Below are 72089 nucleotides of genomic sequence, written 5' to 3'. Positions count from 1 at the left end.
GGGGTTTTTTTAAGTTGGGTTGTGTGCCGGTCGGGATTTGTGTTTATTTGTTATCTTGTTTAATGTAACACTTTGAGTTGGTAAACTGTTCTTTCTTTCTTAAGATATGCCTTACGTCAGAATATTCATGATCATCGTCGAATTCCATCGAAAGTACCATCATCAGTTCATATGACATGAAACCAGGATCACTGCTTTGTATTCTTAGGCCGGTAATCGTCATGGAACTGTCCATTAATATCTCATAGAATCCATCGGCTGAGAGTTCACTTGCTTGTCCGAGTAAATCGTCACATACTGTTATGTGTGAAGTCATACACAAAATATTACAGTATAAAAAAATAGTACAGTAGCTTGTTATTTTAGTATTTTTATATTTAATGGAATTATTTGTCATGCCTTACTACCTATTTTGAAGAAAATTCCATAGCAATGAATAATCATATGGTTCATGCGAGTTTCTAGTACTAATATCATTTGATGTTACACGAACAAAACGGTGTATGTTTTACACGACAAGTACCCCCAACACAAACACTCAAACACTCCCCCACGCCCTTGGTTAACAATACTTTCTTACACAAGTATTAGATGATGAAACTGTTAACAGATTATCACAATTTTACTCGTTCAATTACTATCAGAATGTGACCCGAAAGTGATCGGAACCGCTTACCTTTGCAAGATGGGCAACAGTCTCCTAAGACGGTTACCTGCTGATCCTGAAATTTATTAAGCAACAAGAAAAATTAATAGACAAACAGATCAAGATTGAACGAACGAACAAAAACATATACAAAAAATAAAACCTTTCCACGTCAATGTTTATCTCAAATTATGGTTGCAAATGCTTTCCAATCGTCAAATCATAATTATTGTCTTGATTGAGTACAAAAGCATTTATTTTGACCATTACCTTTGGACAAGGAAGTAGTGTATCACATGGTGAAGGAATACCACAGGACATACTATTCATAAAACATGTACACAGATCGCATTCATTATCCAGATCACGCCACATATCACCAGGCTGTAAAACAACAATGGACAATATTGGAAAATCATAGAAACATGCGATTTTTACCCAATGTTGGCAATATAGAGAAATCACTATTCTAATCTAAGATCATAAGAGTAAACAAAAGAAACAAAAATATGCTAGATTCTTAAACACTTGAGAACGTTCCTGCAATCTTATTGATTCTTAAGGTTCGTTCACATACTACCACCGCATTTGCGATGCGTTGCTTTGCGATGCCGATATATCGATTACTTTTGCCGCAACTCAACGCAACTCGTCGCATTTCCAAGTTAAAATGTATGTAACTTTATTGCGATATCGCAATGCAGTAGATGCGGTGCGACAACACACCGCATCGCAAAGCAACGCATCGCAAATGCGGTGGTAGTATGAACGGACCTTTACCCGTACGATATCCACATTTTAGCGCGTGGACATCGACGCGATACTCGTACGCGCTATTTGAACCAATCAGAGGTGCATAGCAACAACAGGACTAATCGGTTCTAAGCCCTGGGTAATGCCTTGTAAAACGTAGGATTTAATTTGATTAAAGTTTGGTATTATATTTATTTGAACTGAAGTGTTTAAGAATGAGAATAACTGTATTGTTTTGAGGCGCTATCGTGCATCTATCGTCTTATATAACACGCGACATCATTATTTTTGGCGTAAAACGTACTAAAATAATGATGACGCCCGTGTTATATTAGACGATAGACACACTCCAGCAGCTATAAACAATACCTTTATTCTCTAATTTGCATCAGACCCCGGGTGAGTTAGAATGTAAATTTTGTTCTGATTAAAATGATTGGAATGGGTGAACCAACAATTAACCCAAGTCATATGGCGGTAAAGTTGGGCTAGAACCCCGGTATGCGAGGTGTAATATGTTTCTAATCATGTAAGCTGATATAATGCAATATAGCTTTGATGGAATTATGTTTTACGAATATTGGACATACGATGACATTATAATAACTTTTGTTTTCACATAATATTATTCAAAATATCAATAGAAGGATATTAAGATGAATAAATAAAGAGATCTTTGCAATTTGTTTATGAGGCCCGTTGTAAGGTCAAATTCCGTTCTCGAAATTTAGTTTTAAGAATGAAAAAAAGGAAAAATACAAAGTGTACTTTTCATACCTGATGTGGGTTGCCGTCACTATCTTGACACATACATTCCTCAATGTGCACGCAATGTGTTGAGTTCCATACCAAACCATATGCACATGCGTTGCACAAAGGGGACCCTGAGATGACAGGATCTATCATACATGTTTCTACCGAATTACAACAAACCGGTGTTCCGACAACAAATGGCTCTTGACAAACTAAAATATTGAGAATGTAACAAAACATAATGTTAAAAAGTAAGTCGTACTTTTTGCATCATAGTGAACTTTTTAATTTATTTTATGTCAAGACATTGTCAAAGCATTAAAAGCTTTCATTATTTTAAGGCTGACTGTTTGGCGCCTAGATAGATGTTAACCTTGTACAATACCTGGGAGAAGGCGAGTGTCAGTCTGGAGTTGGTCAGGTAGTAGTTGGGATTAGAGCTCTAGGGCATTACCATTTACATTGGATGAACATTGTAGTGGCACCAACTGTTCCACGGTAGGCTAAAGGCTGAATTTGGAAGGAGAAGGGGTCTTTCCAGAAATTTCTATGATGTAAACTTACCCACGGTGGTTGTAGAAGGTAAACCTGGACTTGATGATGCTGAAAAATTATTTAAAAATATTAAAAAACAAATTAAACTTTCTTTTTAATTCTACCTTAATCAAGATATTTACGGAATTGGCCTTCTTTAAATGATCACTCTAAACGGTTGCGTACGAACTACTCCTACACTCTTAGAAATATTTTACTCAACTTAAAAAGGTCACAACTCAACAAAATGAGTAAAACATTAATCAAATTGAGTAATATAATACCCAACATTGAGCTCATTTTTATTAGATATTACCCTCAATGTTGGGTAATATTTATCAATATGATCTCAATGTTGAGTAATTTTTGAGTTAACTGTTGAGTTGTGATCTTTTTACTTTACTCAATGTTGAGGTAAAATATTTTTTGCAGTGTAGATAATATTAACTATATTTTATATAACACCACTATAATAACATTATAGACCTTCTATTCTTATTGCTCACCAACGACCGGAACGCATTCACAGCACTTGTCGTCGTAACTCACTAGCTGTTCGTCCTATTGTTCATTTCAGTGAAAACAAAAGAATTGTGAAATAAACAACTAGTCATACATTAAACATTTCATTGGTTTGAAGTCAATAGTATAACTATGAGGGCTGGTCAATATGTAATGAAAGTGGACCTCTGACTCCATAGATTATTTTGATGACATTTCTTAATGACCACACAATACTGAACCTTTGTCTTTGAAACCGCACATCTATAAATGATACCACATACTTGAAGACAAGTATTTAAAACCTCTGAGAACAAAGAAAGTTTGGGGTACTAAGAGGCATGGTCCCTGATATTTAGTAAAGCCAGAGGACACGCTAATAAACTTTGAACTTAGGACTTGAAGCGAAGCAAAACAATTTTGGAAAAGCATTATAAACATGATCATGATCATGATCATGATCATGATCATGATCATCATGATCATCATCATCATGATCATGATCATCATCGTCATCGTCATCGTCATCGTCATCATCATCATCATCATCATCATCATCATCATCATCATCATCATCATCATCGTCGTCGTCGTCGTCGTCGTCGTCGTCGTCACCAGCAACAACAGTAGCATAGCCACTACTAATAAGTAGTATCAAAAGGTTACCTCTAGACAATCTTCTGGTCTCTTGTGGCAATCATAATAGCATTTCCATTTTCCATTGATACAATCACACGTAGAACATTGATCAACAGGTATAGAGGCTCCATCCTAAAAGAATGCGTAGTCATGAAATATCTTATAAAATACAGTTGGATTAGAGTGTCAAAAACCTGTCTATGGAAATAATGTATAGACGATTTAATAATAATAACATCAACAATAATAACAATAATAATATTAATAACACTAATAATATAATAATAATTATATAAACACTAATAATATTAATAACAATAATAATAATAATAATAATAATAATAATAATAATAATAATAATAATAATAATAATAATAATAATAAATTATGAACACAGATTTTTGATGCAAAAAATTACAACAAACATATTTCCCTCAAATGTTTGTAAACATACAAATACTATAGTAAAAGAGTGTCCGGTACGTCCGGACGTCATCAGGTGACTAATGAAGACCAATGCGATGAGGGTACCAAGTTGCAAATTTTATTTGATTTCCATTAGACATGTAACACGTGTTAGATTAGATTTAACTTTTATCTTATTTAATGTACGACTAATCTACACCGATGAGCATGGCATTTACTAAAAAAATCGCAATATTATCAAAGAAATTAAAAAAGCAACGTCAATAAATGATCAAACTTAGTTCGCCCTACCGTACATTTTATACTAATAATCAATAATCAATGAATTAGTAATAATAATAATGATGATAATAACAAAAAAAAAAAAAAAAATAATAATGATATTAAAATAATAAATTTTGTTATTAATTTAGTTCCAACATTTCGTAACAATTTAGATTATTTCATCTGGCCATGTAAGTCAACAGTTAACCAAACAATTCAGTATACCTCACAAGACGCAGTTGTTGACTGGAATGGTGTGGTTGTTTCCATTCTCGTTATTGTCATAGTTCCAGATGGTTTTATAGATGTGCTTATCTTGGTAGTCCTTATTGACGTTTCTGAAGTTGAAATTCTTGTGGCCTCGGACGGAGATATCAATGTTGATGTTGGAATAACCGATTTTGGAGTTTGTACGGTAGCTGTAAGAAAAACCATTGTGACGCCATTAATTCACATAATTCTTTGAATATATTACTGCACAGATAATTATCTTAAACCATGATACATTGTATTCGTTTCATTGACTAAATGTATGAAGGGTAAAAAAATACCCCAAAAATTACAAAACATTCCTTTGCATATTTTGATATACATTTTGCTGATTCTCAAAATCAGTTTTCTTTGGTCAAAAATAATTACATTTTTCAACAATGATGCTTTCAGAAAAATTGCATATTGTTTTTTGTTTTCTTTAATTTTATGCGTCCGATAACCCAGTCACCCATGCAAACATCTTTTAGTACAAAACAATGATTCATTCACTATAGAAAGAGAAATAAGGTTTGTCGAGTCGTGCTTAGTGCTATTTTGTTTGCAAGAAGGGAGGAAAACGTTACTTGTAAATTGAATACTAAAACAGTTGCAAAGATCTAGAGCAACAACGGCTCACATGGATAATGCGCAAAGGTCAAAGAAGAAATTACAATAAGCAGCCAATCACTTTTTTTTTTTTATCAAAAACAAAAACAAAAACACCCCAAAAAAAAAGGGGAAAAAGTTCTGTATTTTGTGCGCACATTGAACTGCGCAGTAAATGAAGTGCGCATGACAAAGGCTTTCCGGAATTACAGAAATAGTCTATACTTACTGGAACAGTTATCGATATACCAGCAATCTTTTTCGTATAATTCATTGCATGAGCACATCTCGCATTGACTACGACGCCAAACATCACCGGGCTATAGAAGGAAATATAATAGGCGATGATAACTATAATAATGATAATTATTATTCTCATTTTTCTTTTTATTTGCATTCAGTAGCAAAATTTTCAATTTCATAATTTGTGTAGCCATGTTATATGGGACGATTATATGATTTACATCATAGATTGAGAACACTAGCTTTCCCCGCAGCCTTAATTAGCAGCACATGCCAAGGTGTTTCTCTCGTTATTAGGATTCAGAAAAAGCATAATTTTTAATTTCCGAAGTACAGTTTTTGAGTTATAGGCATAAAGGTCAGATGTCAAATTGTGGTCTCCGTATGGGTATATAATAGAAAATGCTCCGATTATCATGATTATGATAAAAATGGTTTCAAATTCGTCCGCTTGGAATAACCTTTTAAGTTACGAATAGTTTTGTTGCATGGGTAACATCACAACATGTCATGCTTAACATGATTTAATGGGTTTTGATTGTCTTGAGATATGATAATTTGATTTGATTAATATCCATTTAAAACCAATTCTATCATAATCGGAGCATTTTTTCCTCTGTTTTACCCATATGGAGACCAATTTGACATTTGACCTTTATGCATATAACTAAAGAACTGTACATCGGGGATAGGCCAAACTATACTTTTTTCTAAATGCTAATAATGAGAGGAATACAATCAGATGGCTTTTCCATATTGCCCGATGTTGAAATTAGAACCCAGCATTAGCATAAATTAGAACCCAGCATTAGCATTAACTTTTTTTTACTTACAGTACAGAGAGGCGGATGAATCACTTTACCATAAAGGACAACTATTTGAAGAAATCAAAGACGTATTGGAGTAAACAATTGTAGGTTAATGAATGACTGGCGTAATTTTTACCCTAAAAACTCAAAATCCTACCACGCTGTTTGTTTGTTCAAGACCGTTTTAATATGATGTTGTTGTCATCAGACAATAGTTTTCACTTGTTCTGATATTTATCTCCATTTGTTTGGCCATGAAATATTCTAGAAATTCAATGGAAAATGCTAATCAGTAAGGTGAACAAGAAATTCATAAATTCGTATGTAGAAATTACTAGAAATTAAGTGGTGGCATTATTATAGTGACCATCTTTACAGATTAATGATTCTGATTGGCTTGTGGTGATATAATGAGCTAAATTTAGAAATGATGCAATGTGCTGTAAAATATAAGGCCTGGAGAATAATTAAACACCAGTGTAGAGTTCTAACAGGGAACTCCGTGAAACTCATGTTAACCAGTTTTAGTACAATAGTTGTTCACGGAAACTTCGCCCAAAGGCGGTAGTGAAATCCCATAGTGCTTGATTGTCTTGTCTCCATCAATAAACCGTGGTATTTTGTTGGACTAACATAGTGTTTTATCTGGCTGTCAAGTAGAGGAGGTTGTTTGCTCCTGTGACAGAAGACACTTGAAAAACACTAGCATAGCAGCTAGGATAGTGAAAACATAGTCTTCTGGACATGGACTGAAACTGTGGTAGACCAGTGGTTTCCCTTGGGTAGACAGGATCTTTAGATCAAGAACTGAGACCATCAAAGGAATCTCATCAGAACATCAGCTAATCAAGATCTCCAGGCTTAGATAAGTAACCATATCAATATGAAATATTTGTAGTGAGTTTAAGTTTAATTATTGTATGATCTTATAGTGTAATTTGATTGACAGCCATATTGCATTAATAAATAATCATAAGTTGTTTCATACCATAAACAGTGTGTATTTGGGTGTTTGGTATTACGTGAACTCGGTATCACGTGATTTTGGCCTGGGTCATTTTAGTGACCGTAACAATGTGAACCAGCTAACAATTGTATCAAACACGCAAAAGGAAGACTGTGGTCATAATATTGTTGAAATATCTTTTGTTGATTCAAAATGATAATGTTATTTATTCGTGAATACTCCGGTCAACGTACACATAACTTTTACAAAATATTACAACCCAGAGATTTCCTGTCTCATGCAATGTCATTATCGTATTAATGTCTACATTATTTGTTTGGTGTCTTATCTAAATGTTTGGGTTATTTATACGTAAAACGACCATTCAAGCTTTACAAATTCGTTCATATTTATGCAAACAGAGGAATAAACACAACATTTTCAAGTTCCGAACGGAAGGTAAACATCACAAACTTGGCCAATTTTGTCCTGGTATTTTGGCGTTCGGTACGCCACTACCTCTTATAGTGGTAACATTTCAGGGTATCCGTCGGACGGGCTGGTTAAAATATAGCACGTCAGAAGACAAAGTAGCCCTTCTCGGACGGGCGGACGGGTTCTCTTTTACACACAGGTGTGATGCAAAGTGCAGTTGTGATTTGTTACCTGCTTTATTTCACCATTGTCATAGCAGGCACATCCATGTGGAGGTAGAATACAGAAACCTTCTGGGTGAGATAACATATCTAGTTCTTCACAATGACAGCCGCCACTACATGGCACAACTCCATTTGGACAATGAACAGTGCCCTGGCAGTCCTCGGTACAGAAACACACGATGTTGCAAACTGATTAATAATAATAATAATAATAAAAATAATAATAATAATAATAATAATAATAATAATAATAATAATAATAATATTAAACAATAATAGTAATAACTATTTATATTGGACAATGGAAATTGATAAAGATGATTGAAACACATACATAAATGACATTTATAACAAACGAATATATGTTTGATTGATTGATTGATTGATTGATTGACTGATTCATTCATTCATTTATTCATTCATTCGATCATTTATTTATAAATATTTATTTGAGGAGCTCTTGAATGTATGAATTCATAAATTGCTAACCTACCGAGCTCAGTTGTTGTTGGGGGAACAGTAGTCGTTGGAATTGGGGTTGTTTGAGGTGTGGTTGTTGCAGCTCTTGTGGTTGTTGCTGACGTAGTTCGAGGCAAAGTTGGTTCCTTTCCTGTACATAAATGGGAATGGAAGGAAACTATAAAAAGGTCTGTCGTTTAAAGGTGAAACATGCCTTTTGTCAAATAACCACAATACATTAATTAAAAGCATTTAACATTTTCATGGAGAAGAATTGACCAGCAATATTAATTGTCATGCTTGACTCCAGTCCATGCTGAGGAATCCAAAAATGTGTCTGCAAATATTTTGATGTAATAAATCAAACGAAACTAAAATATCTCTCCATGCCACTTACTAATTGTGGATATCGGTTCTGACGTTGGTGAAACCCCTCCAGTTGTTGCTTTCGTACGGGTTGGCCCTTCATATGCTAAGTAAATAGATTGTTAGAGAAATACAATATCAGTATTGCAGATAAAAAGGCAAATTACATGATTATTAGGCACAACATCTTTTTTTTCGCCATGACAAGAGGAATAATTTGGAGAACTTTTCAACAGCATTTGAGCGATTTGAATTTTGACCTCTGCGTGAACTTTGACCCGCCATATCTCAATATGTTTAATGCTGACACAGTTCCAGTAAACATATTTTTGAAGTTGGTGGTCTTGAGAAGCAATATCCATCAAAAACAAAACTATGGACACCAAAACAACGTCAAACCCACTGGCAGTCGGACTGTAATTAAACCTAGTCATGTTTACTTACGGCAGCCATACAGCTCTACTCTCAGATTGATCTGTTTAACCCATTCCACAGGATGTATTTGAACTGCTATAACGTTGTAGAGAACTTGAGGGAATATCAGAGCACGAGGCCTACTGGGGTCAATTGGTTCCAAATCATAACGGAATTCCTGAGTAGAAGCATGGTACATATGTAAATAAATAATTTTAAGCTTATGAAGCATTGACTAGATGTTACGATTTTTTAAGACTACAAAATATTATTGTTAACCTCTCTGATGGTTATATCAAAGTATCTTATTTCGTTTGTTCTTTACAGATAGCAGACCTGTGAGTAAACAATGTAAAATGGTTAACACCCCCATATAAACACCTACCAATAAGCAATTACCCTCTCTAAAACGGTTAATTGTATGCCACATTTTAGGATATACATTGGAAGCAGAACTTATTTTTGCGCATTATGATTGATATCATTTGTTGCAATGGTCCCAACATTGATGTCGAACATTTAAATATAATGAAAGCAACCCAAGATTTGAAAGTTGTAGCAAAATTCAATGTTTCGGCTCTTATTTGGTTATTCTTCTTGTTTCGTGAGGTCAAAACTTGTGATAATCAATAAAAAATGTCATTATCCACATCAGTGGTCATTGGTTACTTAATTCAATATTAAAACATGACTGACAAGTTCAAAGTATTAATGTGGGACCAAGAAGGTCATACGAAGTGGAACCTCCCGATCAGGAAGTTTTGAATCCTGCTTTACCATTTAAAGGACAACTTGTATGCCATGACAATTTGTTAAATAATGATAACTGATGTGAATTAAGATAATTTTTGTTATTAATTATCACATGCTTAGTCCCCTCCAAATGCATGGAACAAAAGGATAACCCAATGGGAGCTGAACAGATTTCCGTCAATGGAGGCTGTATACAATAGGATTTTACTGCAACATTCAAATCTTAGGTTACGTACATTCAAATATATGCTGCGGCATCAATATTGGGACTATTGCAACAAATTAAACGGAAATAAATTCTGCTTCGGCTACAATATCCCAAATTTGGCATACCGTTAACCATTTTTAAATGATGGTCATTCATTACGTGGGAGTAATTGCTTATTGGTAGGTGTTTATATTAATCATTCATTTTGAGAAGGAGAAGACTGAAATCCTCAAAAGAGAGCCTGCCGGGAATTGAACCGGCTCATTTGCGTACGTGGTAAGTATGATAAGCAATCCGCAACGGCAGTGAAACAACTTTTGAGGAGATATAGCTCTAAAATTAAGCCCTATGCATATGTATTTATGAAAGTCCATTTGCTACCGATAGAAAAAATGCAAATACAAGTAAATTTACCCATGGTGTAGATTTTCCAGGAGCAGATACAATAAGCCATTGCTGATTATCGGTATTCTCACCACTCAAATATTTCAACACAAATTTCCTCACATAGCTACCATCAGTTGCACCTTGGGTATCGATACTATTCAAATCAAACGGGGCGTTAAACCGTATCTGTAGATATTCAAATTGATTGTTTGAGGCAGGGATCCACGCAACACCTTGAAGACGTCCAGAATTGGTAACACCAGGTAATATAGTTGTGTAACTTATCTGGTCATCAGGAATGGAACCGTCCTTTACACCAACAGGATACAGACAGTCAGCTACAGTAAAGATCAAAATGCTATTTATTGTTAATCAGACAGTAACACAATGTACAGACTTGTCTCATATTATTTATCTATACTTGATCGCTCCACATAGGTGCATCAAGTATTTGCGTTGCATAAATAAGGCAATTGCGAGGATGGAATTAGTGTAATTAATTTCACATACCACAGCCAAATAATTCAGCTCGAAGGTTGATCGTTCCAATCCATGATACGGGGTTAATTCGTATTCCTATAACATCATGAAGTTCCTCAAGTAATTTATAAACGTGCCCTTGTGAGGATCCCGTAAAAGGTACATTTAGCTGGAAAAAAAAGAATAAGAAAATAAAACGCATTGATAAACTTTGAACTACTCCTCATTTCAGATTAAAAAAACAGCACTAATTTTTGTGGATTAAAAAATATTAAGCTGTTTTGCCAAATGAAACATAGCTAAATCTTTAATCCTTTAGTTAATCGTAACTGGAAATGAGAGTAAAATTGTAACATTTGGTCAAATTTTGGAAATAAGGGGCAAAACCATGCATTGTAAGGGTGTTTTTCAACCTTGTTCGTATTCTGTGACAATCAAGCCCAAAGACTTGAACAAAGACTAATTTTTGTAAACAACACATTTTCCAATCTTTTTGAATATTTAGACTTGTGTCAAGTCTTGCAATTTTGTGACTACAATTGTACGAAAACATGCAAAATTGCATGTTTTTGGACAATTTTCCCTTATTGCAAAAATATTAACATTTGACTTGTATTGCCAGTTAAAACTACTAACGGATTAGGATTTAGCTATGTTTCGTTTGGCAAAACAGAATAATATTTTTTTCAATCCAAAATAATTATTGCTCCATTTTTCTGGAATAGGGAGTATGTCAGATCATTAGGCACTCATCATTGACGATCATTGATTGTGAGCCCACAATTGAGATGTGTGGGTGAGATGAAATAATGGCTTTAGAAAGGTAGTAAAACCGGCAGCAATACCGGCAGGCCTCATTTGAGTTGACATATTTTTCAAACAAGTGACCCCTTGGTCACCAATGTTTGAAAATAACAAATGAGTTCCACAATAACCAATCATCCAAAACAAAACCATTCTTTTGTTATTTTCTTTCTTCTCAGAGACTTAATTTTGTTCAAAATTAAGTTTAAATATACATACCTTTCTTTCTATTGTGCCTGGGATGTAGTAGCCTTTCCAGTTCCCCATATCTGATGACGTCATATATTGCAGTGTGTAAGCAGTAACCTGGTTAATACCGTCACCCTACAAATGCATTGTAATATATTTAGAGAGACAGAGACAGAGACAGAGAGAAGTGAATGTGGATTGATTAAAACCATGTGTTTTTCAAACCATCATTTAAATACTGGCATTACAAACTGTCCATGACTCTACAACTACAACCTATGAAATGCACACTATTAATATGTTGTACCCCCCATAACTACTCCAAAATGGCGTAACGCGTATATTTTGTATATTATCTTAATTAAATGGCGTAACATGGGATTGTGATAATTTGATGCCGGAAGTGTCTATTCTTATTTTGGACGCCTGGGATGACAATGCGCGAATATAAGTAGAGAAAACGGACAGAAACCAAAAAGAATTAGCTGAGAATAGTTGATTTTTACCCCAAAAATAACAACCAGCCTTAAAATTTCAAATTATTTGGTTGTAAAGACCCTAAAACGGCACTACCTTCTGAAAAAGTAACATTTTTACAAAAAAATACGTCGATACCATGTGGTGAAATTAGACGTTTTTATGGACACGGGTGCGTTGCAAGGTATGAGGACAATGATCCTGGGGGAGTGAACAGAAAAAAACCCTACCAGGTGAACAGAAAACTGACATGGAATAAGACCGGAGGAAGCAATTAGGCACGATAGGTAAATAAGATGGTTGGAAGTTAAAGCAATTAATGCTTTATTAAAGACAAACGTACAAATCATAATATCTTACTTGTGTTACAATTGCCGTCAAAGAATATGGAACTCCGAATTTAATTTCCATGTACTCCTGCATTGACGAAATCCTCGGTACCCACGGGTCACGATTAAGACGACCGGTAGATCCTATTTTCTCTAAAGCTGAGGTAAATGTTATCATATCACTCTGAACTCTACCAGATTCAATTCCAATTGGATCGTTACATATGTGGGCTGAAAACACAAGAAATATACAAGTGGTAATAATAATAATAATAATAATAATAACACTAATAATAATAATAATAATAATAATAATAATAATAATAATAATAATAATAATAATAATAATAATAATAATAATAATAATAATAATAATAGCTATAATAATACTAATCAAAGGGGTCTGCATAAACAGCACGAGCTTATTATTAATGGGGTGGTATCGGGAGATGGTGTAAAATATTTTTTTGATATAAAATATGCTTTGAATGAGTTAATATGATGGTGTTCATAGTGTAGTGAATTTTCCTTAAAAGGCAAATTTAAACAGGCTGAATTTGAGATTTCGGAGGGGGTATTCTGAATTTATGCATCATTAGTCAGTATAGATGAGTTGATCTCATTGTTTATCAACAATGGCAAGGGACTGGTACATCGATATGCTTGAGTGAACCCCATGCAACCACTACACTGTTCAATAGCATTATTAACACGAGCCCTGAACAAAATATGATGCGCACGCATACATTGTACTGCCAGGCAAAAAACAATGGAAATTGTGATGATGCGTGCGAATACTGTCAGGCTAGGCATTGACGTCAGAAGTCAACTCATCTATATGCAGAACCCTTTCAAACTAATCTTGATATCTTAGTGACAAAATCCATACTTAACGTTCTTAATGTTAAGAAAGCATTGCCTTTTATTTAATTCTAGATTAATTTGTAGATTTTCTCCCTTTTGCGACTTGCATGCTTTAAATAACTTACGAGGTGTTGTTGGCTTCAATGTTGTACTAGGAATCATAGCCGTAGTAGCTTTAAGGAGTTAATAGAAAAAGACAATTAACATGGTCAATGCTCACATAACCTTGTTAATCCCAGTTTACGGACTTGTCATGCATGTGCACGGTACCTTATACGTTAACCTGTGTATAAAATATGGTTATTATGTGAGATGTGATTTAAAATCGACTATTTAAATAGCAATTGGATACATGCTAATTCCAAATTGCCGCTTCCAGAGTTTTTAAAATCGACATGATTTAGAATTATAACTTTTAAATCAATTTTCTCGGCCAAATGAAAAACGTCGATGTCCAATTTTTCAGTAAAGTCAGATAAAACCATAAATGTTTGCCTACTGGTTTAAAAGACTCTTAGCGTGAAACTTAAGCGTCAAATTTAGTCTTCTATAATTATAGTCAATTTTGGAACGAAATTGTTTTCAATGGAAAGCACGGCGCTATTTTTCGACCCCGCTTTGTGTACAAATCAATAGGGCATCTAATGGAGCAATTTACAACTTCTTAATTGGCATCTTCCTTTGACAGAGCTAAAAGATGCAGCTATTGTCTACTGTTTCTTAATATGAGATATCTGTCTTTGATAAGAATATACCTGGGGTAAAAATAGCTGGGACCTTAATTATTTTGCAGTCTGTATATTATTGTACAGGACAACAATAATATTGATAATGAGTGACTTTAACGTCTGGGTCGGTCATGGCCCAAACAGAATTATGTTGATATATCTGATATATACATAGACAGGCACCATGATATTAATATCGGCTTACATATCTTATATTTGCTAATTGTTAAATATTGACACGTTCATTTTCTCTACTCGAGTATTATATAATGAATATATAGAATATATAGCGCTTACAGTAGGTTATGGTTTTAAGTTAACACATTTTAGTGACTCATTTGGGCTCTGAAGCTAAGAACAAAGTTACTTACTTTGATATGAACAACTACAACATCCGCCTGGTTCTGCTGTATAATCCAATAGTTCACCCTAGTTTAAATTACAACGAGAGAAAACGGATCAACATGCAATATGACCATGCATGATGGAAAGAGGTTTAACCTGGATAAAATGGTAAGCATTTTTATTGTCAGCATCATAAGAACCAGCTCTTCTTTTATTGAACATACTAATTTGGGATCAAACCGATATTTTTCTAACTCGATATTTAGATCTATCGGTAAATGATTTTTACATTTTAAGCAAAAGTAACACTTGTTACATGTTTTCCACATAATTAGTTTTCACTATTTCACTATATCTTTGATTTTGTCACAAGTGCAGCACATAAGGCCTTGATTTGTCCAAAGTATGTAATTTCATGAAAGCAAATTACAATCGTGTAAAATCAAAAACGAAATGAGGCTCATGACGTTAAAGCACAGCGAGACATGGTTGCGTTTAATGCATGATGTATAATCTTTTTTGTATGAATCCAGGGAGTGACAAATTACTGTCACAACATACTAATTTGCCTCCCGAAAATACTCCCCCCGCCCTCCCAAAAAACCCACTTTTAAAGATGTACTACCAAGAACACCCGGTTTGTGTATGTGCATGGGTCGGGGTGTGTCAAATTTGAAGTTTAGTACGCACCTTGCCACAATCTTCTTTAGAGAGTGAGCAATGTGGCCAACATTCAGCCATAGTATTAGTACAATTGCACCTTCTGCACGGTGGAATATCCCAGATAGCTCCGTTCTGCAATAAAAATAGAAATTTAGACGGAATAACATGTTTTCTATACTTTTCTCTCTATATATGTACTTTCTGAGCATAAAACATTCGGTTCCATAATAGGCATAATACAGGATAAGTGGAAACTATTTTTGAACACTAATGTTATAAATATTTTTACCTCCACATGTTGACCATCGATAAGGCATGCGCAATGTTCCGCCATCTTGAGGCAATGAGTTCCTGTCCATGTGTACCCATCTGGACATGGCTCGCAGTTGCTACAATCTACGCCTTCTTGACATGTGTTATTACGATTGCAGTTCTCGGAGCATATGCATCCGCTAGGACAACCTGTAAGAATTACCATAACATTCATACCACTTTGAATTCAGTGATGCGAGAGTTAAAAAAATTGAATGCGGTATATAAAAGTTGGTATTTGCAAATCAGAAATGTAAGTTACTGGATTATTGTTGTTGGGGGGAAAAGAAAAAAATGCAAAGTGAGTATTACGGTAATTCGGCCCAACTGGGATATCAGCACCGCGAGAAAATGTAGCCAGAGGTACTCACACCTCTTTCATTGCGATTTTCATCAATCTACAAATAGAACCATGATGTTTCAGGCTGGGAAAATGGTCAGATTCATACTACTTGAAATGATACACATTGGATTTGCAATCTTGCACTAGTTTATATCAAAATCAAGGTGTTTACTGAATATGTGGCTAGACACAGTAGTAAAAACAAGGATTTTCTTTTTCTTGGAGTGTGTGGTGCGGGTGGAGGTGGAGCGCCCCTGTCAGGCACGCCACTGTTTAATTTACTGTGTATTTACCTGTGATACTTGTTACTGTTGTTAACTCCGTTGTGTACTTTGAAGTCGTGGTGGTAACTGAATAAAGGGAAAACGAAATGTTCATAGATAATTTATGATATGTTACCACTTGTTATCTAAGCAGTTTACAGCCAGTGAGTCGACAATCACGCAATCGCGAGTTTAATCCATGGGATTGCCAGACGGGCAATGAAGGCAAACTATGTGGTTGTGGGATCACTGCTGCTTGAAACAAAAGGAATGATACATTCGTTAATTATTATTTATATTAGTATTAAATTAATTACTAATTTGACATTATGTATAACCTTGCTAACAAATGTGCGGGATTTACCTGGTATGCATTCGCAACAGCTATACATATTTTCATTCAGTTTCAGAATTTCGTTCTGGAAGTAAATACGGAATATAAAAAAGCACAATTCAGTAAGTTATAACTATAAAGCCTGAGCAATGAGGTAAAACTGAGGTAAAAGAAAATAATGCATGTCTTCCCGGCAAACACAAAAACGTTTTTAAAACATTTTAAACATGTTATATTTTGGGGTTTTGGTTTAGATAAAAACGTTTTAATAACAATGTCGTGTTATAAAAAGGTCATGAAAACGTTTTAAAACGTTTCGTATGAAAACACACTGCAACAATATTTTCAAAATTTTAAGAACATGTTATTGTCAAATATTTTGTGCAAACATATTTTGTCAACACTTAAATAACATTATGTTAGAATATTTGCAGTTGATTATCATCAAATGTTTTTAAAATGTTATGAAAATGTTTTATACCATTTATATGTCCTTTATATAACCCGACATTTAAACGTTCTAACCCGACATTTAAACGTTTTTGACAACCTTTTCTAACCTTTTGTGAATGAAGTCGAAAACGTTTTGTGTTTACTGGGTTTGTATGCTTTGTTCATGCGTAACAATTAAGGGTACCGATACATGATTTACCGACAAGGGACTCATTTCGGAATGCAACCCATTATTTTACTTAAACTAATATGTGATGCGATCAAGCAAAATCAGTCGGAACTCGGAAATACTAAATTCTGATTATATTATATGATAGTAAAATGCATTTACAAAGTTGCATTGTGCAGAAAACCCCATTGAAATTGACCAATCAGTTCCAAAGATATGAGTAATTAAAGATTTTCCAAAACAAAAGGAAATATTTCCTTTGTTTGGCTATATCTCAAAATCAATATTTCCGAGTTCCGACTGATTTTGCTTGATCGCATCACATATGTCTATTAAAATTGACGCCTTTATGATACTTTCATCCGAAAACAGCATGTTAATAAACAGCTTTGACCTAGGGCCATATTTACAGAATTCATGCTAACGTTTGTTTTGTTGTGATCAATTGCAAAAATTATTTTTGTCTTTGATTGAAAGTATGTCACTCAATCATTTCGCTACAATTTCCACTCTAAGGGCTCTTTGACTTCTTCAAATAATCTTATAATGACAGAGTGAATCCCCCGGCCGTCTATAATTACGTACAAATGATAAGGTGACCTTTAGTGTTTAATATTATTTAGCGTTTAACTCACCGATGCGCATGTTAAGTGGCATTCCTTTACACAATTAACAGCACCTGTCTTGCAAGTACACGTTTCACACGGTAGACTTCCTTGCCAGGTTTCTTGATTCTGAAATAAAATTCATATGTGAAAGTAAGATATACGTCTTAACGAGTATAGCACTGATCCAATATATGGGGCTCCTAACACCTGAACTGTTGAAGTGCGTTGACCTGTTTTATACTTTACTTTTGTCTTTAGTATTAACCATTCTTATAAGTCAAATAATTTCACTTTACTTCAGCAAGTAGACAGCAATAAGTAGACAAATCTTTTCAAAATATGTCATCTACATGTATTTTTGTATTATCCGTATTCATAAAAAGGTGTTGAATATTGTACCACGATGGTAACTCACAAGGCCTTTTCATTAGTATATGTCATTTACCTGGTACAATTCACCTAGATATTCACACTGGCATCTTGTCTCATCAGAAAAGTCATCACAGTCGACAGCACCATCGCATACATCACCCGGTGGTATACACAAGGAGCAGTCTGTGCAAGCTGACCAGCCAGGTGGGCATGAACAGGGCGACTCAGATGTTGCAGGTGCTGTAAAAAGAAATTTAGTATATAAAATCAAATACTCTTATATTTTGACGCCTTACAATAACGCTACTTTACAGGTTGAGAAATCCCGGGTTGGAAGCATATTTCATACGCTGTCGAAGTGATGATATGACAGGATTAATTACCATAGCAATAGTGGAATACAATTTTTGAATAGATCGCCCAGCACTACAACATTCACGCGGTACCAAAGAAAGGCTGATCACTGGCACCTGTAAGATAAGTATTTTTGAAAAGAGCGGTATTGTATTCAATCTATGTTTGCTGACATACACAGGTGATCAGTGCAAATCTGCTTGTAGTGCAGAGCGATCTATTCAAAAATTGTATCCCTCTATTGCTATGGTAGTTAGTTAATCCGATTATTACGTAACTTCGACCGCATATAATCAACGTTATTAAATTGCATGTTATTTGGACACGTCATGGTCACTGAGGTAATCTGAGTCATCAAAGTTTTGTTTTTGTACCTTTCCTAGTAGCATAGATGTATTATTCTGGAAGTGGCTAAGCCAAATGCCGTGTATTAAAGACAAAATAGGACATTTTACATGACACTCTCATTTTCCACATAAGGGACCGTTCCATATTCACGCCAGGGAAGTGGGAGTTTTGACCCAAAAAAATCGGGTTTCTCTCTCATGTCCGCTCATAAGTTGAAAACAAATGTTTTGTTGTTGTGTGTGATGATTTGCAGAACCTTTCAAATGACCATGATGACAATGATAGTTACATACATACAACAATTACATACATTTTCAACAATTTCTTAAAAGGCGCAATAATCCGTTTCTCGAAGTTAATTAGTAGTTAATATAATAGTTCTATTCTACAGTTACTTTGTTTACAAGACAACTTACCAGACGTTGTTGGTTCACATCTGGCTCCACGACATCGCATTCGTCCACTTTTACACTTGCTATTTCAGTTGCATTAAATCAAATTAAAATCAATCAATGTATTAACATATTTGTTTCAAATAATTGACACATGCAATTGTTTGGTTTTTTCGAAACTGTTTCACACAATATGATTTAAAACATGGGAACGATAATGGATGACAACTTGAATTAAAATATACATGGTAGACAGGAGTGTAGTATTGAGAGTTTCCTGCTTCATTTATGATATACGTCTACCACACGCCAAAGGATGCATTCAAATTTACAAATACTTGAGCATAGACAATGGATCCAAGATATTGGCTGAGTAGAGTGATTTATAATCTCCCTGAAGAAATGTTATAATATGTGACGTGTCATGTCAAAAGGAGAAACTTTTTTAGCAAGAACGTAAATAGAGAAATGGCCAAAAATTTGCCCAGGGTGAATTTTTTCACAATTTGATTTTGTTGCGAATTTGTGATGTTATTAATGTTAGCCCGGAATATAACTGGCATCTTGTATTATCAACATTGTCAATAATATTTTTAAATGGCGATATCTCAATTTCCAATTTTATAATACCATAACTTACGAAATCAATATCTTCGCTTAGGAATGTCCGATTCCATTGGGGAAAACGGCGTTGTGGTGCAAAATATTTCTATATTTAAGATATGTAAAAACCTTAAAATTGATAACCTGCCCAAAGTGTCTCCTTTTGACATGACACGTCACATATAGATGACACATTCATTGATATTTGCGGGTGAAACTTCACCAATTGTCTACCCTAATCCAGTAGAAAACAGGAGTTTCACACTCCTGTTCCTAATTTAATGCATTCCAAGATAGAAAAATGAGCATATGAGAAAAGGATATAGTAACAGCAGTCAAGTATGCATACATTATACTTACCATGTCCGGCAATCAATTGTCATCACCGTACCATGAGGAATCTCAACACCGTTAACTTCACATGGACAGTAGTCTCTAACAACACATTCGCCGTTATGTAGCACTGTGCCATTAGGACAATGGCACCCTTCAACACACGACGTATCACAGCCATAATCATATTCTTTACCAATGGTTAAACATTGTTCTGGACAAACAGTTCCACACGCTTGATAAACCATGCCTCCTTCACATTGAAGTCCTAATTGCAAAATTAAGTAAAAGTTTTATGATAGTATTTTAATGTGTGTCAAGCCATATCAAGGCATTAACTTTTTTAATCATTACGGTGAAGCTGACGGGTTGACGCCGAGCAAGATGTTAGCCTCGGCTTTTTTTTTAAACCGGCCATTTCACAATTAATGGAATGTGAGCCGGAAGTACATTCCATTTGCAGGCTGTAGATGGAATGAAGGTCTATTTAACAAGGAAAAATCTTGGAATTTGAATTGCAAGGTTATGGGTGTACTGACGCTGCAGGGAGATAGTGGAAGGGAAAACATTGACCATAACATTAATACCAAACAAAGAGCTCACAATAAAAAAAGCGATATATGTTTGCAACATTCACCATTATAAACATTCCCCAATAAGTGATCTCGATACATAAACAAAATAGTTTAACCTATATTTGCACTAAAATGCCCCCCTCCCCCCAAAAAGCCCCAACACAAACAAACAAACAAACAAACAAACAAAAACACCGAGTAATAATAAATATATTTATTAGGATTCGTTTCTCTCACCGCAGTTTCCGTCTGATCTCCAAGGAATGTGTGCACCTGCTTGGTTACATGCCATTGAGTAAGCTGAAACAGCAGTACACAAACACTCACAGTCGCCTCCCCTATCACACCCGCACGAGTCAAATACACAATTCTCGTAAAATATTTCGGGATCAACCTATCAAAATTGCACAAAATAATAGATCTTATCAATTTACAGAATTCATATTCATATAAAACCTTCGACCTCTGCGACCCAGGCTTGGACTGCGTCAGTGCGTGTATAGTAGTCCATGAAATAATTCAGAGTCTATGATGAAATAAAGTTAGATTAGATTATTATATCTTTTCAACTGGACTTACTGTTTTTGTCACGATTTCACCAGAAAATGGGGGACTTTTACACCCATTCCCAGTTACGCGCTATACCTTTAAAACCAACAACATGCAATTGTGAAACGTAAAATACATTGCCTTTGATGGGAATTTATCTTACCAAATCATGGCATGATGCAAACATAGATTCTTTGATGATACCACACGCAAATTCAGCCCATGGTCTCCGTTCAGGATTCGCATCACAAGGATGAACAGTTTGTAATGGCATCGGGCATGATTCTCCAGTTCTCCAGCTATGACCGAAGGTGTTGACATTAGCCTCTATCTCACCCTGTCTAGTTTTAAAATCATCGTTGCCATTACCATTGAAATCACCACATAAACCACATACGTTCTCCATATATTTAGGGTCTAGTACGATGTATATGGATGTCCCCATATCCCATGCTACAGTGATACCTGTGTTAAAAAATAATTGAAGTTAAACATAAAGCTAGAAACATTTAAATTGTTATTCAACCTCGATTTCCCAATCGATGACATCATAATATGTGGCTGAATATAAACTGAGCTCAAAAAGAAACTTGTAAGTTTTCACAACTTGTAAATCACAAGGTCATATCTAAAAATCCTGTCAATCAAAATGAACTAAAATTACACCCAGGACTACTTCAATATTCTATTTAAAACACATGTCAGTAACCAAGCAGTTATCCACCTGACATAACAGCAAAAAGCACTCACGCGGAACAGCTTCCTGGACCACTTTCACAGCCCAATATTTGGCACCCAGCACAAAAAATCTGTGAGTATGCATACAAGTTCCTGGCACAGATACTTACTCTTTAGGAATTACCACATGTGCAAGGATCTTGTACTCATTCTCACAGATTTCTTTTGCTGGGTGCCAATTGTTGGGCTGTGAATGTGGTCCAGGAAACTGTTCTATGTCAGTGAATTTTGCTGTTGTATCAGTTGGATAACTGATTGGTTGCTGACACATGTTTAGAGTAGAGTATTGAAGAAAACATGTGTGTAATTTTGATACATTTTGATGGACAGGATTTTAAGATATGACCTTGTGAAAAATTATAAGTTTCTTTTTGATCGCCGTTTATATATATTTATTTCTTCTTAATTATGATTTATGATCTCCCCACTGAATAAAGTTGTTGACCCGTCAACCTAATCTAATTTGGTTTTACCCATTCTAAACCCATTTTAAACACATACTTTAACATGAATATTCAGTAGTTATTATATAAAATGTAAACTGGCCTCAAAAAGAAACTTATAATTTTTCACAAGGTTATATCTTCAAATCCTGTCTATAAAATGAACAAAATTACACAGGATTACTTCAATACTTACTCTGAACACATGTCAGTAACCAAGCAGTTGTCCAACTGACACAACAGCAAAATGCACTGACATGGAACACCTTCTTGGACCACATTCACAGCCCAACAGATTTCTTTTGCTGGGTTCCAATTATTCGCCTGTGAATGTGGTCCCGGAAGCTGTTCCGTGTCAGTGTATTTTACTGTTGTGTCAGTTGTACAACTGCTTGGTTACTGACATGTGTTTGAGTAGAGTATTGAAGTAATCCTGTGTGTATTGAAGTAATCCTGTGTGTAATTTTTGTTCATGTACAGGCGAAAAATTAGAACCCAACAAAAGAAATCTGTTGGGCTGTGAATGTGGTCCAGGAAGGTGTTCCATGTCAGTGCATTTTGCTGTTGTGTCAGTTGGACAACTGTTTGGTTACTGACCAGTGTTTAGAATAGAGTATTGAAGTAATCCTGTGTGCAATTTTTATTAATTTTTATGGAGAGGATTTTAAGATATGACCTTGTGAAAAATCATAAGTTTCTTTTTGAGGCCAGTTTAGTTTGTATAATTATCTGATGTCTTTATCTGCTAATCGGGTTATATTAGCTACGGTATAATTATGTTCATCTAGCTGATATTAAAGTAGAACTAATAATAGAGACAGATAAGAGGACAAACGAATGGACCCTAAAGGAAATCGGAGCAAAGGCGTAGATCCCGTGGGATGGGAGGTTGATAACCCCAAATATGTTCATGGGGGGATGGTCCATACAATAATCCCCCATATTTGGTCATTAGCCAAAAAGTGCTAATTGTTGCGAATTTATTTCACTTTTGCACCATATTTCACCAGTATAGCTTCAAAATGCCAAACATTTTCGCGCGCATTTGTACCATATACTTATGCTGTCACCAAAAGGTGCTGGATTCAATATACTTCAAGAAATGTTTCCAACCCCATCCCCCATGTCAAAAATAAAGCTACGCCACTGGATCGGAACAAAGAAGACACGACGTGCTGAAACGTTTCCACGAAATCTGTATTATTTGGGACATGTTATACACTCATGCCTTGAGAAATCAATTGTGGAAGGGATGGGGGAAAAGTATACTACGCCAATAAAGTATCCTTACACTTGGAAAAATAATCACAATTTCCAAACTGAACAATATTGGGGTAAATTTGTTTTTTTAATAGATGCACTATCTAATCCTGCACATTATGACACCACGTTGAATCCAATGTGACTTCAAGAAGCAAAGTTACAAGCATTTGATTAGACGAAGGTCCACTTTTAAAAGTAACAAACTGGCCTATTCAAAACGCCACAGACTAGACATCTGATTTGAGAGTGATGAATGGCTAATTTATGCGTTTGGCTTTAATTTAAAACAAAAGTAACAAAAGAAAACTGAAACAAAAGAACTGACAAATAAAATGAAAGTTATGAAAAGTACAAAGGAAGCAAAAACTGAACTAAAAACTGTTTTAAATAACGCTTCATTGAAGAAACTGCATTGTCTCTTTGTTTCGCTTGTTGGAATCTTTTTGGGCCTTGTATAGGCCAGGTTGTCCTTTTTAAAACTGGACCTTCGTCTATTCAATTGCTTGTAACTTTACTTCTTGAGATCACATTGGATTCAATGTGGTGTCATAATGTGCAGGATTAAAAAGTGCACCTATTAAAAAACCAAATTTACCCCAATATTGTTCAGTTTTGAAATTGTGATTATTTTTCCAACTGTAAGGATACTTTATTGGCGCAGTATAGTAGGGGAAAGAGAGGAAGACCAAACAATGACTGCTGCTAACCGGGCTCGATAGCTTACATGAGGACCACGCCTGCATTATGTGTATGATATGTGATTTAAGAGAATAAGAACTTCATGATTCTTCTGAGGCGCGTAACACTGATGTCAGTAAAATAATATGTTGACTCTGAAATATATACACTACCTGATGAAAAACAGACCTAAATATAACACAATAATAATATTGCAATTATGGAAAAGGAGAAATGATTTGAAAAGAACAAAAGAAACCTACCATACGGTGTTTTGACGAATAGATACAGCCCCGCTATATCTATTCTATATTCAGCTTTCGGTTCGTAAATAGGGTCTTTGGTAATGACTGGTTCCAAACCTCGGACTAGGTGAATTGACGTGTCAAAGATTTCAAATCTCGCCGACTTAGTACAAGTCACTGCACCTGCACCACAGGGTACGTTTTCTACAGTTACTCTGAATGTTCCATTGCCGTCTTTACAGTGGTCTTCGGCTAAGACATATTCGCAATCACCTTCAAGAAAGAATCAGATGAGAATACATAATAAGTTAGGTTTTGGAGTTTAAATTGTATTGCTCAAGTAAGTTATAATCATTATGCTATTTGTGCTAAAAAGAAATATCGCATTTACCTTGAAATTCAAATTTCAGGAAATCAAATGTGCTGTAATGTGGATCACCATATGCATTGCAGCCGCCTGTAGAAAAATTATAAAATTAGGATTATTTATCCTCAAATTTTAACAAGAAAAAGTATGTACTATATAGGCCTATTCATTAATGTATTTACAGCGCTATTCCGGTATATCATCTTGATATGTTAATATTAATGTAATCATAGTATAAGTAAACAAACTAACGGTAACTTTTATAAATAACTACAGAGATGCAGATAATCTACCAGTTTAAATAGAAAGCTTGCGATTTCCGTGATCGTAATCCCGCGGATCTATTCAAAATCGCTCTCCTGTTTCGAAGCGAGGTCACGTATTAAGTCAGTTTTGAAGCTTTTGCACGTACAGAATCGGAGACTGCGTTGAAAATGCACACAGTTTGTCCATTTAAAGATATATTAAAGAGGGTCAAGGATAATGAACATACGAAGGAAAGTCTAACTATTAATGTGATCCCTTTTGTTTATAAAAAAATCATTATAATAAAATAACTTTGTGGTGTGAAAATTTGACTTCATACGCACGGTTCATACGCACAAATTACCCTTTGAAACGCGCGTGAGATTTGCCGTATAAAATATTAGATTGCGATTTGTCTTTTACATACAAACCACGATATGTACGCACGTTAAAATTAACATTTTACTGCTTCATGACGGTTCATGCAAATCGCATAATTTTCATCTTCTGGAAATGAGGTCATGGTATATGGATGCATTGGTCCTTAATCTAATGATTTTTGGCAACCATAATATTTGGAAAGCACTGATATGCAATTAATACACTGATGTACAAATAATTTTAAGCAGCATGTTAACCTTGGTTTTTAATCAAAATCAAAAGGATGCTGTATTGAAGTAGACATACCCAGCAAACACAAAAACGTTTTAAAAACATTTTAAATAAGTTATATTTTGGCTTTTGGTTTAGGTAAAAACGTTTTAATAACATTAAAATGTCGGGTTATATAAAGGTCATGATAACGTTTTAAAACGTTTTGTATGAAAACACACTACAACAATATTCTTAAATGTTTTCAAAAAATGTTATTGTAAATTATTTTTGCAAACATTTTTGCTAAATATTGTGTCAATACTTAAATAACATTATGTTAAAATATTTGAACCCAGGAAACACAGAAATGTTCTTAACATGTTTTTTCAAAACCTTTTAATAACATTTAAATGTCGGGTTATATAAAGGTCATGAAAACGTTTTTAAAACGTTATTGAAAATATTTTGGGCAAACATTTTTCGCAAAATATTTTTCAACCCTAAAATAACATTCTGTTCAGAATGTTTTGTATCAAGTTTTCAAGAATGTTTTTGGAATGTTATTAAAACGTTTTTATACCCTTTAGATAACCCGACATTTAAACGTTTTCTGTAAAACATTTTTGTTTGCTGAGCAGTAGATTATCAAAAAATGGTTTTTTAAGGTTATGAAAACGTTTTATACTCTTAATATACCCTTTGTATAACCCGACATTTAAACGTTTTCTGACAACCTTTTATTACCTTTTGCGAATGATGTCGAAAACGTTTTGTGTTTGCTGGGTAATAAGCCTACCCGGTGACCATTACATTTCAAGCGTTTCACCCTCTTGTGACCAGATCAGATGGTAGTCTTTGTTCCAGCCACCTTGTACTCCTATGTGACGAATGAGCACAATCCAGCTTGGAACCGAGACTAGCAATATTAAACGCCGTTTTGAACGCCGTATAAACGTACGGTCCACGCATCACGTATTGAACATCGCAATCTCTCTAATATACCTCAGCTATATTGACCTCAGTGAAAGCTATATTTTATAAGTAGTACAAGTTAAATATCAATGTTTTAGGATGAAAAATATGTAAATAACAACTGTAAATCCTTACATGGACACGGATCATCTTTGCAAAGCCATGATGTACCAGTGCAAATGCTGCAAAGTGCAATATAGATAAACATCAAAACATTTTCAAACAAAGGTGCATATTACATTGGTGTATATGTGGGTGGGTAGGGGTGTGGGTGTGTGGTTTTTTTTGGGGGGTGTGTACATGTTTGGGGTGCGTAACTTCACATTTAAACCGTGCACCATCTGCAACCATCTGCAATAGAGGACTGTCTTTGGTTCAAGGAGGTCTGCAAATGACCGCAATTGCATGTCTAATGTATTTGCGAAATACGTCTTCTATCGTACGTAAAATATAATGTCCTCAGTTGCTAGGTTAAATTCCACACACACACACAATTACGCAAACAAAATGGCAGAAATGTCTCGTTCAATATTTTACAACTTATAGCGAAACCAATAAATTTGTGCAGAGATTATATGGTACAGTAATGACATTTGGACATTGACCTTGATTATAGCCGGTGCGTATGGGATGTACACAGATTTGCGGTAAAAGGTTATTAAAGGGATATTTCTGGTTCATAACTAAATACCTTCAAAATGATTCTTTTCCTGCAGATTACATGGTACAGAGACTGACACATATGCATTGACATTAGCTGGTGTCTATGGGATGTACACAGATTTTGAGTTCAAAGTTTGTACAATTTAAATGGAAATATATAATGTGAATATGATTCAAAACATGATTGAGACCATTTCAAGGTCAACAAAGGTCAACAAAGGTCAAATTAATTTATTAGATAGATTGCTATTGCGATTGTTATTGTTTTATATTCCAGATTAATAAAAGGAAAGGACTCATTTAATTTTCGAACTCATTTAATTTCACAGCTACAGCAAGCTACACCATCTAATCCACCAGAACAAAATATAGGACCACCTCATTTGCATCTACCAGAACAAAGTATATGATCACCCCATTTGTACAGAACAAAGTATGTGGGGTTCCAAGTATAGGACCACCCATGTACATCCACCAGAACCAACTATACACTAAGAATGGTGGTCACCAGCTTCATTTGTCAGTGCCGCCGAGAGCCATTAAGGGCCAGTGGGTAAAATGAACACACGGGTCCCTTTTACGGGCCCCTGAGGTATCTTTTCTTTCATTTTATGGGGCCATTAAGGTATGTTTTCTTTATTTTTACGGGCCCTGGGGTTAACGCACCCCTTTTACCCCCCTTGTCGGTGGCACTGTCATTTGTTATGCATAGTCGCGCTAAAAGTCGATCGATATATGTTGAAATCAGCACAATTCAGATCTCAGAACCAAATCAAAGTAAACCAATTATTTTAGTTTAATATGTTCCTTGGTTGTTCCCACAACACATTCAGGATGCTGCCATAGACAAACTAAGGTGTTCCTATAAAGCGGGGAAGGATCGATGAAAGGTCACACATCTGCAAATAGTGGTATACTGGTATGTGAAGTTGAAATACTCGAGCAGGTATAGGACTTCCTCCATAACCACGTATAGGTAAACCACATTTGCATCCATTAGAATCAAACCAAAGCAAACGAATTATTTTATTATTATTTAAAATACATTCAGTGTGGTCCCAAAGATACACTAAGGTGATTCTTAGTGGGGAAGGATCGGTTGAAAATGGTTAATGGTTGAAAACAAACAAGAGTGTCCGTCTTGTCGTTAACGAGGTTACATAGAGTATAATTTGACCTACTTGCAGCGTTCAAGTACAAGAAGAAATATTATTGTCAAAGTGTGGATTCCACACATGTCAATATCAGATGAAAAGTGCTCTGATTTAATAAAAGAAAAAAGATCAAAGCATGTGGTCCTCGATTATGATCTAACCAGTGAGTGAACGTCACTATACTTAAGTATTGACACGGGTATAAAAACCAAAAAAATATTTACCAATCATTGCAGTCCTTTGTAATAGTGTCCATATAGTCGTAGCTCTTTCCATCATGAAAACATGGACATTCCTCTTCTGGGATGCATATTCCGTCCTTCAATGCTGTACCCGGAGGACAAGCACACCCCTCTTTGCAATCAGTATGTTTGCAACTTAAATGAAGATTTTGACACGTGCGCTCGCATTCAATGTCATCAACCCACTCTCTCCCTTCCTGACATATTTCTGAAACTGATAAAAAATGGTAGGAACAAAGACAATCACCCTACAGTGCAACAGAGCATTAATGCCCTAAATTTTAAAGATATATAACTTATGAGGAATATGCACTACACATAAGACAATACTACTACATCACAGCTGAACAGGGGCGGAGCTTAAAAATAGGGCTCTTAAAAGCTGTGAATGGCCCCCTGGGGTTAATGTTATAAACGTACCGTACGCAAACAACTGTGCGGATTCTTGGTTGTCCAATGAACTCACACTGTTTCTTTGTGTACAGTAAGTTTATAACATTTGGCCCCAGGGGAACATTCAAATTTTCTGAGTGCATACCACTTTATAGAGTCATATTTGTTAAAACTCCTCCCACTTTCAAAACTGGTAGATCACAGGTGCATTTCAGTTCTGACGAAAACTTATTGGTATTTAGGTTCAATAAAACCCCGCAAAAATGTTAGGCTAATTTACTACATTATGAGCGCCATAATATAAACTAATGGAAAGCACATTTTCTGTCAAACAATTATTTTGAACCATAACCCGACACACCCCAATTAATAGTTAGCCCGTGCCGTTTATGCAGACCTCTACCAGACCAGTCTTGGAATTTTGGAAAAAAGTATTCCATATTAAATGTCAAGTCTGTATTACGCATTTCATTAGCTGCAGTTTTTGGTATTAATTCCCTGTTGCATCGTAGTATTATCACTATTATGTATGTTGCAAAAGTTCAACCATGTACGGGTGACCTTAAACAGGTTCAATTGCTGATTCGCAAAACAGCGAATCATGATCGAACGCATGGATAAGAAATAATTCAGTCCCGGGAATTCAGTGTCGCGATCATGAGTGGGGGTAAATAACAAATGGGACAGAAATTAATTTCCAAGATGTAGTATGAGCATGTTGCCTGTTGCATGTGAACGTGATATATTTAACATCGTTTTAATAAAAACAAAACATACGTAGGAGTCGTCGCTCAAAGTGTTTGCCCGTGGTGAGAAAATGTTAATTCAAAGAGATATACATGTCAGTTCATTGCATTCTTTTGATATCTGGCAACATTAATAATCAACGACTTCTGATTCAGAATGTAAGTTTTCCGATACTTACCCGAACAGATGATGTTAGTACACTTCCATTTCCCACTGCTGCATTGACTGCAACCAATAACGAATGAAAATAGCAAAAAACAAAGAAAATTAGTAGAACTGTACTCAACGGTGTGTACAAGTAATTAAAATCATTTACCTCAAGCCGTTTAAGGGGTGGGGTATGAACGTTTGGACAGTATTTATTGTGGGACATTAAAGCACATCAGACTGAATGCAATTCGTACTGCGCCAAACAAGTATGCAATTCGATATATATACTGCGCCAAAAGAAACATATATAGGGTCGTAGGTTAAGGATACTTGTTTGGCGCAGTATATATATCGAATTGCATTCAGACATATCGAATTGCATTCTGAATACGAAGAATTTCCTTCTGATATCAAATAATTTTGATTTTTGAAATTCGCAAAGCAATACACATTTTATGGCAAATGATTAAAAATTGATATTTTTGATATTTAACAGTACTCGAAGTAAACTTTATAAATCTGATGATTTATACTTAAAGTGTATGTAGGTGGGATGAAAAGCCGACGATCAATTGAAAATATTGACCTTTCGTATTGAAGATATGGATTTTTTCCCCCAAAACACAAAACAAATTAGGGCTTTTTGGGAAAAAAACCCATATCTTCAATATGAAAGGTCAACATTTTCAATTGATCATCGGATTTTCCTCCCAGCTACATACACTTTAAGAATATGTCATTAGATTTATACAATTTACTTCGAGGACTGTTATCAAAAATGTGAAAAATATCAAATTTTATTAATTTGTCATAAAATTTGTATTATATCGTGAATTTCAAAAAATGAAACTTATTTGATATCAGAAAGACATTCTTCGTATTCAGAATGCAATTCGATATGTCTGATGTGCTCTCATGTCCCACAAAAAATACTGTCGAAACGCTCAAAACGCTCATTTCAGATCCCTTAATTGTAGTTGTATGTGTTTTTCTTTATTATGCTCCATTGGAACATAATCAGAGCCACACACACATTTACCACAGTTTTCATGGGCATTATCAATATTATTTCAAATAAATGGGAGTACACTTACCATTCATTGCATAGTAGGCTTCGAGACTCCCCGGGATCATACCATTTTCCATTGTACAAACAGTGACACTCTTCTGGGGATACACAGGCTGCTTTTGTCTCATCCCAAACCTGCCCGTAAATATAAAAGTATTTTTAATTTTGTACGCCTATTTATTGAAATGAAAAGTGTGTTTTAGTAGAAGAGAATACGTACACATACGTATACATGTATATATTTGCATATTCTGCATTTATTATGATAAAAATATAAAGAACTGCATAAATGTTATCATGGTTATAACATGGTGGAATTATGTAAATCCAGGTTTTGTCAAAAGTGTGCATTTATTTACCATTACATACAGAATATTACAAAGTGTTCCAGACTGAAATGATGCCTTTATCACTATATACAAATAAATGTTAATTACCGTACCTTATTATCTGGACAATAGCAGCCCTGAATGCATTCATTTTCACATGATTTGTCTTCTGAAAGTTCCCTGCATGTTAATCCACAACTGGGTCCGCATTCCTGGTAAACTTTACCTTCAGGACAAACAGCGACTTTAAAAAAAAAACATGAAACAAAGATAGTTTTCATTAGATCATATCCAATGTAGCCCGATGAGCAAAAATGCTGTTCATACATGGGGTCCGGCATCTAAAAAGTGCTGAATTAGATAAATTGAGAATTTCGTATAAAAGTCCAACAAAATTTAACACAAATCAATTCAAACCAACATGACAAAATATAACAGAAACAAAATTTACAATTTGACCAAAAGAAACAATTTGATCATCTGTATAAAAACAATATTGTCAAACACGGATGGTACAACTAATATCATCGTGCATATAATTTTTTTTTTAATTCCAAAAAAAGTGTGCTGGTATGCATGGCTGGTAACCACCATAGGAGATGAGGCCATCACTTTTTGTTCATAACATATATCAAGAGGCATTTCTTGTACCACAGCCTCATCCCTTACTTTTCTCAAATAAGTGAAGATTTGTATACAATGGCTACATAATGTTTATGTACAAAAATTCTTTAGATTGGCATCAAATTGTCAAATTAAGACTTTGCGGCCCTTGGAGCAGTGTAATACACATATCGTGTATAATTCACAAACGCAAAATCGGAATCAACTGAATTGAAATTTGAGAATAAGCTGTACTGATATAATAATAATATGTACTGAAAAAAATTCATAAAAAGAGGATGCTAGGGATCACAAAATACTTTTTTAATAACGGAAACTAATTATGTCTTGCCCAGAATTTCACTGGGATCATTCTATCTTCTTTTTTTGGATAGAATGAAGTGTAGGGAATGCGGCTGTCGATCTGGTCAGACCCATTTAATGAGCTATGGACAAACTTACCGCATTGCGGTTCCATATCTTCTGTCAGAAGGTTTCTCCTCCAATCCAACACAATGCCTTTGATGGCGCATTCACGTGCATAGAGAGAGAAAGCGTTGCATTGACAGTGTAGATGCCCACTGCTTAGGCAGGTACATACGTCATGTTTGCACTGTTCAAGATATTTATCTGGAATAACGTAACTATGACAGCGACTGAACAGCTCTCCCTTTAAAGCATCGCATCTATAAAAAATATTTTGTAATCATTTATTCATTTTATATTTTGGTTATTTTATAATACACACTTAAGACACAACGAAGTTACAAAACTAAGAAAATGCAGAACAAATAATGATATTTTTTTATTAACCCTAATGCAATATTCCAATTTCTTTCATCAGATTTGTTTCCCTTCAGTTTGTAACGTACCACCATTAAACAGTATAATGTTTATTGTCATGATTAACGCCTTTATATTATAATGTAAGTTACTATATTGTTTTGCTGAAAATTGGTATTTGGCATACTTGAGAGTGGCATGTTCTTCAAATCTCGGAGCCATGACGCAACCCCCAAAGAATTGACCTTCTACGTCATCACATGATATGTCGCCTTTCCACGAGTTGGCAAACTTGTAAGGCTGCACCTCGATATCACCCATAGGTGTAGTGTAATCATCCGATTGCTTATTGGAATATTTTCCACAAAGACCAGATACCTGTCGAAAGGTGAAAAAAAAGAACAAAAAGAATTCAATTTTATGTGCATTATTTTATCGGCTTTCTTATTAATTTGTATGAGGTCGCCATATGGTTAGAATTTGATCCTTTTTTCGTGTGACTTGAGATATTCAGCAGTGTACTTCGGTTATATTTGCTTGTAGAATGTAGAATCTACATAGCGGTTGGTCTTTCTATACATTTGGATGCAAAGGCAGAACAACATGAGACTACTATGCAGCAAAATTGTCTATTTTGTTCAACTTTGTGATTTAATTTTTTTTTCGGTCCTCAAATACTTTCAAAATGTTGTTTTTGATAATATATTACAAATTCGGAATCCCCAATGTGTAATAATTTTGCTATTCAATTGATACTTAAATCTGATTATATTTATCTACAGATATTGGTATGTCATGTCCATGAGTCACGTGCGTATTTATAAAAGCGCATTTATAACCGAAGTGCACTGTTCAGTTAAACAATAAAAGAAAAGAAAATGAGACCTTGCAGTTTAAGCAGATTTTGGAATGATTACAGAAAAATCAAGATAAACGTTGTGTGAACGTTTACGTGTGGAGGTGGTGTGATAACTTTATCAATCGAGGGTAGGAGTGGTAGGCGGAAGCCAGATTAATACCATGCCTTAGCGGGTGAGTTCTATACATACCTGACAAAACTGCCAGCTCACTTTATTTTAAGTCATGTAAGGGACAAACTCCCCTGGTTTACTATTGTGAGATACTCGTATACTTGAATAAATGTCCATTGGGTAGCTTTAAATTCGTAGACTTACTTTTCCATGCCATTCTGGGGTTAATGTAATGTATACTCTTGAGTCTGTTCCCCATAAGATTCGAAGACCGATATCGGTTTCAACACTCTTAAAAATGGAAGAAAGCTGACGGATTCTGATATTTTGGTCGTCCGATTCATAAGGCAAGCTAACTACTCGTTTGCCAATTCCTTTAGTCACCAGTCCTCTGGAATGCATTCTGAAATTATTGTAGTATGTGTCATTAGTGATAATGTTGACACATTTGGGAAGCCCAGATAATTTATTTAATATCCAAGGCACTGTTTTTACTCTTATTTACTTTTCCTCATTTTTCGATGTAATTATTAGGCTACATGTTATCATTTTTACAACCACAAAACGATCGTCCAAGTACTGTTTCCTTACTCATAAATTTCACCGTCGTCAATCTGTAAGCTCAATACAATTTCGCATGAGTCACCATGTGACGCCTCACAATTATTTTGGTCTAACCATATGGTGAAAGACGGTCCTTCGTACACGACGTTTGGGTCTAACCGTGAGCTAGTTTGGGCCATGACATAATCACATTGTCCACGAAAGAAGTAGAACGATCTATCAAAAGTTCTGAACAGATTTCCTGGCGAAAATATGCATGTTGATGGACATGGGTCCTGCGTGCAATTCCACATAGAGTTTCCACATATGCTAGGGTTAGAATTAAAATGTCTAAAGAGTCATATTGTTCTTCATCAAAAATATCCTTCATTACATTGTCAGTTAAACAGTTTTCATTATAACAGAAAGGCACCATATAAACAAAAAAGAAAATAGGCATGATATAAACAAAACAACGACAGATTTGGTAATTATATATTTAACTACGTAGACAAATGTCTATCCTCACCATTCATTGCAGTCTTCTTTCACCCTTGATCCAACGGGCATGATCTCACCATGTCGTAAACATGGACAGTCATATTTAGGAACACATAAGTCCCCGTCAAAATAAGTATCTGTTAACAAAATGACACAATATTAGTAATACACAAAAGACACAAATCGTGTCAATGAACACCCTCAAGTTTTTTGTCATTTGATTTTGTATTTACCAGTGAGTATTTACCAGTCTCTCCCTGTACTCACAGCCGTAACGCTAATTTCGTTACGGCTAGCCATAACAAAATTAGATCTGACGTAGGCGGCGACATTCATTCGAGGTCGCACTTCCTGAAATAATCGGGCAAAGGTTCAGAGGTTATGTTTATCATGTGTCAAAAAGTTTGCCGGGTGATTTTGATTTACGAGAGTTGTAAATCGAGATGTTTACCGTGCGGGCAGTAGCATCCGTCTACGCAGTAGTCTTCACATTCGGGTTCATAGTCAGCATTTTCACAAGTGCGCGGGCAACGTGATCCGCACTCAGTGAAATGTTTCCCGCCAAAACAAGGAACGTCTGCCGGTACAAAAATATATTCGGAATTGTTTTAAACAAATCGATGCTAAATCAATCTGCAACGATTACTTAACTTCAACATTATTTTAAGCATATTAATCGAGAGAAATTGTAAGTGATTAACAGATCAAAACAGGGGTTTTTACAGGTTAAAAACAGGACATTTTAATAGGTCGATGGGCCTTTTAAAGAATAAACTTAGAAGTATATTCTCAACGTGTTTTCAAAAAACATTATGTGATGTTCAGTTGACTTACAGCATAGTTCTTTACTTCTCCATGATAACGTCACTCCTCTGCGTGCGCATTCCCTTGAATACATTGCAAAAGGCTCACAAGGCTCGCACACTGTATTGCCATCCAGTTTGCACCTACACATAGACTCCTTACACATGTCTACAAATGTATCGACTCCGACAATGCTGTGACAAGTTTGAAATTGTTCACCTAGCAGAAGTGCACATATATCAGCAGTAACTTTGTATTCAAGAGGCATTTGCGAATGAAGCTCGCTGCAACATCCAGTCGCATCATCAGGTACATCTTCACAATTGCCATCATAGTCTGAGCTTGGAGGTGCGACCATCTGGTTCCCTAATTGAATAGGTGATTCTGCTTGTCCACTGGCAAACGGTGCAAGAGCGAGATCATTGGTGAAGTCATGATCAAAGTTACCACAAAGACCGCACGTCTGACTTTCGTAGATTTCAGACAAGTCGATGAAAACGGCATTTATTCCGTCAAATTGTACTTTCACCCCTTATAATATTTATTGAAAAGAGAACAAACAATAATTTAAGTTTTATTTCGCCCCGCGGATGCTAAAATTTGAAATTACTGAACATTTTCTTGAAACTTTTTAGGAAGCTGCACGGCTGAAAGAGATACAATACTTTGTAGAAAGAAAAGTTGGCTATGTTCGAAAAGCGCACACGTGCATTTAATAGTTGGGAATGTATAGTAGGGTGAATATAGTGATTACGTGATCAAATTACGTGGAATATGATTATTAGTAGTTTTTGTACTTGAAGCATGTAAAAAGTATGCAGCCTCGTCAAACGGTGTAAACTCTAGATAGAGGGCGCTTTTCAAAATGCCTAAAATGGTCCAAAATTGGAACAAATTGTGTGATTGAGATAATCATGGTAAAAAATAGATCATACTTGACAGGGTATATACTTTTATATTTTGATATGTTTTTTTTCTTCCTGTGTTTTATATTTATGTTTTATGTATGAAAGTTCCGCGCAATCTCCGATCTTATGATCTTTTTTCCACGCAAATCATTTGACCCTGGTCATCACGAGTATTGATAACGCGTGACAGTATGTAGCGCACTGTGTGCGTGGAACAAGTTTGGAAAAGACCTTTTCCCCGTGACGTCACTTAATTGATATTAGGGTCTTAGATGTAAACAAAACGTTCGTTCCCCACGTGCCCGCGATGTGAAAACACCCAGCACTGCGTATTTTCTCCTCGGTTTTGTCATCTTTCACTTCAGCAAAGTAATTGTTTAAACGGGAACTGTTTACTGTTTACCCTTGTTTCAGCTTGATTTGATACTAGAAAATACAAAAGAAACGGAAAAACCGCGATTCTATTTGAAAACTAATCTTTGTTTTGATTTACAATATTGTTTACTTTTTATAGCGTATTGCGAGCTGGCAATCTCGCACATGACACCTAGCGTCACACAAAAGTGATCGCGATCGCAAGCGTGGTATTTGCGTTTGGGCGCGGATGACTTGAATGCTAGACCCAATATCGATTGATTGGTGTCGTCTGGGAGAGTAGCGACATCCACTATTATCGAAGCGACATCCACTACTCAAAATATTGGATCTGCCTGTCGTCTGTCACACGGGGTAGTATTAGAGGGTAGCATTAAAACACAAAAAAAATCCGATTGTTTATTCTCTTCAAAAGAAACAGGTTATGAGGTACAACAGTGCAGCTGCATGCTTACCGTTGAATCCTTCAAATACAAGATATACGCCAAGCGTTTTTATCGTCACGTCTTCTGCGCCAGGTGCTTCAAATGGCAGACGAACCCGTCTTTTATTAATCCTGGCTATGCCTTCTGGGTATAGACCAATTTCAATGCTTTCGGACCTGGCAAAACGTGATTGCATAATTATAAACACAGTAGTTAAGGCAGTATTGTTCATTATTCATTAGAAATTATTAATTTTTAAATGTGTCATTATTTTGTTTTCATCTATATGCGCAGCGCAGGCTTGCCGCACAATGATAAAGGCTGGCTCACATAGCAGCGGCACATAACCCGCGAAAGGTGACGGACGTAACAGGTGGAGGCTGACAGGTGGGAACGACATTAAGCGACAACCTGTGTGTGTGTGCGGGTCGTATAGTCCACCTTGGCCATGTTGGCGTTCCCACTCTTCACAACGTACAGGTCATATACTCAAACATACGCTGTGTTGTGTTTGGGAAGAATCTACTTTTGTATTTTTACTTGTAAAATCGTGGACCATCTATTATAAATCGTAACCCATTGCAGACCACGGTTGCAATGCAGCAGTTATACCCCTCCCTAAACGGGGTTCCATCATCACTCAACATCTGTCACCCTTCGGACAAAGTTCGCAAGCCAATGTCGCACCAAGGTCGTAACAATTTCGTTATTTGCCACAAAGTGTCGTCAGGGTTCGAGATGTGACGTTACTTGCCGTTGTTTTCTCGTCAATGATCGTTGAAAACGACTATCAACGAAATTGTGACGACCTCAAAACGACGGCCTCGCAACGGCATGGAATCACGGAATCACAACTAACCTTTTTGCCGCCACAAAATTTTCAACATGCTGAAAATTTGCCGACGGACGCGACTGATAATTTTGGCCGTCTGCGGTCGCTAGCGGATTCGTCAGCGACAATTGACGGTAGCACATTGGCGGGAAATTAAAAATTGCAATTCGTAGCTTAACGTAGCTTGCAGTATCCCCCTATTCGTCATAGTGTGAGCCAGCCTTAATTATTCCACAATTTACCTGATATAAACCGCATTAAGGCAATCAATGCCATCCTTATTACACTCGTAATTAGTCCTGAGTTCCACAGAGAAAAAATCATTGATACAATCACTGACTAAAGTATAGACACACTTCCCGGGGAAATGGTATTCGAATCCATCAAATGTTCGGAAATGGCCACCACAACTCACAGAACATGTGTCACTGCCATTCAATAGAACACCTTTAAAAAAACACCATATTTGTATATATATTTATATTGTCAAAAGTGTGACTTATCTAGTGACCAACGTCTTAGGATATATTTGACAGACCAAAAGGTGCATTTCGGCATAGTGCATAGTGAGGTACCGTAAAAACTCGATATTTAGCATATGTGCTTACTATCGAGCGCTTTTGAAGATCCCCATCCACAAAAGTGTTAAGGGTTTGAGCAAATCAATGATACATATAGTTATATACAAGCAAGTTAACCTGCAAATGTGTGTCTCAACCCCATTAGGTCAGTTGGTAAAGCGCCAGACTTTGGTACAATTTCGTGTTTCATGCGCTCGATAGTAAGCACGTAATTTATGCTAACTATCGATTTTTACGGTAACCAAAAAAGTCATCTTAAGTGAGAGGGCACAATCCAAAAAAACAAGGACAATTACTAAACAGAAATTACTGAGCTGAAAATATAAGAAGACGCGTAAATGCTGTAACAAAATAAGAGGAAATCAGCTAAAAAGAGGAACTCTCACACACCTATGTGTGTGATATTTTATTATCTTTTATTACCAATTTTGAAAGTACATTATCGGATAAGGACGTAAAAGGTTGCTTTCAATGATATCTTTGTCTAATACCTCAACAACTTACCGAGACGCGAGGCAAATCCTGGTGTGGGATATTGAGTAAATCCAGTTCCTAAATTAATGCAATTTAAATCAAGGTAAAATTAAAACATACTTAGACGAATTAATAGAATTATGTAAAGCTTTGAAATGTATTTGCATGGTTTACGACATGTTCAGACTTACTTGCTGGTGAGAATTATATAGTAAAAATTATACATGTACATTAATTTGTTAATACAGAAATGCATCAATCCTTACCTATATCGCATAAATAGCCTGAGTATCCTGGATCACATAGACACATGTTGGGCCCAATGCACCTACCATTAACACATTCATGTTTGCAAATTGCTAAAACAAACGTAGTTAATTAATTGATTAATTAAACGAATTATTAAAAAATCGATCAATTAATTAATTGACAAATTAATGAATTAGTGAATGAAATACATTAATTAATTAATTAATTCATTCATTCATTCATTTATTCATTCCATCATTCCTTTATTTATTGTTATACATAAGGCTTATTGATGTTTCAATTGCGCATACTCAGAACGCCTATATCCGGTCCGTCGACAAGAGCTAAACAATTTAAAATCCTTTAATGATACCGTGTGAAAAACTGCGACTTTTCGGGAATTTCAATTTTTCATTGACATGATTAACAGCATGCATTAGTAGCATTGGTAGCCTAAACCGTCCAATTGTAATTTGATGTATGGTCTATACTTATACTATACTTTAATATGCAAGACATGAAGACCAATGTGCATATCACAAAAACAAAAATCGGTTTGCTTTTTGGGTTTGTTTTATACTAAGGGTGAGGTTTAGATTTGAAGATTACTAGATCATTGTTATTGTTTTTTTTGTTTTTTTGTTTTTTTTTTGTTAGGTTTCGTCAATGAACGGGCTGTCGAATTTTATGCACTGCTCAAATGGCAAAAGCTTAATATATGCCGGCGCAACAGCCATTTTAACACCAGAGTATATTTATTTTGTAAGTAAATGATAAAACTTTAGCTGATTTATCATGGGTATTTTTATTATGTAGCTAAAATTTCGATTGAAAAAAAATACTCACGAACTGTACAATTGCTTTCTTCCGTCCATCCTGGGCAACATGTTTGGTTAGTGACTGTTTCTGTAACCATAATGGTCCTTACTTTTTCAATCACTATTTTTCTGTATTGTTAAAGAGAAAACCGATGATAATTGTATAATTGTATATTTATAATAATGGGTTAAATGCTTACCACCCACAAGTCCTGCTGAATCTAGAAACTGTAATTATATGGTTTTTGCATAGAAGGAAAATGTAACACCTTTCTTCTATTCCGCACTGGTGACAGTTCTATAACAAGGCTGACTGAATGCCTCTTACATAGCTGCCTTGCATAAATAAATTAAGAATAAGATGGTCTGAAAATGATTACATGGCTACCTCTGAGACCATACTATTATCGGGGTGACACTAAATCTACGTTTTTATGGCTAGAAAGTGTCCCGGGAAAGTGTCGCACGCTATCGATCGCTTATGCATAATTAACACTTTCTCTTACTCGACTGTGGATATTTAGCGACATATTTTCCGGTGTGTGTAACAGAGTAAATATGACATCTAAAGTCACGCGACACCGGACACGTGTAAACTGCTGTGGATCCATCAGGTATTAGTGTTTTCGAAGAATGTCCACTAACTTGATATTGGACATACTGCAGTTACTGTCCGTTTTCCTATACACAATACACAGTGCTCTTTCCCATTGACGCGTGACCTCTAGAAATAGCCTACGTTAAAAGTATGGTGATATGCCTAGTTAACGTCGCTGTGTGAAAAATAACCGGCCAATATTAAAAGTACTCTTCTAAAGTTCTAGAAAATATAGTTTTGTAACATGTCCTAAATTTACGTATTGTCTCATTTCGTAAACAAAGACCACACAGAATTGTTCTCTAGCGCTCGCTTTATAATCGTTCACCCAACTGAAAGGAGAATCCCAGCTCATTGCTCCATTGTACGTGTAAAGCAGACACATATGTTGTGTGTATTTAACCAGAGAAGATATGATTTAATCAGTTGAGCTGTTTTCAATGAGTGTTATCTTGGTTTAATAGCTTTTAATGGGGTTTAAGTCCTGCAAAGGTCGAATTAAATTTTACTGTAGACATGACTGCATCATTAATGACTAATTGCAATAGTAATGTTGAACGTGGGAATTACAGGGTGTCCTTGAAAGAACTGTATCGTCGAAAAATGATTTTTGTGGGTATTTTAGCATAAACCAAACATAACTAAATAACTGATGTGGTTGAGAAATATATCAGCTATCACACACTTTCTGAATTTTGACAATTGACCGCTCCGTTTTTAACACGTTCCGCACAGTCAAATATCTGTCAATGACAATAGACGCCTCTTGATTCGCAGTGAACCGAATACAGATCATCGATTGATATTTGAATCCGTGGAAAGGTTTGAAAATGAGAGCGTTTCGTAAAATTCGTATATTTCATGAACGGTGTGGTCAATAAAAAATTGTCAAAATTCAAAAAGTATATAGCTGATTTATTCCTCAACCACACCAATTGTTTTGTTATGTTTAGTTGTGGCGTTAAAATACCCAAACAATTAAGTTTCCAGTTCTCAGACGATACAGTTCGTCAGGGACACCCTGTAATTATACGAAGGAAATGCGCGACAGCTATAAGATATGACATGCATGTTTGTAGGCTTATTTGAAATCACAAAAACCTTGGTGATGTGGAAATCATGTGCTGATCACCTGAAATAGACAACATTAATAGATTCTCGTCTGTTTTACATAGCTGATAGTGATTGTGTATATTAGATTATTTATCTTTGTTAATTAACATCTCTTTTAATTGAAAACAAACGGTTCCGTGCAAATTTAGAATTCAATATTTTTGAATAGAATTCAACTACGCAGCCAGCTAATTTTAACTTGAGCCATGCATTGTCGGACGCTACTAAATTTAAGTCAAGTTTATACACATTAAATTGAAAAATTGCACTAATTTAATTTATAGAAATGTGATCTTAAATCCCAACAGCGAACATCAACTCTTACTCGGCCCATAGGATTGAGGTCACCACATAAAGATGTAGTTAGTTTGGTGAATCGAACCTGCTGAAGAGAGTAAAAACGCCCTCTAGCATTCAGACCGGCGGAAGTGGGTCAACTACTTTGATCCCATCAAGCAGTATTGATTTGTTTTTCTAAGAAAGTCTTCAAATTTAATAAGGGAATATCTTTTTGCTGAGGTAATGTCCAAATTAGGACTTACTGTCAACAATACGAAGGATTGTGATATAAAATACAAGTGAGTATTTGAAGTCACAAAACATGTGACACCTCACGTGATCTGGCATTATGGCGCTGTATTTGTTTGTGTGTTTGTATTTCATTTTCTCGTAAGACAGAATATCAATATTTACTAATCAGATATTATGGTATTTGCTTCTGGCTCTCAGCATGAATTATTGATCGATAAGTAGGTAAAGAAAATCACACGATATTGACTACGGGTTAGAGTGAAGCACCAATGAACCAAAACGTCTGACTGACGTCACACTGAAGTTGTAGTGACGTGGCTGGGATTCCCGGAAAATCACGTGGGCAGCCTTATGATTTTAAGAATGTCGGCTGGTTGACATGTAGTTAATTGTCATTCATAAGAAACTTATCCATTGAATACATTGCTCACTTTTCAGCCTGACCGCCCAAGATCAGAGCTACCAGAGCGTGAGCTGCTATATTTAAAGAGGGTGGTTTTATTAGGGACCGTGTATGCGAGTTCAGTTGCTGGTTTACAACTTATCTTCAGTTGAGCAAGCACGCATAATTTTTTGATCGATAAAACCTGGTACGAATCCTATATACAACACGGTGCACAGTGTCATCGCCCCGATATCTTCATGGTAGAAATCGCCATGGTAGGTTGAATTCACAGCCACGCATGACCATTTTATTCCGACCTTATGAAACGCATAATTTAGCCAAGTGACCTGACTAAGGCTACTGACAATAGCCTCTACTGGAGTAGTGAGTGCAGCTATAGCCTGCGCGCTGCAGTCCAACGCAATATAAAATTAGAATTTTGGTCAGATTTTGAGTACTAGACGCACGGCCTTTTCTCAAGACGCAAGCTAACGACTATCATATCGGTTCAACACGTATTTTCAAGTGTATGAGACCAGATCTGGTTTCTTGAGACGAAATCATTTACGGGAGATATTCATAATTTTCTACCCCGGTATCCGAAGATTTTCGTCTGATATCAAAATCGTGCATAGCAATTCACGTGTATCGAACCCGGGTATTTATTTTAGTATCTCTGCTGCACCAAATAATTATTAGCCAGGCGATGTCGGTGTGCGGCGTGTGGCTTGTGTTGCAAGATGCGATAGGAGCCTACATGTTTGCTTATTTGCTCATTATCATATTCAAGCTAGGGCTTTGTACATGGACCCAGTCTTGACCCATGGGTGCAAAAGCCGGGTAATACTGGAATAACAGTGAGAGTGGTTGAAAAGGTATGTCTTCTATCGCGTGTATGATCCAGCAGCTGGTTTATATGTGAAAGTATATAATTGATTTCAGGTTGTCTAAATAAGTGTTATTTACGTTGTACGCCGCAGCTGAAGATTTTTTTCCATCCTACACGATCTCCAAATAATGGAGTTGACAGAATATGTTTCAATTCAAACAACTCTCCACCTCCGGAATTGCTCACTTGTATATATATTCAGCTGTTAATATTCGATCTGTAAAGCTTTTTAAAACCATAAAAATATGATATAAAGAAGAATAAAACTGAATAGAAGTTTTGTACTTTACTGCTTCATTAAAATAACATATGTCGTTGGCTGCCTCACGTGGTAAACATCGTTCTTAAACGTTCCTGCAATCTTATTGGTTCTTACACGTGTACATCAACACGATACCCGTACTTGCTTTTTGAACCAATCGGAGGCGCATAGCAACAACAGGACTTGAAGCCCTAGGTAATTCCTTGTAAATGTAGGATTGTATTTGATTAAAATTTGTAATACTTATGATATTTTTATTTGAATTGAAGTGTTTAAGAATGAGAATAAAGGTATTGTTTATAGCTGCTGTCGTGCATCTATCGTCTCATATTGCACGGGCGACATCATTATTTTTGGCGTAAGACTCGAAGCCGAGTTTTACTCAAAATAATGATGTCGCCCATGTTAGTGAAGCACCATTAGATACTCGGGGGGTAGGAAGTTGGGGTCGGGGAAAGAAGGCGACGAAGTTTTGGGTGTTTTTTTTCGCCGGCAAGTTTTTTTTTAATTTCATGCATTATTACACAGTTAGGTGGGGAAAGTGGTTTTTCTTAGTGTTGGTTGGGAAAGTTTTTTTTTTTTGCTCATGTAGTGGGTGAAGTTTTTTTTTTTCAACAACTTCCTACCCCTACCCTGAGAATCTAATGGTGCGTCCCTTATATGAGACGATAGATACACGACAGCAGCTATAAACAATACCTGTATTCTCTAACTACTAGCCATTCGTGTCAATTCAGCCAACTCGGGTTGTCTACGCAAAAAAAGTCTTGAACTTAGTGTATAAGGAACCATTGACTCCTAATCTGTAGAACACATCGGACGTTTAAAAAATAACACTTGAAAAACACATTTGAACATTATTAAACACCATTTTTTTTAAGTGCACTCGTTAACAATCTTTTAACACAGATTTCGATAGTTATTGCTTGTGACGACGCTATAGTGCATAAAGGTATTTTCTTCACTCTTCTTCTATATTAATAATAACGATTAAATGCAATAATAGATTCAGTTTGATACATCAGAATGCATCAAAAGGAAAAGAAAGAAACATATCACGTCTTGTATGTGGATGAAGCTGCGAGATGCTTAGCTTAAATCAATAATGCATTTTTGACATGTTTGTTAAAAGACAGGGTATAGCCAAAAATGGAACAATCACATTTTTATTTCAAAGTATAGATATTAAAAACGCATCGGCATAATATTTTTCCAGCCATGGCTTAATTCTGAATTGTCACCTAATTTGGGTGTACTTTGTCTTGGGTCCAATCTCTATCATGGAACATTTGCTATATCTTTCTAAATATAATGAGTGTTTGTTCTAGATTTGTGTTTTAGCGTTTCATATTTGAAAGAACTAATGTTTAATTGCAACATTTCGAAACCACAAACCTAAACTGGGTGCTATGATGTACAAGATTGGGCTACGAGTATGCATTTTACCAAGTGGGCAATAGGTATTTCCTTCATGTTGCCAAGGCATGACTTTCTTTATTATACTCAAAAACGGATTTTATTATACTAGAAAGTTGTTTACGTGCATGTAGGCTCCTTCACAGCCGGTTTCTGTCGTGTATGTTTACGAATGAGCTACATGCAGACTGGGTTGCCAGGGACTACCAGAACAAAGTATCGTTTTTGACTATAACAATGTCAATATTAGCAAGATTTGGATTTGACCTCCTATCAGGTTTACTGATAACATAATTAATTGGAAATCTGAAATAAACACTTATTTTGTAAACGGGTGAAACTCTATGATTATTTATGGTTGGAAACTTAGGAAATTGCTGTTAATGAAATAAATAATATATTAAACATACATTTTGTTTTTTCAACGATTAAAATCCATTCACAAATAAGGTTTTTACTAGGAACCATTTGACATTAAACATTTTGAACAATTGCTCTATGAAAAAAGGGATATAATTACACCGCTGATCCAGGCTGCTGATAAGCTGTCAACAAGTGTGATCACTGAATTATCTGACCAGACAGGAACCAAGCTGGGTATAAACAGTGCAGAAGGTTACTACCATCACTAATTGATGTTGGGAGTGACACTGGTGGTGATGGTGGTGGTGGTGGGGGGGGGGTAAATACCAGTAATTGGGGGTAGATAGTGGCTTTGGTTTTACACATTTTTGGTATAGCAACTGGACAGTTTATAGTAGTAACAATATATTCAACACATTCAGGAAATAAAGATTGGTTTGAGCCCAGGAATCCCTGGGATTGAGCAATCAGTCTTTTTGATTATAATGTGATCAGTGTAACTACCAATAAACTATACATTGCGAATAAATATCTCAAATAAAATACCATGCTTTTAATGGATTTTAACTGTAATTTACCAAACATTGGTAAATGGTCAAAATAATGGTAAAACACAGAAGAGGTAAAGAACAGAGATATGGAGTTATGAATTGATATGAAATCACTTAGGGATCTAAAATGAGCGTTTATTGCGTTTCGACAGTATTTTTGTGGGACATGAGAGCACCTCAGACCTATCGAATTGCATTCTGAATACGAAGCATGTCTTTCTGATATCAAATAATTTTCATTTTTGAAAATCACAATATAATACAAATTTTATGACAAATTATAAACATTTGATATAATAACAGTCCTCGAAGTAAATTATATAAATCTAATGACATATTCTTAAAGTGTGTGTAGCAGGGAGGAAAAGCCGACGGTCAATTGAAAATTTTGACCTTTCATATTGAAGATATGGATTTTTTTTCCAAAAAGACCTAATTTTTTTTTTATAAAGTTTACTTCAAGTACTGTTAAATATCAAAAATATTAATTTTTAATGATTTGCCATAAAATTTGTATTAAATTGCTAATTTCAAAAAATCAAAATTATTTGATATCAGAATGACATTCTTCGTATTCAGAATGCAATTCGATATGTCTGATGTGCTCTAATGTCCCACAATAAATACTGTCCAAACGTTCATTCCCCAGCCCTTAAGCAGCAAACATTCTTAAGGTTGTCTGCATATAGATTGTTGTATAACTCGGATGATGTGATTTCAATTGAGCAGTTTGTTACAGGTATGAATTAAAGGAGTATTTTGTGATCCTATCATCCTCTTTTTCTTCTTATTCCAAAAATTTCAGTTGATTCCGATTTTGCGTTTGCGAGTTATGCATGATTATGTGTATTACAATGCTCCGTAGACAATGTGTTGTAATTTCGTATACCAGAACGAAATTCAAATTTAACGATATCTTTGCAAAACGAATTAATCTGCTAGAAATATTTTGTAAATAAACATTATGTAGCCACAGGTTTCCAGTGGTATAAAAATCTCAACTTTTTTGAGAAAAGTGGGGGGGTGAGGCTGTGGATCACGAAATGCCCTTTAAAATGTAGACCTATTTCGCACACATTTTTCAATTCAGCTTTCAACATGAAAATTTTGAGTATTTCCTAGTATGTCATTGGTGGTGTATTTACCAATAAATACCAATATTTCACACCCGGTTAGTTGTGCCAAACATTCAAATTTACTAGCATTCCAAGTACTTGCAATTCAAAGTTATTTAGTTGATCTGCATCCATGGCGTTGTCTTTTTAAAGACATTTCTTGTTTTTAAATAACGTAGAGGAACTTTTAAGTTGGTTCAAATATCCGATTATGTGAGCCACGTTATTCATAATCATCTTGCTGAGCACATAGATTATTGTTTGTTTATCGTGCAGTGCGCATCATGGGCAACAACAGAATGTTCTCGCAGTAGAATTGTTTTTGTGACAGTGAACGGTTTTTTAAACACTAGATATGAGGAATATCTGTTCATTAACTATCTATAAATATGGAAATAAAATATAGTATCTTTTTTCAGTAAACAAAAGGAAATTAAAGTATCATTAAAGGATTTCTTGTTGCTTGATGCACACCTCTCAATATTCACTACCAAGCGATATCCGCGATTATGATGTTTTATAGACCGTTTCAATAATATTCTTATTTTGTATTCATATTCATATTTTATTTCCATAAAACTCAAAATCATTATAACAAAAGACATACAATTAAATGAAATTCCACCCTATTATGTCTCTTTGGAGACATAATAGGATATAACCTTTGAACCCTTGCATGAAATGAACGCAACTAAAGTTAGACTATAGGCCATGCGTCTCTACGGCCCTTGGTTTTCCACTTCCGTAGTCCCCTATTGGGCAGAAAAATTTCCACGTTTTACTTGGCACATTTAGGAGTTATTTAGGGTTAAAAATGTGTTTTTCGTGATTTTTTTCCATTTTTGCCCCAAAATATCAAATATTAAAATAGCTGTAACTTTCAAAATAAATTGAGTAGAAATTTCATTTCTATTGTAGATGTTATACATGTCACATGGATGTCTAACACTGGTGAATAAAAATGTCACAGCACATCTCTAAAATATAAAAATAATAACAAGAAACATATTTTTGTGCTATTTTGGCAATTTTTGAGCTAAAAATGTAATTTTTGCATGGGGAAAAATAAATATATATTTTATTGATTTAAAAAATATGTCATTATGTCAACCTAGTTATTCTGAACAAAAAAGTTATGATGGTGAATGTCTGTGACCTATAGTTTTTGATCTATGGCCCTTTCAAATTCACATAAAATACGTTTTTGTTCAATATTTCCAATATTACGCCAAAAACGGTCCTTTATTGCCATTTTAACCAACTTGTTAGTTTTTGGAAAGTGAGAACTTCACTTAATAATATGGACATGTAATTTTACTTTAATGTTAAGCTATTTCAAGATCCACTAGTATGCCCACTACCGGGGTAGCAGCAATGTTATCTACTTTCAATGCAGTACAATGATGACAAAAATGATTTTGCTGCAGTAAAATTGACCAATATAATTGCTGCTGCCATGGAAACCAATCTACCAGTGGATCTACAAATAGCTTAAAATGAAAGTACTATAATATATCCATAATATATGTGAAATTCCCACTTTCCAAACACTGACAATATTGTTAAAATTACAAAAAAGTACCATTTTCAGCCTAATATTGGAAAAATTGACAAAAACATGCTATTTTAGTCCATGTGTGAATTTGAAAGGGCCGGCCATAGATCAAAAACTATAGCTCACAGCCATTCATCATCATTAACTTTTTTGTTCAGAATAACTAGGTTGATATAATGACATATTTTTAAATCAATAAAAATATATATTTTTTTTCCATGCAAAATTACATTTTAAGGTCAAAATGGCTAAAATAGCACAAAATATGATTTTGGCATATTCTTTATATTTTAGAATATTTAGAACATTTACAATAGAAATGAAATTACTACTCAATTTATTTTTAAAGTTACAGCTATTTTAATATTTAACATTTTTGAAGATTTGTTTTCAAGCTGGAAGAATGGCCCACAATGTAACATTTGTATAATGTGATGAAGATCCACCATGTCAACATAATTATGTCATACAGATTACCGTATGTTTTGGTATAATTGATGAATAAATAGCCCTATCGTCCAAAATGACCAAACTGCCTCAGTATGATAAAGATATAGATGTGCCTCTAAACAGTGTTTGCTTTTGCTGCTACTGTTGTTGTTGTTGTTGTTTTTGGCTTTCACAAAGGCGAATATAGAATATACCTACATGTAATTTATCATATTTAGTACAAGTTTAAATTCATCTTGCCAAGATAGCAATATGCGTTAACCCTTTGTGTTCATGTGCGTTAAGCACTCGGATGATTAGATTTGGCAAAAGGTATTGATTAAATCAGCATTTTCAACTCATCCTGGTTTCAGTATAACGACATCGTTTAATTTGTCATGTTAAAAATATATATTTAAAAAAAATAGATCTTGCTAATCGCGCAGATAAAGATAAGATAACCACGCACACCGACACCGCCTGGCTAATAATTATTTGGTGCAGCAGAGACACTAAAATGAATACACGGGATCGATACACGTGAATTGCTATGCACGATTTTGATATCAGACGAAAATCTTCGGATATCGGGTTAGAAAATGATGAATATCTCCCGTAAATGATTTCGTCTCAAGAAACCAGATGTGGTCTCATACACTTGAAAATACGTGTTGAACAGATATGATAGTCGCTTGAATGCGCTTTGAAAATTGGCCGTGCGATTTGGACTCAAAATCTGACCATTTTATATTGCGTTGGTCCTGTATGGACTACAGCGTGTAGTACAGCTGCACTCACTACTAGGCAGTATAAAAGTCGATAACCATTGACCTCAATGGGGTATACAAGCTTATTCACGCACAATCAAGATCAATTACCCGGCTATTGTGAGTAGCCTTAGTCATGTCCCTCGACTAATTATTCGTCTCAAAGAGCTTCAAAGGTCTGAATCAAATGGCCAATAGTGACTGTGGATTCAACCTACCATGGCGATTCCTGCCATGAAGATATAGGGTCGATGACACTGTGCCACGGAGTTTGTTAATATGTTGATAGGAATACAAATCACGTTGCCATTGTATCAGTATATGTAGTTGAATATATCGACATCGTTCTATAAGCTAACACCCTAACGGTTTCCATTTATTTTTCATTAGCACTTTAGAGTTCCATACTATCAATCTTACGGTCCAATTCTTTCTCTTCCTGCTGTCTGTCTTATTCAAATCAAATTATATTTGGTAAAACACATGGACGACGAAAAGCAATAAAACCATAAAACTAGCATTGTAATGTTGTTTTTTCTTATATCATATTGGAAAGATGCAAAACTTATTTTGATTATGTTCATTTAATACAAAGTATGAGTTATCACTGTTTTAATATTGCAATTTTGGGTAAATGAATTTGTTTTGGAAAGAAAAAGAATACACCAACTTTTTGCAAAGAGCCCCACTATTTATAGTTAACCCCGTCATTAACATATTCATATAGATTTGCTAATTGAAGTGACAGTGACATCATGACATTGGAATTTATTTGGGTGTTAGTGGTTAAAAGAGACACACATAAAGTATTGGCACCCAATTTAATATTAATGGCCATTACTTATAGAAAATCGGGAGGTTATAGTAGCCCCCGTCCCTTCCTTATGTATGATAAACAGACAGGGGAAAGAAGAATTACGCATCGCACACTAGCACATTTAAACATGAATTTACAAATGGAAACATAACATGCATAGGCAGATATACCAGAGAAAAAACTCCGGACATACCTGCCTGTGTGGGGACTTGAACCCCAGACCTCTCGCTTGTCGGGCGAGCGCTCTAACCACTGAGCTACACAGACTGTCTGGTACTTATGGATATGAGCAGTCAAGGGTGAACAGTACAAACAACACATTACACACCAGTGTACGAGATCAATTAATGATGCTTACCCGCCAGCCTAATATAATCATACAAACAGAGGAAGAGGCTTACGCATCATACACTGGAACATGGGGAAAGAAGAATTACGCATCGCATACTAGCACATGTAAACATGAATTTACAAATGGAAACATAACATGCATAGGCAGATATACCAGAGAAAAACTCCGGACAGTGGTTAGAGCGCTCGCCCGACAAGCGAGAGGTCTGGGGTTCAAGTTCCCGCACAGGCAGGTATGTCCGGAGTTTTTTCTCTAGTATATCTGCCTATGCATGTTATGTTTCCATTTGTAAATTCATGTTTAAATGTGCTAGTTTGCGATGCGTAATTCTTCTTTCCCCTGTTTATTGATATATTAAGAATAACGATTAAGCATCATTAATTTGATCTCGTGCACTAGTTGTTATGATAAACAGGTTTTTTCTTTATGTTATATACCTACTTTACTGTTAGTGTTAATTTATATACCATGATAGCAATCTGGCTTAGGAGTTTTGTGTTACTGTGCGTAATGCTTTAAGGGGGTACTACACCCCTGCCCAAATTTGTGCCTATTTTAGCATTTTTCTTAAAAATGCTAAAAAATTTCTTAATACGGTAGCGCATTGGGGACAAGTAAGATATGTATATTATAGGGGCAAGGAATACAACTACTGTGCAGTAAATTTTATTTCAGCACAAACAACAGTTGTGGGGTTACAGTCAAAAATGAGGGAAAACCAATATTTGATCAATAAATCAATAACTACTTGCTTTGAGTTGCTGAATTTTTAGTACAGTAGTTGAAGTCCTTGCCCCTATAATATACATATCTTACTTGTCACCAATGTGCTATAATTTTTAAGAAAAATACAAAAATAGGCATACAATTGGCCAGGGGTGTAGTACCCCCTTAAGCTGATTAGATTTTGAAAAATACACGGTTTCCAAAAAGTATATTGATTCATTTAGCTTTTTCAATGCATCGCGATATCAGTATGACTATAGTGTTCAATTTCCCATGTTAAAAAAGATACATTAGAAATGGATATTTCGCATCGCGCAGTCAAAAAAAAGATAATCATGGAGCCTGTTATTACCAATTACGCTGTGAATGTGACACACATCTTTCTAAAAGCAGACACCCTAATGGTTTACATTCATCTTTAATTAGTACTAGAGTGCCATACCATCAATTCTACCGCTGAATATTTTCCCTTCCTGCTGTCTTCAAATCAAATTATTCAAATGGATGACTTTTTATGACAGGTGTGATGACGGCATGTTTTAGCTGAGAAGGAAATACACCTGCACTGAAGGAAAGGTTAACAATGTCATATATCATGGGAACAAACATCTGGGGATTCTGTTTTATGAACCAAGTTGGGACTTGATCCAAAGAGCAAGTCTTAGCAGCGCTTTTCATAGTGTACTTTACTTCATTATGTCATCATTACTGACAACATCAAATTCAACAAGATTACATTGAGTATTATGAACAATTTCAGACATATCATTATTAGCAGCAGGTAAGCAACTAAGTTCAGATTCAATACTCTGATATATCTTGGACACCTTGGTGGAAAAGAATTCACCAAATTCATTGGCCAGTTTACCAGCATCATTATGAACAGGTAGCAGCTTGTTTGTCATATTTAACAGAGTGTTTACGGTCTTAAATACAGTCTTTGTATCAGCACCTTCAGGCTGTTCCTTGTAGTACCTTTGCTTGGCTTGGTCAAGCAGATTATTAACCATAATTCTTTGATTAACATACTTCCTATGGGCATCTGACTTTAACTTTCTCCAGACACGTTCATATTTACGACGCAACCGTCGTGCCTCGTGATTATTGTACCACGGCTGCCGGGGCCTACACGTACGCTCGACAGTCTTAACAGGTGCGTGCTCATCAATAACACCGGTGATTGTGTGTTGGTACAAATCAACTAGCCTCGGTTCGAGGCGTTAGGGCACTAGGATAGTTTTTTTTTCCTTTTTGCTTCTTGATATATTTATCTTATTTTTTTTGTCTTTCATTTGTCTTTTTTGCTTCGATTTATTTTTATTCTGATCTCTCTAAGTGTTGTCCTGTCCACCTACCTCTGATCTGCAGAGGTCCTGCTTGCCATGATTTAAACAGGCAGGGATGTGACTATGTATAATAGAGAAAATTGCTGATCCCAATTTTCATCACTTAAACTGCTATCAACTACAAGAAATTCTCAATCTATAACTGGCTCCGTTAGTGATCTTTCTGGTGGCCTCAAGAAAGAATTAGAAGGAGCCTATCTACACTGAGAACTTTACAGTGTTGTGAGTTGTGACATAAAACTGATTGGAATCAGCAATTTTCTCTGGTTATTTTCTCAGAACCATGACAACAAAGAGAGGTAATAATCTGATATTATCATGTACAGATCAGAGGTGGGTGGACAGGATATGAAGATACAAGAATAAAAAATAAATCGAGAAGCAAAAAAGGGGAACACCATCCCAGAGCCCAGAAGCCTCGAACGGAGGCTACAAATCTAGCCTCGGTTCGAGGCGTTAGGGCACTAGGATAGTTTTTTTTTTCCTTTTTGCTTCTTGATATATTTATCTTATTTTTTTTTTGTCTTTCATTTGTCTTTTTTTGCTTCGATTTATTTTTATTCTGATCTCTCTAAGTGTTGTCCTGTCCACCTACCTCTGATCTGCAGAGGTCCTGCTTGCCATGATTTAAACAGGCAGGGATGTGACTATGTATAATAGAGAAAATTGCTGATCCCAATTTTCATCACTTAAACTGCTATCAACTACAAGAAATTCTCAATCTATAACTGGCTCCGTTAGTGATCTTTCTGGTGGCCTACAAGAAAGAATTAGAAGGAGCCTATCTACACTGAGAACTTTACAGTGTTGTGAGTTGTGACATAAAACTGATTGGAATCAGCAATTTTCTCTGGTTATTTTCTCAGAACCATGACAACAAAGAGAGGTAATAATCTGATATTATCATGTACAGATCAGAGGTGGGTGGACAGGATATGAAGACACAAGAATAAAAAATAAATCGAGAAGCAAAAAAAAGGGGGGGGGAACACCATCCCAGAGCCCAGAAGCCTCGAACCGAGGCTACAAATCAACAAGCTGATCGGCAGTAGTACAGCAACGAGATTCAAACTGAGAAGATAAGTCAGACTCAAAGGATTCTAAGTCAATGTTTCTTAATTTACGAAAGGTGATAAGAGTTTTCTTTGGATCTGGTTTGATAATTTCAATACTGCAATGAATGACATGGTGATCTGAAAGCCTAGGACCAGTGATACAGTTAGTGATAAGATGTTCAGTTTCACGAGATATCACCAAGTCTAGGGTATGGTCATCTCTATGCGTAGGACCAACAACATGTTGGACAAACCCAGATCCTGCCAGGGTGGTAAGGACATGAGATGAGTCGTACTTGGTAGGGATGTCAGCATGTACATTGAAATCACCAGCTAAAACTACCTTCCTGTTAAGGGAGTTAACAAACTCAATGAGCTCATCAAATTCCCTAAGATAGTCCTTTGCCTTCAAACTATTTTCTTTGGATGATGGAGGCCTGTAAACTATGAAAATATACACACTACTATTTGAGTCAGTGAAACAAGCATGCTCGAAAGTTGTGAATGTCAGGCCTGTTGGGAACAGTCGGAGTCCGAACTCTTCTTTCACTATCCCTACGATTCCGCCACAGTGGTTCCCAGAAGCTCGGGGTACATTGAAGAACTGTATCCAGGAGGTGTTACTTCACCAGCAATAACATCATCAGAAGCTCTTAGCCAGCTCTCTGTGATGAATACCAAGTCCGCAGAGTGTTCCATGATGTAAGATGAAAACATTGTTGTCTTCTTACTTAGTGATCGGGCATTCCATATAAGAAGGGTACAGGTCTTGGGGTTACCTTGAGGCATATCACAGGAGTAACAGTGAGAGTAGTTGAAAAGGTATGTCTTCATAAGAAACTTATCCATGGAATACATTGCTCACTTTTCAGCCTGACCGCCCAAGATCAGAACTACCAGAGCATGAACTGCTATATTTAAAGATGGTGGTTTTACCAGGAACCGTGTATGCGAGTTGATATACTGTTACTGGTTTACAAATTATCCTCAGTTGAGCAAGCACGCATAATTTTTTGATCGATAAACCCTGGTACGAATCCTACAACACGGCGATAGGAGCTTACATGTTTGCTTATTTGCTCATTATCATATTCAAGCTAGGGCTTTGTACATGGACCCACCCATGGATGCAATAGCCGGGTAATACTGGAGTAACAGTGAGAGTAGGTGATAAGGTATGTCTTCTATCGCGTGTATGATCCAGCAGCTGGATTATATGTGAAAGTATATAATTGATTTCAGGTTGTCTAAATAGGTGTTATTTACGTTGCACGCCGCAGCTGAAGATTTTTTTCCCATCCTACACGATCTCCAAATAATGGAGTTGACAGAATATGTTTCAATTCAAACAACTCTCCACCTCCGGAATCGCTCACTTGTATATATCTATTCAGCTGTTATAATTCGATCTGTAAAGCTTTTTAAAACCATAAAAATATAATAAGAAGAATACAACTGAGATTATAGAAGTTTTGTACTTTACTACTTCATCAAAATAACATATGTCGTTGGCTGCCTCACGCGGTAAACATCGTTCTTAAACATTTCAGAACGTTCCTACAATCTTATTGCTTCTTACACGTGTGCATCAACGCGATACCCGTACTTGCTTTTTGAACCAATCGGAGGCGCATAGCAACAACGGGACTGATCGACTTTAAGCCCTAGGTAATTCCTTGTAAAATGTAGGATTTAATTTGATTAAAATTTGTAATGCTTATGATATTTTTATTTGAATTGAAGTGTTTAAGAATGAGAATAAAGGTATTGTTTATAGCTGCTGTCGTGCATCTATCGTCTCATATTGCACGGGCGACATGATTATTTTTGGCGTAAGACAACTCGGTTTCGCCTCGAAGCCGAGTTTTACTTAAAATAATGATGTCGCCCGTGTTAGGGACGCACCATTAGATACTCGGGGGGGGGGGTAGGAAGTTGGGGTCGGGGAAAGAAGGCGGCGAAGTTTTTGGGGGTTTTTTTGCCGGCATTTTTTTTTTTAATTTCATGCATTTATACACAGTTAGGTGGGGAAAGTTTTTTTTTTTAGTGTTGTTGGGAAAGTTACTTTTTTTCTTTTGCTCATGTAGTAGTTTTTTTTTCAAAAACACTTCCTATCCCACCCTGAGAATCTAATGGTGCGTCCCTTATATGAGACGATAGATGCACGACAGCATCTATAAACAATACCTTTATTCTCTAACTACTAGCCATTCGTGTCAATTCAGCCATCTCGGGTTGTCTACGCAAAAAAAAAAATTGAACTTAGTGTATAGGGAACCATTGACTCCTAAGCTGTAGGACACATCGGACGTTTAAAAAATAACACTTGAAAAACACATTTGAACATTATTAAACACCATTTTTAAGTGCACCAGTTAACAAGCTTTTAACACAGATTTCAAGGTGTGTTAGCTTAAGTTGTTACTTGTGACGACGCTATAATGCATAAAAGTATTTTCTTCACTCTTCTTCTATATTAATAATAACGATTAAATGCAATAGTAGATTGAGTTTGATACATCAGAATGCACCAAAAGGAAAAGAAAGAAACATATCACCTCTTGTATTTGGATGAAGCTGCGAGATGCTTAGCTTAAATCAATAATGCATTTTTGACATGTTTGCTAAAAGACAGGGTATAGCCAAAAATGGAACAATCACATTTTTATTTCAAAGTATAGATATTAAAAGCGCATCGGCATAATATTTTTTTTAAATAACATAGAGGAACTTTTAAGTTGGTTCAAATATCCGATTATGTGAGCCACGTTATTCATAATCATCTTGCTGAGCACATAGATTATTGTTTGTTTATCGTGCAGCGCGCATCATGGGCAACAACAGAATGTTCTCGCAGTAGAATTGTTTTTATGACAGTGAACGGTTTTTTAAACACTAGATATGAGGAATATCTGTTCATTAACTATCTATAAATATGGAAATAAAATATAGTATCTTTTTTCAGTAAACAAAAGGAAATTAAAGTATCATTAAAGGGTTTCTTGTTGCTTGATGTACAATATTCACTACCAAGCGATATCCGCGATTATGATTTTTTATAGACCGTTTCAATAATATTCTTATTTTGTATTCATATTCATATTTTATTTCCATAAAACTCAAAATCATTACAACAAATGACATACAATTAAATGAAATTACACTCTATTATGTCTCTTTGGAGACATAATAGGATATAACATTTGAACCCTTGCATGAAATGAACGCAACTAAAGTGCCTCTGGCCGATTAAACTACATTACTTGTATAATGCATGAACTATTATATCGTTGTGCTGTTATTTGTTTTATTTTTTAAAATAAACACAATTTCACGATTTCATGTATATAGCTGATATAATTGAAAATTGAAAGAATATGGTCTCATAATTGGCTTTGACCTTTCCTTAGAGAGATGCTGACTAAGGTCACACAAGAAGTATGCGAAAATTTTGTTTATTTATTGTTTTCATAAAGCTATAGCCCTTAGTCATAAGATCATCGAGGTGTATCGTCTTAGGTTAGCAACTATTTTAAGCATCTTGCGAATGGTACTGGGCTTTGGTAAAAATTGCATTGATCATTTCATAGCGAGCGTGTAGAAGAATTCAAATATCAAAGATATACTTTTGTAGGTCCTTTGGCTATTGAGTTTAATGTTGTACAGAGGGCTGAAACAACAACACTTTTGTAAAACGTACATAACAGTACTTATTAACAACAATAAAGCAAGCAACTTTTCAAAGTATATGATTTATAGAATGAACTTTTGCAAACCATCAAAATGTTATTTTTCAGTAATATATTGCTTTAGATATCGAAAATCGATTTTTTTTTGCCTCGACCAACAATACTTAGTCTACCCTTTACACGGTGTCAAAACGTTTTAGCATTTCCACCTGAAATAAGTAAGAGGAATGTGTGGATGTTCTCAATCAGCTAGTAGTTATATTTGGAAATAAAATTCCTACATCACGTTTGTTTTTATTGCAAACTTGGCCTGATGAGGTTTAGAGGTTCCAGAAGCAACATAACTAGTTTCAAATAAGAGATTTGTTTTCAAGCTGGAAGAATGGCCCACAATGTAACATTTGTATAATGTGATGAAGATCCACCATGTCAACATAATTATGTCACACAAATTACCGCAAATCACCATTTTGAACTCATCCTGGTTTCAGTATAACGACATCGTTTAATTTGTCATGTTAAAAAATATATATTTAAAAAAAAATAGATCTTGCTAATCGCGCAGTTAAGGGCTGGGGTATGAACGTTTGGACAGTATTTATTGTGGGACATTAGAGCACATCAGACATATCGAATTGCATTCTGAATACGAAGAATGTCATTCTGATATCAAATAATTTTGATTTTTTGAAATTCGCAATTTAATACACATTTTATGGCAAATCATTAAAAAATGATATTTTTGATATTTAACAGTACTTGAAGTAAACTTTATAAATCTAATGATTAATACTTAAAGTGTATGTAGGTGGGATGAAAAGCCGACGATCAATTGAAAATTTTGACCTTTCGTATTGAATATATGGATTTTTTTCCCAAAACACCAAAAAAAATTAGGTCTTTTTGGAAAAAAATCCATATCTTCAAAATGAAAGGTCAAAATTTTCAATTGACCATCGGCTTTTCCTCCCTGCTACATACACTTTAAGAATATGTCATTAGATTTATATAATGTACTTCGAATACTGTTATATATCAAGAATTTGGAAAATATCAAATTTTATAATTTGTCATAAAATTTGTATTATATTGTGATTTTCAAAAAATGAAAATTATTTGATATCAGAAAGACATGCTTCGTATTCAGAATGCAATTCGATAGGTCTGAGGTGCTCTCATGTCCCACAAAAAAATACTGTCGAAACGCAATAAACGCTCATTTTAGATCCCTTAAGGACAAGATAACCACGTATGTTGATAGGAATACAAATCACGTAGTGATTGTATCAGTCAATGTAGTTGCATATATCGACATCGTTCTATATATAAGCGAATACCCTAACGGTTTCCATTTATTTTTCATTAGCACTTTAGAGTACCATACTATCAATCTTACGGTCAAATTCTTTCCCTTCCTGCTGTCTGTCTTATTCAAATCAAATTATATTGGTAAAACACATGGACGAGGAAAAGCAATAAAATCATAACACTAGCAAATTGTGATGTTGTTTTTCTTATATCATATTGGAAAGATGCAAAACTTATTTTGATTATGTTCATTTAATAGAACGTATGAGTTATCCCTGTTTTAATATTGCAATGGTAAATGAATTTGTTTTGGAAGGAAAAAGAGCAAGGTACACCAACTTTTTGCAAAGAGCCCCATTATTTATATTTCCCCATCACTAACATATTCATATAGATTTGCTAATTGAAGTGACAGTGACATCATGACATTGGAATTTATTTGGGTGTTAGTGGTTAAAAGAGACACACATAAAGTATTGGCACCCAATTTAATATTAATGGCCATTACTTATAGAAAATCGGGAGGTTATAGTAGCCCCCGTCCCTTCCTTATGTATGATAAACGGGTTTTTTCTTTATGTTATATACCTACTTTTCTGTTAGTGTTAATTTGTATACCATGATAGCAATCTGGCTTAGCAGTTTTGTGTTACTGTGCATAATGCATTAAGCTGATTAGATTTTGAAAAATACACGGTTTCCAAAAAGTATATTGATTCATTTAGCATTTTCAAGGCATCGAGACATCAGTATGACTATAGTGTTCAACTTCCCATGTTAAAAAAGATACATTAGAAATGGATATTTCGCATCGCGCAGTCAAGAAAAAGATAACCATGGAGCCTGTTATTACCAATTACGCTGTGAATGTGTCGCACATCTTTCTATACGCAGACACCCTAATGGTTTACATTTATCTTTAATTAGTACTAGAGTGACATACCATCAATTCTACCGCTGAATATTTTCCCTTCCTGCTGTCTATTTTATTCAAATCAAATTACCGCATTCAAATGGATGGCGAAAAGCAATTAAGCAATAAAATTAGCCTCAGGATTGTAAATTACTTCGTAGCCGATTACAAGCCGAACCGTTTGTGGATTTGCTTTTCTTGTTATTAAACTGATTTTGATTGTATTAATTTTATGCAAAGTCCATTAATATCTTGAATACAATACTACATGTTGTACAAATTATCTTCGTGAGACGCGAATGAAAAGCAACGTGACACCAAAACTGCCAATAGTATTATATTAAAGCAACAGTTGCCTAACCAGAAGAGGAGCGGTACCCCAGAAATCATGAACCGTTGATAAATCACAGGTAGACGGTACACGACGGTACCTGGTGCAAAGAAATGTAGCAAATGTGTAACGATTGACCAGGATAGGAAACAATGCCGTAGATTTGTTTTTGGCAATAATGGGGAGGGGGAATGGGGTTGGAAAACATTTGTTGAAGTATAGGCGACATAATAAGTTTATGGTACAAATGCGAAAAATCTTGCCATTTTGCTGCTAAACTATTGAAATAGATATTCAATAAATTCGCGCAAAGCGCATACAAATGTACACTTTTGGGACTAATTGCGATGTGTTTCTTCCATGTCTTTCAATAGTATTATTTAAAATGTCACATTAAGAATACAGTTTAACGTTATAATTCATGAGCGCCCTGGGCAATAAATTGGGGCCAACAATTTACAATTTCAGACGGCAACATTTTTTTCCATGTATGCACGAAATATTATTTCTGACATTAACTGAGGTGACGCGTATATGTATGCTTATAAACTATTTATACTGTTTTATTTTATTATATTTTTTAATGTATTTATTGCAATTTATCACATACATGATATAAGATCAATATTTCCACAATATCATAAAAGGAACATTTTTTTAAAAGTGCTGTGAATGGCTGGAGTGAACAGGTGCTATTGCTATGCACCAGGAAGACCGCTCCACCAAATCCAAAAAGAAGGGGAGGAAAAAATAAATCAGAGGATAAGTTTTAAAAGCTTCTATCTCAATGTCACGAATTGTTCCTTCATCGTAGGTGGTTTACAGTAGAGTAATTTTGAATAGATAATCTAAGACTGCGAAGTAAACTGCATTTCGAAATATCTCCATTAACATTGTTAAAAAGTTATTTTAGTTTACCATTTTCCAAAAGATTTGCTACAAAATTAATTAATTTTACTTCTGTATACTCAAAACTGTCTCTGTCAGCACAACTTAATTTTCAAGTTTATCTACGTCATTTGTTGAGCTCACTGAAATGATTTTATTAAAGGAACGTGTTGCCTTAAGTAATAAGTTCACAAGCGATATTCTAGTAAATCGAGCAATATTGATACATTAAAATTACTCGAAGAATCGTTTTAATACAACAGCTCAAATCAAACTAATAGGTTTGTTGCAACTAAAGCCACTTTTGTTTAATTTGACCACTACGACCACAACAATCAGGCTCGCAACCTTGATTTTTATAATCAGCATTCTTTCTAGAGTCTGTGATAAAGCTCAAAAGTTCTTAAGGGCTCGGATAGCAACGTTTGCACGGTATTTTTTCTGCGACATGAGAACCCCATGTTCCAGAAAAATATTGTGTAAACGTTGTTATCCGAGGCCTTAAGCTTTTAATGCTTCAAGTACAATGAAGACGTGAGGTTTAGCATAAGGTACTCAATTTAAAGTTTGTTGTGAAACTAATTAAACTAAAGCAGCAATTTACTTTTATTTAATTATGTAAGTTCCAAAAACTATACTCTAAGTTTATACTTCTTGACAAAGAAACAAATACACTAACGAACCCACAACAAACAAACAAACAAACAAACAAACAAAACTAGTTGAGCACTTTGTACTATCCTGTGCTGTCCATTTGATCTATTTTGTTGCACTCAATAAGTAATAAAATTATGAATCCAATCTAATAAATACGATCGTACCTTGTAATCAAGCATGTCCCATCTCCCATTGGAACCTGCTTGAACTCAGGCGACAACATCTCATCACAGTCATGGTTAACGACCTCTTCAACTGATTGTGTTGATGTGTAGGTTTCCTCAACGGGATGTTCTACTTGGAACACCTGCTCGCAAAGGTGTGGTTCTTGACTCCTGCAAATAAGACACACACAAAAAAAAAATAAAACTATCAACCTCTCTAAATCTAACTTCTATAATCGTAAATATACAACCCTTTCTTTGTGGATGCATTCAGTGAACTAATCCATTTCCTACCCAATCACGAAACCAAAGTGCTTTGGGTTTTCACAACTTCTTTGGTCTGTAAATTGAACCTTTAAATTAACCCTTTAGCTATTTAACTAAAAAACTGTGACGTGTGCCTCTTTATATCAATTCATCAGTGGCACATTCATAGCAATACATCAGTAAAGTAGATTTCTTTTTTTTACATGGGGATGGATTGGAAAAAAATGAAGTACAGTGAATCCATCACCTTTTGACGACAGAATAAGTTAGGTACAAATGCGGGCGAAGCGAGCAAAGCAAAAAAAATTTCATATTGATGCTAAAAGAAACGTAACGATTACAGGGTTGAGAACCAGAAAGCCTTAACTCACAATGTAAACCATTGTCAGTTAAGGCTTTCTGGTTCTCAATAGTGTTTTACTTACCCTACGGATGAAGTCAAAGTAAGCAACGCAAAAATGATGGTCAACGGCGACGATGAACATGATGACATCGTCATCATTGTGGCAATAAAGCCAACTCCTAAGTTCCAAAACTAAAGTTCAATTAATTATGTATATGTATGCTCTTTGTATTATATTCAGCAATGTGAAACCGCGATACACTGATTATTACATACACTCATTATTATATATAGGGTAGAAATTGCTAGCATCAGCTTCTTTTGCAGATTTATTTGCAGTCTATCAGCTAGAAATGGCGTGATTGAAAACTCCAGATGGTTTGCAGGAGAATAAACATAAACGCTAATCCAAGTCTGTTGTATTATTTGAACATACTGTGTTTTAACTATTTACAATCCGGTTTGTCTGACACGTTTCATTGTCTTATGTAGTACATGGCGCTAAGGGGTGATTTTTTGTTTGGGATATTTTCTTCTATATTAGTGGAACCAACGTTTTTGGCATCCTTACACCTCAAAGAATAAAACAAAAAATGATTCCGTTTTTTCTATGCCCCTATGCTTCCCACGAGGGGTCCAAGGTCATAATGGGGCCAAAAGTTAATATCTGTTCTATCATGCTGTAATATATCTCAGATTGTTAGGAATAAAAAAAAGTTAATTGTCATATTGCACTTGGATACTTAGTTCATGAGTTATAGAGTATTAAAATAAAGTCAAATGTCCAATATCTCATGCACAGAAGCCAAATTTTCAAAAGGCACCGATTAAATCAAAATTTGTATAAATTACTCCTCTCGGCAAACCAAAAAGGAAAATAATTTATTTGAGAAATAGATAACCTCAGAATCAAATGAAATTATGGGTCAAATGTTATGCTTGTGGTACATATTTCTGTTGGGAAAATCCATATCTTCAATTGATCGTCGGCTTTTCCTCCCAGCTACATACACTTTAAGAATATATCATTAGATTTATAAAATTTACATCGAGGACTGTTATTTATCAAAAATTTGACAAATATCAAATTTTAATAATTAGTCATAAAATTTGTATTATATCGTGAATTTCAAAAAATTAAAATTATTTGATATCATAAAGACATTCTTCGTATTCAGAATGCAATTCGATATGTCTGATGTGCTCTCATGTCCTACAAAATACTGTCGAAACGTTTAAAACGCTCATTCAAGATCGGGGACACGACAATACAAATATGCACTTGAATTGTGAATTATATGTATGTTTAAAATTTCTAATGTTAAGGGGACTAATTAGAGGCCAGTTTCGATGAAATCGGACTATTATTGTAATTTTGACCTATTCGACCTTGTAACTCCTGCACTAAGCTTTCATTCCGTTTGATGATAGGAGCAATTTGAGATAAATTACAACATAGTGGGACTATATTGAAATTTCCCCCCACAGTGACCTTCGCCCCCTCATAGGAACCACAGGAGGGAAGATCTCAAACCCGTAGCGCCCTGTACTAATGTACCGGTTGAAGACTTTCCAATACATTAGGCTAACAAATTGTTATGTCTCAAAGCCAGCCCATGACAGTTTTAAAAACGGATGGGGAATGAGTATTTTTTTTAAGATTTTTTTTAAAGATTTTGAATTAAGATGTAATTTTCGAGTGTTAAAAAGTACGCAGGATAAAATTGGCAACTTTAATCATGACAAGGGAAACATTTTGCAGGGATCGGGTTAAAGGTAATGCAGATATCAAATATTAGAAATGCATTTCATGGTCATCTGTAAGGGGTATGCGGATTCGGGGCTCAAACTCGGTGACAATCAACTTCATGACCAGGGGAACATCTCGGAACATTTTGCAGGGGTTAGGTCAAAGGCCATCTGGGGTCAAATCTTAGAATAGAATTTTCTGGACATCAAGGGCATAGATCTCAAAACTCTGACGGATCATGATGATTTTGTGCATCTGAAAGAGTGCATTGTGAAGTTATTAGAAATTGTGAAATTGGCTTCTCAATTGTATAGCGTCAATTTTGAAATTGAATTTAAAAAAAAGGGTAATAAAATCATACCTTTAACTTATATAATGATTTATATTCATACGTAGCGGTAACGTAAATAGGAAGTAATTTAAGACTTCTATGGTACTCAAATTTCACTCACCGGATCGCTTTCAACGGGTCACTAAAGCGTTCCGGTGAGTAAAATTTGAGTACCATAGAATCTTAAATAGCTTCCTAGTTATGTTTACTGCTACGTATGAATAGTTTCACCTGATATTAGTGGCATTTAACTGTGAGAGTTCTGAATATGAGAAAATTGCACCCGAAATTAGCCATTTTCTCATGGAAACCCGTGTAATACATAATCAGTGGTATCGAACCTAAACAATATCTGCGCATAATTTTAAGGTAAAACAAAATAGTACCATAACATTCTAAGACTGTAAACATGAGTTATTAAAGGATTTTAGTGGAATTTTTTGGTTTTGGCCGCCATCTTGGATGCAGGATAAAAACTGAGCTGGCCCGTGGGCTTTTTTATCCCTTTAACCCAAGCAACACATGTGCTAAGTGTTAGTTTTGTATGGGATGGACCTCTCTATATTCAATATTCTTAAACACTTGAGAACGTTCCTGCAATCTCATTGGTTCTTACCCGTGTGATATGACACGATAGCACACGGGTCAGCGTGTGTGCATCAACGCGATACGCGTACCGCTATTTGAACCAATCGGAGATGCATATCAACAACTGATCGATTGATCGATTTTAAGCCCTAGGTAGTTCCTTGTAAAATGTAGGATTCAATTTGATTAAAATATGTAATACTTATGATATTTATATTTGAATTGAAGTGTAATAAAGGTATTGTTTTTAGCCGCTGTCATGTCGTGCATCTATCGTCTCATATAACACGGGCGACATCATTATTTTTGGCGTAAAACAACTCGGCTTCGCCTCGTAGTTTTACTTAAAATAATAATGTCGCCTGTGTTATATGAGACGATAGATGCACTCCAGTGGCTAAAACCAATACCTTTATTCTCTAATTCACGCTACCTGTGCATACGTTTTCACACCTGGGCCCCCTAAACCGTTGCATTTTTAATCACAATACATCGCTTTCTTTGACAATATCATAAAACTACAGGATCGGTTTCCGCATCTCATAAGTTATTTATATGCAATTTGTTATGTGAGTGATATACTAAGAATAACGGTAGTGTTGTTGATGTATTCTAGACCAGCTCTCATAAGGTAATAGAAGCAAGGTTAACACGCTGAAGCGAAAATAGATTAACGAATCCAATTTTGTCTGTTAACTTAAGTCAACGTCAATTAACATATACCCGTGTAGCATAGCTTTATAGTCAACATTAATCGAGCATTGACATTTAAATGTAACCCTTTGTCTGCATCAAGTTTGTAAACATAATGTTGTTTTTCTGAAAACAAATATCGTAGGGAGAAAAATCATAACACATCTAAAGTAAAGGTCTGATGCCCCCAGCATACTTTCAAGCGGCAGGGCGTTTCAAGCAATGACAAGCCTTGATTGTGTCCGTTTGTCTACAATACGCGTGCGCCACGCCGCTCAGCGGCAAGCGGCAGGGTAGTATGAAACCAGCTTAAGAATTCTTAGTGGTATATAGTAAGAGTATGAGACCCAAAGGAAAACATTTTTTGTGTTGCAAGTACTTAAAATTTGTATCACATTCGTGTTTTCGGTCTTTAGAATTTAATTTATTCTGGAAAGCGTGATATCTACGGATGATGGATACGCGTCGCTAATATTAGAGAAATAATATCAAATGTATCATGGGAATAAGTGGTTCCTGAATTTTATGATTTCACGAAATTGATCGTTTTCAGGGCTCCACAATCGGTAAAACTAATGAATTAAATTGCTTTAATAATCTCCAGACTATCACCTTTCAGATGTAGTCCGGTATCTATGGGAAGTTAATGATGACCCCCACAAGGTTAAAGGTCAACACAGTGGTTAAATTTCAAAAAAAGCATAGTTTGACCTGTCTGTGACATACCGTTCTTGAGTTATAAGCAAAAAGGTCAAATCTTTGGGAGTGGTTAGTTTTTTTGGCCACACAGGGACCAAAAATTTGCAACGACATTGGTCTTAAATTGCTTGTCATGTAAACACAAATCAAATAAGGAATGGTTGTAACCATGTAGGATGTTTCGTTATATGGGAAACATCACAACATAGGTTGTGGTCCATAGGTTGTAATTGTTGGCCAATTTTGTCAATAACAAATCATTTTAAGGGGTACCCTCGATAAATTGTGTCTATTTTGCATTTTTCTCAAAACTAATAAAACACTGGTAACAAAAATTATGTATATTATAGGGGCAAGGAATCCAATTACTACACTGGAATTTCAGTGACCCAAGACAAGCGGTTTGTTATTTATAATAAGAAATAAGGTACCGCTAGGATGTACCTCGTTTCGTATCATATATTCTGAACCGCTTGTCTTGAGCCATTGAAATTTCAGTGTAGTACTTGGATTCCTTGCCCCAATAATATACATAACTTTTGTTACCAGTGTTATTATTTTTGAGAAAAAATAAAAAATAGTCAATTTACCACAGGGGTGTAGTACCCCTTAAACAGTGCAAATGATTCCTTCTTTGAGTTGTTTTTACATGACGAGCAATTTGAGACCATTTTCGCTGAAATCTGAGCATTTTTAATTTTTGGGCCCTGTGTGGCCAAAAAAAAACCTGACTACCCACATAATTTGACCTTTTTGCTTATAACTCAAGAACGGTACGTCGCAGGTAGGTCATACTTTTTCTGAATCCGTGCAATGAGAGGAATAATTTGGTGTGCTTGTTAACCAGATTTGAGCAACTTTAAAATTTGACCACTGTGTTGACCTTTAACCTTGAATATGGCCGGAATGCTGGGAATTATTTTTTTTTTATTTTCTTGAATGTGTAATAGGACCATAAAAGGAAGCTAAAGAGTTCGTTTGGTAGAGTAGAGTACGGTACTGTGGGGGTCATCATTAACTTGCCGCAGATTACCGAACTAATGCACTATGATTTTTAGGTGTGCAAAGTTTATTTTCTGGACAAAATTGGTTTAGGTGGCCACGTGCGGTAATAATGATTATATTTAATAGTGATTAAATTAATGATGATGATGGCCATGCATGAATAGATTATCTTGAAACTTGGGACTTGCTATGAAGAGAATATTAATTACGTGTCACCCGGTTTGACTGGTGCCATCAATATCTATTGGTTATAGTAATTATTTCTATTGACAATGCATCCATCACCCAAAGATCAACTATTTCCCATACCTTCGTTATACATGCGGTTTGTCATAGGTTGAGCTAGAGTAAATTAAACATCGGGGGCGTGCTTCAACGCGATTAAATTACACCTTAAGACATTGCTTATTTGATTTTAGTATAATATGCATTGAGATGAATACTGGGGGTGAAGAACTTTGTGTTTTCTACTCACATAGCGATTTTTCTCACGAGACGAAATATGCCAGGTCAATCGCAAAATTAGGCTGAGGTTCTAGTATACTCACTATACTATTATATATCAGAATATCACCCTACGGTTTTGGGACAGATACATCCAAGAATCACAGTCAGTGAAGACGTGGATATGATACTCGAGCTACATGTTGTGTATTTTATTGTTTTACTTTTGTGAAATATTTCAACAAGTGTTGAATACCTGGGTTGGACATGAGCTGTGCTTGATAATTGTATGCGTGGAATAACATAGAGTTTGGATACTCTTGGTAGATATTCCGACTTATATTAAACTACGCCGTCAATACGAAATGCGAGCTGCATGTTGACACAAGAGAACTATTTTCAGGAGTGTTATTACGTACACATGAAAGCCTGGATTCTATTATTCATGTTGAAAAATGTTGCGTCTTTGTGAACCCGATATTCACCTCAGGTGGTTGGCATAAGCTTATCTGATGTTCTGTTACGTTCAGGCTACACACATTATATAGCATCTCTCGGAGCATAAATTTATGCGCTTCTCTGCAATCGCTGGTATTATACTTGATATTTAACGTTAATGACGGGTGTATTCTACAGCTGGCAAAGCAAATAAAATAAATTATGTGCAATTGCAATACTGTGCTTACGAGTTGAATGGCGCATCGCTCAATTGATTACATAGCCGTATAAGCGTTTTGATTCTCTATTTCCATGCATTTTATATTCAACAGAGAAGATATTGGTGAGTTACGTTGAGTGTGATAGAAGTATGCTCTCTTAAACTCGTATTTCTTACAATAGAAAATGGATGGTGTGCAGTATAAAGCAGACAACCAAACAAACGAATTATTTAAGCACAACACTGGTGAGGCATCGTTTGTTTTTCATGACTACCCACAACGAGCAATCGTTGCATCGATTTTTATTATCGCTTCAATTGTAGGGACATGTGGAAACAGCCTGGTAATACTTGCTGTGATATTATCACGAAAATTGCGAAATGCTACCAATGCATTTGTAGTGAATTTAAGCTGTGCTGATATTCTGACATCTTTGATAATTCCTTGGAATGCTGTTGCGTTGCTTTCCCGAAGTGGTTGGCCAATATCACCATGGGTGTGTTCATGGGCTGCAGGGGTATTATTTCTTTTGTGTTGGGAGCAGTCTATATAGTATGGCTTTAATCGGGTTAAATAGGCTTGTTTTAATAACACGACCTAAAACAAATGTACAACCAAATTTATAACGACAAAACTTTAATAATATGGATCGGGTCAACGTGGATTATACCATTTTGTATCGCAATTGTTCCACCTTTGTGTAAAATCGGTTCTTTAGGTATAACAGCAAATACAGTAGCTGCTCTGCTCAGTCAACGGCCCCTCACACCGACATTTATGACGCTATTATGGCACTCGGGCTTTATCCGCTCCCCTTTGTTTTAATTATAATCTCATACGTTAAAATATTTCTTTATGTACGTAGCCACACAAGAACAATGACAGTTCGTGTAAGCAAAGACGCGTCGAATGAAGCAGAAAAGGACATGGTAGTTACAATTAAAGATCCAAATAGATCGAGTACGAAAGATGTTTTTAAAAAACGTCAGATGCAAATCACAAAAAATATGTTTTATGTTGTGTGTGCATATTTTGTATGTTTTACACCGTACGGTTTATGCCTACTAATCGACTCAAGTGATCCAGCTATACCATACACCGCAGCTTTGGTGTTAATTAACGGGTGCATTAATCCATTCTTGTACGGAACAAAACATCCCATGTTTAAAGAAGTGTTTAAACACATGTTGAGATGTAACTTAAATCAGATACCTGAACAATCAAGCCTCCTCCGTGTTTTCACCGGACGAAACTAATTGGTTTGACTATCTTATAATTATTTTCAAGCTGATAAATATTAAAAGTGTATCCCAGCAAACACAAAAATGTTTTGAAAGTTCTTACAAGATATATTTTCGGTTTTGGTTTAGGTAAAAACGTGTTAATAACTTTAAATGTTATAAAGTTAAACGTTATATAAAGGTCATGAAAACATTTTGAAACGTTTTGTATGAAAAACACACTACAACAATAATTTTAAAATGTTATTATACACTATTTTTTGCAAACATTTTTGCCAAATATTTTGTCAACACTGAAATAACATTATGTTAAAATATTTGCGGTAGGTTATCAAGATGTATTTTATAATATTATGAAAACGTTTTTATACTTTCTATTATTTATACCCTTTATATAATCCCACATTTAAAACATTTTATAACCTTCCGCGAATGATGTCAAAAAACATTGTGTGTTTGCTGGGATATTACTATTGGAATTAATGGGATAGACAAATTGCATGACATCGTTGCATAAAAACGCACCCGATTGTATGAACATATTATCTGCATTAAAGTAATAAATCTTAAGCATCCTTTCAGAAGTGTAAACAAATTTACGTAACTGTATAACCTACAGTGTAGTATCTTGCGTGTAAACAGGCAACATGGATACTGTAACAGAATAATCAGCTTTGGTTATTAACCTTACCTTTAAGCACGATTAAAAAGTGTACAATATTATCATGAACAAACATATTCATGATATTGAAAGAAAAAAATAAGTATAAAAGTGAGTTAATTTGTGCGTACGGACAGAAACGGATGCTGTTACATGCATTTAACCGAAGCTTCATATTTATCAACACTGCCCTTTTTCCCAATTTTTTTTATATGAAAAAAGCACCCAACGCTTTCACTTGGATCACTGATAGAGCCTTTAAAGTGATACAGATAAAGGTTAGCAATCAACCTGGAATTATTGAAACTTTTGGGCCTCATTACAGCTAAATCGTTGGTATACAATAATTTAAGGTAAGGGATGGCATCATATTGGTCCGAATATACAATTTTGTACTGCTTGCTGATTGGGCATTGAAAGCTTGACTACTATTCATCAAGGTGAACACCGCTAACAGTAGTGAATAGCTTAGTTAACATCCTTTTCGAAATGTAAACAAATTGACGTTAATGTATAACCTATC

The 72089-nt window shown here is 35.3% G+C and overlaps 1 non-coding gene and 1 pseudogene across 1 annotated transcript; one reads left to right on the top strand and one right to left on the bottom strand.

Moving 5' to 3' along the window:
• Window positions 1-51650: 51650 nt before the first annotated feature.
• Window positions 51651-51723, bottom strand: Trnav-gac (transfer RNA valine (anticodon GAC)). The gene has a single exon. It is a non-coding gene; the product is annotated as a tRNA-Val (tRNA).
• Window positions 51724-69291: 17568 nt separating this feature from the next.
• Window positions 69292-71085, top strand: LOC140145402 (melatonin receptor type 1A-like; annotated as a pseudogene).
• Window positions 71086-72089: the final 1004 nt, after the last annotated feature.

This window comes from Amphiura filiformis, unplaced genomic scaffold (assembly GCF_039555335.1).
Source record: "Amphiura filiformis unplaced genomic scaffold, Afil_fr2py scaffold_247, whole genome shotgun sequence".
Classification (NCBI taxonomy): domain Eukaryota; kingdom Metazoa; phylum Echinodermata; class Ophiuroidea; order Amphilepidida; family Amphiuridae; genus Amphiura; species Amphiura filiformis.
Note: the sequence above shows the minus strand (reverse complement) of the source record. Positions and strands in the feature narration are given on the sequence as shown.